Raw genomic sequence first — 60,948 nt, 5'->3', positions numbered from 1 at the left:
AAACCAGCTTGTTTCTTTGAATAAACAATTCAGATTCCCTGCCGGTCTGATTTCGTGCCTCAGTTGTTACATATAATAACACTCTACCTTACAGGCTTTGGAAAGCCTTAATTAGATAAACTGCTCTGAGATTTGAGTAAGAGGAAAATTAAATCAACATCTTATTATAAAGCCAGAGCTACTGCACACACTTTTTTCTAAGTATATTCAGCCTCTTTGTGAGTGTCTGCAAATACATTCCAACCTTCCTAACAAGGCTCATCTCAGTAGGGAAGAAGTCACCTTCAGTTGTGGAAAAGCCAGATTTAGTTTTCTGTGTAACCTCCATTGACCTCTTCACATCCACCACTGGCAGCGAATGGGGAAAAAGCCATGTGGCTGTGTAATTACAGATTGCAGTGAAGTTGCCCTGCCCAGGTACTGCTCCCCAGGTGAGGGGGATATGCAGCATGCCTTGAGTCTGGTCCCAGGGATGAAGGAGTCTGAAGGGAGATCAGGCAATTTAATCTCCAAATTAGGAAAGCCACACCCAGTGACCCTGCGGAAGGGTGGTACCTCTCTCCTTACACCTGAGCAGACCCCCTTGTGGTCAACATACAGCACAGAGGTGTTGGCCTGACCCCTGCAACCAGGGACTGCCAACAGCAGCTTCCTGCTTCACAAGAGCTGAATGTATATTTCATATTCCAAAGATTTGGCAGTCCCCTGGAACTCCCTAACTTCCACACAGCATGAAATTGCAAGAGCTACAAGGGTCCTTTGGACAGCAAACACAACCTGAATACAGCAGTCACACTCCACCCCAAAATCAGGATGCTGTTCCCATGCTATGCTGGTGCTTGCAGTGAGGGGTTTTTGGGGTTAACAACAGAGAGCACAGTTTAGGACAGCAGGGCCCAAATCTCACCAGGATTTTCTTCTTTCCTGGAAACAACCAACAGGCTGGGAGTTGCTGGCAGGTGCCAGTGAGCTTTGCCATCACTGCTTTCCAACTGCTGCCATTTCCTGCTCATCCCACTGCAGGTCAAAGACCAAGAATAACAACCTTCACTGGCATGACAACTGCCATGCCATACAATCCCTGGGCAAGAGGGAAAAGCAGAGGCACACATGACTCAGATTCCCTTGCCTTTCCCTGCCTGTATTCCAGCCAACTGTCCAGGCCTGGCTCATGCTCTTCTGACTCCTGCTGGATCCTATTTAGTTCAGATTAGCACTCCTGCCTCCAAAGGTAATTTCCTGCAATGTGTCCCACTTTTTAAGCAACACAAGCTCCCATTCAGCCAGGCAGTTACATACAGGCAGTTACTGCCTTCAGTGAGAGCTAAAAGCATGAACTCCAGAGCTTTGCTGGTTAAGCACAGAGCTAACAACTCATTTTCGTCCAGAGCACCTCACTTTGCAGGAGGGCCTTCAAAAAAAATCCTCCTAATCCTCATTTTTCTGGTAATTTCTATCTTGCCCTGAAACACAGTTAAAATCAGAACTTCTGTTGAAGCTATTATCTACACACAAGGATGGGTGCCAGGCACCCCCATCAAGGAAAAGAAATATTTACAACAGCAAAAATGGTCCTGATTGTGGCATTCTCCCTCATGGACTTATTTTCCCCAATATGGCAACAAACCAAAAACGTTGGCACTTCTCTGACTGAGATATCAGATCCTGCTGACTGATCAGAACAAAAACTGCATGACTCAGTTTCCCTTTATCTGTGTTTACAGAGATGGAAGGATGGTCCCCAAACCTCATAACTTGATCCCTGCAGCCCCATCCTCACTTCTAGGCAGTAAAACCTGTGCATCTTTCAGTAGTGCTCAGGAAAAACAGTTAAGTTCAGTTTGGGTCAGCAATTCCTGTAGGCAACCCAGTGGGGACAAGCTAGGGCTCATCCCAATGCCAATGACAGCAAGAAGCTCTTCCAGTTTTCATTATGACGCAGTGCCAAAAGCTGCTGGTGTGTGTACAGGGAGGTTCCCTCTGCTCACACCTCTCTTCTATTGAAAATAATCAGGTCTCATTAATCCTAGAGCTCTAGAACTCACTGCAGGTTAGAAATGGTGGTGCCATACCCAAAGGCAGAGCAGAATTATTTGGGAGAGAAGATAATTGTGTCTGATCTCACATGCCATTGGTCAAAAGAATTTGATGACCACTGTTGTAACAATCCAAATCACTATGGATGACTGCTGTTCTCACTTTGCTGTGCTGTCAGGAAGATCCTGTGAAAGCTCCAATTTGCAGTGGAATTTACAATTTACTTAATTTTGAAGTGACAGCATCAGAAATACCCCCCAGCCCCTTGCTCACATCACCTCCCCTGCTCCCTCCTGCCTCCCAATTCATAGCCTATCTGTGAAACCGCAACACTCTGAGAAGAATGATGTACCTGGGGAGGCAAATCCTGGCTGGATCAAAGTCCTTTCTGAAGGACTAGCTCCAAGTCCAAATCCAAGTCACAGGCTTGATGGCACCATCCCTACATGAAAGGATTATGTGAGGGGTCACAATAGGTGATGATAAAGTTCCCTTCCAGCCAAAACATTCTATGAATCTCCAAGGAAATCCACCATCTTCTGGCAAGAGCCAGGACCAGATTTTCCAAAGTGTAACAATGACTGGCTCCAAGATCGCTGGGGCAGTGCATGTGAAGAACTATGAAATCATCCCTTCTGCTTGGGAGGTTCATCAGGCCACGCTGGCATTGCCCATAAGCCAGAGACCACAAGACTTGGAATGCTGGGAAGAAAACCAGAGCAGAAACACTCAGAAAGGCTTTAGAGTTAACATCACTGTGCTAAGAAGGAAGAGGGGAGAAAAAAACCCCAAAACACTAACAGCACTTGTCTTTTCAGCATGGTAAAAGCCAATTTGGAGATTTCCTTTGAACATGCTGGAAAGCTTGAGCAACCCAGCCTGCTCCGCAGGCCCAAGGTGGGAATGGCAGGAACTGCTGCAAGTCAGGACCAAGGTACCTGAGCAGAGCTGTGTGGGAGGCAAGGCCTGGAGTGACAGGAGACCCAGAGCTTCTGAGAGAACAGGAGCTGGCAGTGATTAGTTAAGGAAGCTCAAAACAGTATCTGTCTGTAGGAGGCCTGGTTCAGTTCAAGGCCATTAACTTGTTGCTTTCTCAACACCACGAAGGGGATACAAAACAAAAGCATGTCTGCCCAGCATGGGCCCTCCTGCGTGACTGCTTAAATACTTCAGCAGAACTAAGAGCATTAAGAAAGGCAAAAAGCCACTTCAATGGCTCCAGGCTCACAGGGCTGCAAGCTTTTACTTGAAGCCCAAGTTAAAACCAGGCAACTGGGATATAGCCTTGAAAGTACAAACAAGTAAGCCTTCATTTTCTCCCATTTGGGAGTATGAATTTAAAGGGGAGTCCATCAACTTTACATAAATCATGTTTATAATTAAAAACATATTTTCCTGCACTGCTTACAAGACTTTGGATAATTAAAAAGGCATTTTTCAAATTACTGTAATTTACACTGATGATGCTGATTGTGTACCCCAATAATATTTCTTGCAGGGAGATAAACCTATCCTGGGAGGAGGTTTTCCTTCAGGAACTAAGAGGGAATGGACCCCAGGGACCTGCCTGAGGCCCCAGTAACACACAGGAGGTCTGTCACTGAGGTGGTTACATGAGTCATGTGCGGTCCAGTGCTCACAGGGCTTTTTGCCTGATTCCATGCCTGGAGAGGCTGGGAAGACTTCAGCTTGCTCACCTGCTACCAGAGGACTTGAGCTGTGGTTTACCTAGAGCTTCCTCAGCCCTGCCAGGAAACCAGATTTTGTAGGTTTAGTATGAAAACACAGCAGCGACTGCAGAACTTCTGGGGTGGGTCGGACTTGTGCTCAGCAGAAGCCAAATGTGCCTCAGAAGAGACAAGTTTTACCTCCTCCTGTTACATCTGTAGATGCTGGAAAGGTTCTTGGCCCTTTAGAAAATACACTACAAACAACAAGAATTCTCTTTCCAGTTATTTGATTCCTGCTCTCCCCCCCCCCGAAATAATTTGATTTGATTCAACATTATTTAAAAGAAAGAGATATACAAAAAAGCAGTGGCACATTTCCATTGCCCCTGCACTGCAGCCTGTGCAGACTGAATGGATTCCCTGGGTTACCTTTCCCAGGGAGGGCTGAAATGCCCTGACCCAGAAGCCTTCAGGTAGCAGACAAAGCAATACCTGCAGGATGACACAGTGACACGGAAATTAGGAATTCATCATGCCCAGTAGGAAGTACTGCCCAGTCCCTTCCAAGGCTTCCCAAATCAGGGTGTTCCTGGTCCATCTCTCCAAGGCTCCTGCAGGCTTTCCAAAACCAGCAGTGATATTTCCTCAGCTTTTTACCCCTTCTCTTGGGTTACAGTGTAGGATGCAACCAAAAGCATTTATTCTATCACCATCTTTATAAGCAGTTAAAACCAGGTGGGACAGTGTTCTTTATATCTTCCATGACATTCCTAGTAACTCCCTCTAGGGTATATCTCTCTGCTAATGAGCCATCAAGGCCTGACTGCATGACTCATAAAATTACATCATCCCATTGTGAAATGCTCCGCCCAGGGGCGGACCATTCCTGCCTGGATATAATCTGAAGTTTGGAACGCCACAGTCAGCCCTTACCTACTGGATTGCCAGAGGACAAGAGCTCCATAACCACCACGGAACCTTCAGAGGAAGACCAGACCCTTCTACAGGATCACTGCTTCAACAGAACCACATCTATCACTTCAAGAGGACTGCAGTTTAAACGAACTGCTACCACCACCCTGACCAGCAGGGTGTCAGGTTGTATCCTGACTCAGTCAGATTAAGCCAGTGTTTTCTGCCTTTAATTTTCCTGCTAAATTGTAAGTCTGACCTGGGATCTCCCATTGGTTTGCTTTCAAACTAGCACACCCTCTCTCCTCTAGTTCAAGATAGCAGTTATTTCATAACCTATGTGGCTCTAGAGGTGACAATGTCAAACTCCAGTGAGTGTCCAGCTAACAAAATACAGGGGAATTGCACTTCAGCCAGCATGACACACACAACACATCTTGATGCTTCATGAACTAAAATAATGCAAGAAATACCAGACAAGGCTTTTTCCTTCTTCAACTAAAGGGCAGGCACTAGTGAGACTTGAAACAGGAGCAGAAAACAGTAGTTCCCTAATGGTGGCCCAGGCTCACACAAGCGCATGAGGCTTTTGCAAGCCTGATTTATATGAATCAAACCCCCACTGAAAAGCATGAAACTTATTCTAATAATTGTCATACCACACCCTAAAAGTAACAGAACAAGCTGAGATAAAAGGTATTTGCTGTCAAAGACACAGAAATACCTTCTGAAACCCAGTGTTTGCTTCCTCTAAGAAATTAAATCAGAGTGCAAAAATTAAACATCCTGCAGATTTCAGATCAAAGAAAGTATTCATCTGCTTGGGTTAAGCACATCACCATGACAGGGCAGTTTGTTACCCAGGACCTGCAGCCAGTAGAAAAAGCAGGCAATTATTTATAAAGCTTGGTCCTGTTAGCTACTTCTGATCTGCTGCACTCTGAAGGTGCCCCGAAACTGGCATCAGCACCAAATGTTTGAAAACCTGAACTATGCCTGAGAGGAATTTATAGCACCTGAGCTATTGTGTGCTGGCTCCCTGGGAGGACATCCCTGTGGACAGTGAGGGCAGAGCAGCATCCTTTGCTTTCTCCACAGGTTATCTCCACACCTTGAGGCATGCAGGGAAAGCTGGTACAGAGAGACTCAGTTCCTGCCCTCAGATCAATGTATTTTAACTCATGGACTGGCACACACCTGAATGACTAGGAAATAGCTGCACAAGATAAGCTGGCCAAGGGATTCGCATGAGTGAGCAGTTGCAGAGAAGAGCAGATTTATCCTTTGTATGTTTGTTCAGACAAGAGACGAGCATACAAGACAGAGGTCAGAGCTCTCCTGTTTCATGTGGAAATCCAGAGTATGAGCAAGTTGCTACTCAACTTGCTCAGCTGCTGTAAGACACCATGACCATCTCTTATGTTAAAACCACAATTTTTTTTAAAAAAACTCAGACCAGTAGCATGACATTTGCAGGGCTCCCTTCAAGACTGTGCTCTTCAACATCCACATTAATGACCTGGATGCAGGACTTGAAGGAATACTAAGTAAGTTTGCTGTCTGCACTAAACTGGGAGGAGCTGTCAAGTCTCTCAGGGGCAGATAGGGCCTTCAGAGAGACCTTGACTAATTAGAGAAGTGGGCAATCACCAATCATGGGAAGTTCAACAAGGAAAAGTGCTGGATTCTGCATGTTGGAAAGGGCAACCCTGGATGTGTGGATGGACTGGGGAATAAGGCTGGAGAGCAGCTGCAGGAAGGGGCTCAGGAGTCCTGGTCCATGGCAAGTTGAACATGAGTCAGTAGTGCTCTGGCAGCCAGGAGGGACATCTGTGTTCTGAGGGCATTAGGTAAAGCATTCCTGGTCAGGCAGGGGATTGTCCTGCTCTGTTTTGGGACAACCTCACCTCAAGTGCTAGGGGCAGTTTTGGGCATCACAATATAAAAAAATACATTAAGCCACTAGAGAAGGGCTATGAGAATAGTGAAGAGCCTTGAGGGGAAGCCGTATGAGCAGTGGCTGAGGGCACTTGGTCTGTTCAGCTGCAGGAGACTGAGGTCAGACCTCACTGGGAACTTCAACATCCTCCTGAGGGACAGCAGAGGGGCAGGAACCAATCTCTTCACCCTCCTGACCAGGGATAGGACTTGAGGAAATGTCTGGAGCTGTGTCCAGGGATGGCTAGGCTGGAAACCAGGAAAAGGCTCTTCCCACAAAGGGTGGTTGGGCACTGAACAGGCTCTTTATGGAATGGTCACGGCCCCAAGACTTGCAGAATTCAAGGAGTGTTTAGACAATGTTTTCAGGCATGGGGTGGGATTGTGTCCTGTGCAGGGCCAGGAGTTGAACTTGATCTTCATGGGTCCTTCCCAACTCAGTATATTCTGTGATTCTATGATATCTAAAATACAGCTTGCTCTACTCTCAGGGCATTCATCCTTAGCAAAACTCACTTGAAGTGATGCCAGGCATGGTACAAGGCACTGAGGTCCTGGTTGTGCAGAACTGCATCACACAAATGTCACCAGGAGGAGATGAAGAGGCTCCAGCACGAAGTCCACATGCCTCATGGCTGAAGGGTAGTGGGTTTGCAGTACTTGCACTGGATCCACACCCGATACATCGTCATCTGTTTCCCACGGTTCACTTGCAATCGCCGATCAACCAGATTCTGGATTTTCTCCAGTCCAGCTGTGGTGAACAGATGATCTAATTCATCTGGAAGCAGAGAGAAGGAGACTGAGGAGACCATAGCTTTTCTTTAACTGATACCTGCTCACACTGAAGGCTAAGCTAAGCTGAAAGATGGGCCAGAGGAAACCCACAGTCTCACCCTAGCAGGGAAATGAACAAACAAGACTTAACTACTTTACTAGGGGAGTGTTTCAAGTTTTCCTTCTAGCAAAGGAAAGAATTATTTGGAGTTCATCTAGAACTACAGACACTTGACAAAGAAAACAGGAGCAGTTTCAAATATGGGTACTGCTTCTAGTAACCAATTAAGGGGCATCTTCTGGCAAGCTGGGACAGAGCCATTCCTTCCCCCCTGCCCAGAGGAATTTCAGAGTCTGCAAGAGCAAAGACCAGGATCAGACCTATGCTTTTAAATAGTGGCAGTAAGATCTGTGGTGCCTAGACTGGAGGAGAATGGGATTCATTAAGGTTAAATTTGGAAAAAAAAAAATCCTTAAAAACCCACACCCTGTTGGGGCCCAATTAAAGTTCTAAGAGCCCTCAAGGCTTCAGCAATTCCATTGGCAGATATTCCTGACCAAGCAAGTAAGTCTCACAGTGCCCCAGTCTTGCTGAGCAGCAGAGCTTACTCCCAGAGCATATGGTTTGTCTGTAGTTTAAGTAGGAAAAGTCTGACAGGTCTCAGCTTGTGCTCTTTTATCAGATGCCTTCCATTGTGAGGTGTTTGCCAAACACGCGTTAAACACTAATTTTGTTGTGCCAAACAAGACTCATGCAGTGGGGAACAGTTCAGTTGTGCCACTGCTCTAGAACTGACTTTGCACAGGGGTCTGCAGTGGAGGGATTGGAGACGCAGCTGGTGATAAACTGGGAGAATAACAACTGCTGCTAACACCAAGCAGCAGCAGAACTGGAGGGGCTGCCTTAGCTCCATGTTGAACCACACCCTTCTGATTTCCTTATCGGAGAGCAGGAAAATTAAGTGAAGTTCTGCTAAGTGGTATCCATCCCCCTCCATCATCTGCATCCAATATACAAGGATGGCTCCCCCAGTCCCACCCCTCCCAGGGTGGCAACCACACCAGTCTTCCTCTTAAAATATTTTCCACTAAGGAATTGACCAGGCCATGCTTGCATCAGGAGCTGACAAGCCCAGGTCACTGTTTAATTGGGAATCACTTAACATTTCACAATGCTCCAGTTAAGAGGCTGGAGAGATCTAGTGGCCAAACTGGAGGGCACAGGGACAAGAAGTGGTAAGGAGAATCAGAAGGATGTTTTTCAATGCTCAGAGGCATGTTTCTGGCCCCCTACCTTGTGTGAAGAAGTAGACTCTAGTGCCATCACCTCTCACATAGAAGTTATCAGACAGACATTGACCTAGGGGCAAGATGGATGTGAACAATTACCAGTGATCAATTAAAAATCAACAATTGCCATCCAACAACAGTACACACAGTGCTTTGGGGAATTCACGAGCTGCAGAATCTACTAGTGATGGGGCAGGAGTTCCCAGGGGAATGGAAATACCTTTCTTAAATCGAAGTTGGGCGAGATCATAACGACCGTAATCTCGTAACAAGATCATTCCCCCTGGTTTCAGAAGACGACTCAGTCTGGTCACAATGCACTGCATCCTGAAAGAAGAACAAACCAGGAGCTCTCAACACACTGCAAAATCATGCTTGGCTCCTTCCAAAAAGATGAAATAAAGTTTTGCATGTTCCAACTTCACATAAAGAGCTATCCAAAGTCCGCAGCATTCTGAGCTCTCCCAGAGTCAGCTGGGTTGATTTTATTCGGCCTCTATTTTTTGACATTCCCCAATTTTGGTTTTTTTTCTACAAGGATAACATCCTGCCAGAGCAGGGATTAACTGCTCTCTCTTACTAATTACAAAACAATCTCCACTGGTTTCTGTAAAACAAGTAATAAGTGAACTTGAGGAGAAGTGTTGTGAAGTAAGTGTTGTGAAGTAAAACTAAAAGGAACAAAAAAAGAGACTAGCGTAGGTTGTAACAACTATCACACTAAGACCACAGCACTTTCCTTACCTTTTTTATGAACCTGAACCCTTCTTTCTTGCCACCTCCCATGTGAGAAATTCATCTACCCTCCGAGCCTGAAAATCCAGCAGAATACTTTCCAAAGTGAGTGCTCAGTGTGGCTGGGGCTCAGGACAGTGACTACAGCAACGATCACCTGCAGCCACTTAAAATCATCCTGTCCTCTGCCAAAATTGGTTACAACAGCAAAAGCAAATACCTGCAAATTTAATTTCCTAAGGCTTCATGGAAAACTGGACCACAAACAGAACAAACTTTGATTTTCCTTGACTGGAGATTACTAGAGAACTCCAGTTGTAGAAGAGTTATCTTCTGCAATCAGAAGTAATTATTAAAACTTACTTCTCTGGGAGAATTGCTGAGAGGACAAAGATAAGAATAACAATGTCAAGACTCTCTTCTGGCATTGGGAAGGGACTTTGGTCATTGCACAGGTCATGGACAAATGCAAAACAGCGAGAAGCATCATATTCTGCATTGTTCTGTATTTGAGGGAAAGAAATTAAGAACATTAATAGCAGACCCTGATCTCAGTATTAGCTGGACTATATGTATTATTAATATTATAAGGCGTATTTTAACTATTGCATTATGAAGAGGTGTGTCCAGAAATCTGTTTCAGCCTCATTGGACTTCCGTGTCAGGTATATTCCTTGGTCAGGCAAGGAACATGTGTGAAATGTGAAAAAATATTTATGGGAGATTTACAAGGAGCTTTGGTCTTGTTACAATCAGACAATCAGCACTGAAAAAACCCACCAAACTGATACCGCAATCCTGAGGTCAGAATTTCCACTAACAGTGGTAAGAAGTGAGACATTTATACTAATGAATTGGAAACCTTTACATAAGTGAGAGTGTCAGGCCACCTTTCTGCAACACTGAAATCAATATTCATTTCACCTACAAGCAGGTATTCCCTATACCCCAAAAATCAAACTTGGTTGCCTAAAGTTACAGTCGTAAAAATCAGATATAGATGTATTTTAGAAGTTGCATATTCTTCTAGAAGCTGCAGCTCTACAAACAATGTTTGTGTCACATCCAGAGGAGGAAATGGATGCTGACTCTGGTGCTATGCTCCCCTCTCATCTCAGGAAGTGACTGATTGCATTTGATACTTCATATATTCTCAGTTCTGTCTTGACCTGAAATTTATTAGTGATATTTGTCCTTTGACTAAATCCCAGCCTCCTGCTCCACAAACATGATCTTTCCTCAGCTGCCTGCGCAGAAGCAATCAGACCATGTTCCCAGAACTGTGGTGACAGTAAGACACACAAACCAAAACCAGCTTCAATTCCTGTTAAAAAATAGCCTGAATGTGTCCAAGTTTCGTGTTTGTTTTCTAGTTACTCAGCTAAAAGAACACTGTATTGAGAAAAGGACTGCCAACCACAGGGGAAGAAAAGCTGGCTGACTTGTTTGCTGCCAATGTGACATCATTATGTGACATAGGGAACTTTTACTTCCCGAGTTTCTACAATCTTTGATGGCTCATTTTTCAGATTTCCCAATGCAAGGGTCAGCACCAGGGCTGCCTAAAACCAGAAAGCTGCCAGCACAGCCAGAGAGCCACTGGCAGCTGGGATATATTTGTGTTAATGGGCAATTAGACTCCGATACTTCCCACATTTTCATGAGTCATCACTGAGATTACCTGGACAAGATGCACAGCTGTTGTAGAAAAATCACAGCAATAAACAAAAAGGCCTGGGTCACTGCAATAAATGAAAGAAACTCGTAATTTATACAGAGGAATTAAGGAGTGTTTCAAATGCACAAAGCCCAGAAATTCTGGGCTTTAGTTTCTGTGCAAAATCTGGTGGATTCCATTGCTCCTTTATGCCCATTATTCTCATGCGGAACTGACTGCTTCCTTTTCTTTCTGTATCTAAAACCAAGGGCTTCCAAGCTCAAAATACAATAACCTAAAATTGCAGATGATACCATTTGCTTTTGGCTTTTCTCTGAGATTGTCTAAACTAGGAAGACAGGGAAAATTTTTCCAATTGTTTTTACAGAAGCTGGTATTTGATGCAGATAAAAGCCTACTGAGAATTACTTCAAAGAATCCCAGAATGGTTTGCGTTGGGAGGAACATTAAAGATCATCCAGTCCCACCCCTAGCATGGGCAGGGACACCTTCCACTAGACCAAGGTGCTTCAAGCCCTGTCTAATCTGACCTCGGACACTTCCAGGAATGGGGCAGACACAGCTTTTCTGGGCAACCCATGCCAGGACCTCCCCACCCTCACAAGGAACAATTCCTTCCCAATATCCCACTTATCCCTGCCCTCTGGCAGTGGGAAACAATTTCTTCTTGTCTTGTCACTACTTACTTGTTGGTTTGTAAAATTGGGAAGACTGTATTCCCAGCCCCACAGCCAACCTGCAAAAACAAAGCAGAGTTATACAGTGAAAATAATTCCTTCAGCATGTCCATGCAAATTATTTTCAATCATCTCTCTACAGCCAAGGAACAAAGAGCAACACATGAGTAAAGCTGAGCATGGCAGTGACCATTCTTAAGTGTCCCTGCAAGATCTGAGCATGTTAAGGTCTGAGGAACAGGATTACATGAGTGGGAAACCACTAAGCAAGTTCTTGTCGAAATCTTAAAACAAGCAATATGTTGTTACTCTTTAGAAAGCTGTTTTTGCTGGAAACCCAAGCATAACAATCAGTATGAGTCCCTGAAGCACTGGCAAAGACCATGGATGAGTTACATTCAAGTCCATTGAAAATCAGAGCAACAGAGAAGTTTACTTTTCTTTCTGCTTGTTCCCATTTGAAGAGATGATGGCTCACACAACTGGGTTTGGGGAATTTGCCTCGGAATGTTTAAAGGATCAGTAAAATTGAAACAGACTGAGCAGAAAACACCACAGAGGGTTTGCAGTAACAGATGTTAGTTAAAGTGCTCACGTGACATAGGAAAGGCACTTTGAGAACACCAAAGTCTGAGGAAATCTTTAAAGTGTCAGATTAAATTCAAAAATCAGGACAGTTCATACTAACCCTCCCTGGAAGGGCAGGACTTTCATATAATACTAAGTATTAAACAAATCCAGTAATATCTACAGTGAACAAGTAGAGGTGGCAGAGCAAAAGGTCACAATCAGCTGTCAGCAGTCCAATATTTATAACTTCCACAAACTTCTCTGGAACAAAGCCTGTATCAGTCTGGGATTCCCTGTTACCATAAGGGCTCTAAGGAACCAACCCTTAAGCTCTAAGGAATGTAAAGAGCATCTTTACATTCTTGGCTTCATCGCTTTGTTTCACAACTCCCAAGGCAAACAGGAGTCAGCACAAACATGCAAAAGATAAATGACAAGGGAAAGCTTTATACAGAGTAGAAGAATCAGCTTCTTCAAAAGCTGACTTTTAAATGCTTGTTTGAACATCTGATAGCAATAGTTTGGCTTTCAAATTTGTAAACTTCTTATGGTCCCTGTGCTCTGCCAATTCAGAGTCTGAACCAAAGGAATCCAAACAGATTTAGTTCAGCTCTAAACTACCCTCTGATTTTTGCATTTTACTGACTGAAGGCAATCATCTGCTCCCTTGCTGTTTGGCAGTGATACACATTTTTATGTCCCAGTCACACTGACACAAGGGAGGCTTTGATGTGTGACTTTGATTTATACCTCTTACCTCTAATATACGGTAAGATGCAGCTAATCCTGGGTAATCCCCACCACTCTGACTCAGCTCACTGTCTTTCTGTGCAGCCAACTCTTCCGTGTGGCCCCCAGGTGGGCTTTTTATCAGGTTTAACTGACTCTCTGTCCTGGTTTCCAATGAGCAATGGCCATTTTCACAGCTTCTCAGCCCTTCATTGTTGGATTCTTCTGTGTTACTAAATCCACTCCCAGAATCTACATTTTGGCTTGAGCTCCTGTTAGTTGCCAGCTCAGGAAATTCAGTGAACAGCCAGTGCCTGTCCTTGAAGAAGCCATTTTCGTGGATTTTATAGAAGTCATCCCAGTATTTCTTAGCATTCACCTCGTATTCCTCTGTGAACACAAGCAAAAATATCACCAGGCATCAAATCAGAAGGTCTCAGGGTTTAAACAGTTCAGAGAGTGAGGGATCACTGCAGATATCTGCCAGCAACCTGCTGTAACAAGTGAGATTGACTGAAAACCACCTTTATTTAAAGTCCCAATCCCACATAAACACTCAGCCTATGTCACAGTCACTTTGTTAGGACTTAAAAAGGGAAAAGAGAGAAGAAGAAATTCTGTCCCAAGGTAGGATTTAAAGGAAGCTGGCAACAGAAAAAGTGTCTTTGAAGGAGACTGGAATGAAGAAATCCAGGTTTTACTTCCATCTCTAACACTAACTTGTTCAGTTCACTGGAACAATTAATTTGGAGTCTGGTGACTCCAAATTAAGTGTCAAGCACAACTCCCAAGGAATTTTGTGAGAGCTGCCTGTAGTTGAAAGCTTCTGTCCAACACACTGCTCCTATTTTCAGGTGTAGAAACAGAAAAATTAGTCAACTCTGCAGGCCTGGCAGGAAGCTCAGTTAGAATTTATGCAACCCTCCAGGTAGCAGTACAGCATGAATTCCATGTTTTGCTGGAGTCCAGTCCAGATAACTTCGTTTTCCATAGTTCTGTGAATGTCAGAGCATCACATATTTATGAACTAAAACAAAAGAGGGGAGTCAACTGTGACCACTGCATTAAAGTACCAGTGGAGAGCTAAAGTGGAGAGGCTAAAGATGAACAGAATTAAATTGAGCAGCAGCACTTTCACATCAAATGGGTCATTCCAGGAGCAAGATGAGTATTACAGGGAGCTGGAACAGCTCTTACAAAGCCATAATCAAGTGAAATTTGAGTCACCTGCAAACTTATTTCCACACACTTTCACAGATTTCAGATCAAGTACAGTCTAAGGGACCTATTTCTTCCATGGGAAGCTGCAAATCTAAGCAACTTTCTATGACTTCATCAATGTGATAAGTTCTCTGTCCTGGGAATTAACACCTAATCATAGCATTTTATGCTTGGAATCACCTAGAGACATTCACATCCATGGCCAGAAACTCCAATTGCATTCCAATAACCAATAATGCCTCAATCATCTTTGCATGGCAACAAGTGCATTACTGAATAAAAATGACTGGAGGGCATTATTGGCTGAACTGCTGTTCATTTATCAGTCTTCCTGAAGAACATAAAACTGTTTCAAAGTGAGACAATAAAGTGAACTCAGAACACCTGGAAAAATATGTAGCCTCAGTCAAATATAGACAAAAATTGCTTTAACAAAGAAGCACCAATCAGTCATATGTCTATTTTTAGTAGGATCTATCCCTGCAGCACAAAGAGCTATATATAAAAATAATCTCTTTAAGTCAACTACAAGGATTTTCTCCTTTTAAGAAGCCTGGTTCTTAGACCCCAAGCTGAAGGAAACTTTAATGACTAGTATTAGACACAAGCAGTAAGTTTGTGCCATGATCTCACAGCCAGCAGGGCGAGGTCAGTTCACTGTTTGCATGGAAGAAGTCAATGACTGCTGATGCTGGAAGAAGTGCTGTTGATCCAAACCCTGGCATGCTCTGTCCTGAACTTTCTCACATTTACAAGCAAGGCTTCTGGGGCTGCAACGCTCTTTCACCTAACAAAAACACAAATCCTGATTCCTGCTTATCTCCACCAATCCCATGACAGCCTGACTGCAGTGGAATGCTTACCTGAGATGCTGGGACGAAATTCCAGCCCAGCCTTTTTGAATTGCCCACATTTTTGCTACAATACACTGGTGAACAAGACATTGTGCTCTTCCTTTGTTACATTAGTGTGAAATTCTGTTGAATGCTATTGAAGAGCTGTTACACTCCAAACCACATGTGGGGAAGCCTTATTTAAAGCTCATTTACCTTGGAGCCTGGTGCTTTCAAAGCCCTGAATGAAGGATCAGTAACAATACAAATACAAAAAATCAAGGGCCGGCTGACGAAGATCATACAAGAAACAGATTTAAGCAATAATATGACCATGTTCATTTTTCAGTAAGACTTCTAGCCAGAAAAGTTCACATCATACTTATTTCAGTCCCTTTTTGGGGTATTAGTGCACAGTGCCATTGGTGTGCAAGCCAGATTCCTCCAGAGACTTTCCTGATAAGGACTCCTGAGTTTCTGCTCACCTTTGTAAGCACACCCCCAAAGCCAAGCCCATACTCACCCCTTCACTCTGCAAAAGAAGAACAAACAAAAGTAACTGTTCACAAAGACCAGAAGGGAATTGTGGACCTCCTGAATTGCACAGGGGCTAATGATGGAGCCTCAAAAGGAAACCAAGAAACATGGACTTCTTTCTTTCTTTTCCCAGCCAGAAGACACATCTTCCACATACTCACAGAGCTTCCTTCCTTCTTCAGAATAAATCCTGACATCCCCAAGAAGTCCACAGAATAATACAGCCATAACGACCACAACTCTGCCTTTGTTCTTCTCCGGACATCTTAATTCTCAAACTACCAGACCCTCCAGGCACATCTGCCTGGGCTGCTTTCCTAACTTTCCAGACATCACATTGTCTCCACATGCTTCCCAGTGAATAGCAACCATCAACATTTGACTGGCCTCCATTGTTCAATCTGGGAAATACATCATGGAGCTCTGACAAACTGCTCCAACAGCCTTTTTTTTTTTTTTTTCAAATTCAAATTGTGAATTGCTTCACAATTTCCTTGTTGTATATAGGTTCTCAAAGCATGGCAGACAGCACCCTTTAATGCTAACCAGATTTTAAAATGAACTCAACACAATGGGCATCACAATGGAACACTGCTGGATACTTCTAGGAGTCCAAGAAATTAGGAGGATTACTCTTTGGTGTAGTTAAATTTGCTATTGTGAACACTCGAAGCTATATGGAAGTGTCTCAATAGTTCCAGTAGTGCTCAGTATCATCTTAGGGGTGACGCACTTGATTTAATTTGAACAAAAGGAGCAGACCCACCCTAGAGCTTGGCAGGGTATAACAAGAACATCATCAGACAAGTTCTTATCACACCAAAGAACCATTTCACCATCATTTGAGGGACTAGATTATCTCTACCAGGTGTGGAGGAAATGCATTATTAACCATCTCAGAATAGCTTCAACCATGACTTAACCACAGAGCTGAGCACCTTAAGCTTGATTCAGAGACAGGTAAGCTCTGCATTTTGGATTGATAAATATCCTTTAAATCAAATAAAAGCTCTGGAATCTCTTGGCTGTCTATCTGAGGATAAACAATCAAGATAAAGGAAGCTTTCTTTCTCTAATGAAATTGTTCTCATGCAGTTTGTTCACTCTGTAGAGACAGATATGGACACTACTTTATCAGACCCTTATAAGAGAAAATCAGCTTGGATCAGGGCTCACTCCATAGCAAGCCTGCAAAAAGAGACTGGCTACTAGCAGTTATGCTTTAAAGAGCAGAAATAAGCAGAGGTAACAACTCTACACTCAAAGAGGTTTGTTGACAACAAACACTAACAAGTATTTAACATACTCAACATGACAAAGAAGCTCAACCTAATCTGACTCCTCCCAAGCAGGAGGAGACTCCAGTGAAGGTTGAAAAGTCACAGAAAGGTAAATTAAGGACAGAAAGGTTCCTTCTCCTCAATTTCCCATATCAAGCACGTGTTAATGCCTTCTGAGTGACTGGGAAAGGGGGAAGGGGAGGAATTGATGATGTTCTGATGTGGTTCCGGCCAGACTGTTCCATTCCTGGCACAAAGCCACTACTCGAATGACGACACTCTCCGAAAGTACCTTGTTTATCTTGCGGCAATAGCTGTGAGCTGTTCTCTTGAACTTTACTCCTGGCACTGGCTTCCTGCTCTTCTGACCATTCCACATTATCCCTGTTGTGAAAAACAAGATGAAATAGAGCTAAGCGTAGTAGGACAAAGACAGAGGGAAAGAGAAAGGTCTAGAGAGCCCTCCAAATAGACAGGGGTGCAGGTGTGATCCCAAATTCCAGCCCAGCACCAGCACAACAACTGAGTCAGCACATACAGGTCCTAGTCCTAAAGGTACTCATGGAATTGCAAACAGAACGAATCCCAAATCTGTCCCATTTTGGATGCTCAGTCAAATTTAAAGATAATAGATCCTTGCTAAAACCATGAGGGACTCAGCACAAAACTACATCATCTTTTTAAGTTAAAACAAAAACTGCATTTGGGTTATTTGGAAGGTAACTGTTAAATTAAATCAAATTATAAGAAAAATACGCAGTAAGCTTTAAAGCATTAAGAATTATTAATAACTTCAATGCACATACACAGCTATGTAGTCATTAAAGCGATTCACTTCGCTTTTTTTCATTAAAACGAGTGAATGATAAGCAGACTACAAGGCCCAAGAAGCAGTTCTTGTCTCAGAAGGAATTAGTCTTTTGATTTTAACTTACAAAACAAAGGCTTAAATGTTAAGTCTGTGAAAAAAAAGACTAAGAATTTCCACAGGAAAACTAAAGATATGCTTTTGTAACGTACCTTTTGTATAGAATAGTCCCAGAAGGAATGACAGGCTGACACATATAAATATTACTTAATTACAAATTAGACACACACAAATCTTAACAATGTATAGCAGCCAGAGACCAAGTCAAAAAAAAGAGTGGATCAATTTACCTGCAAAATGCAAAATACCTTCAGTTCCCAGCAAATTAGAGAACCCGGGTGTTTAACTGACTTAAAACAACTTCTGTATCCAAATAAAGTGTTCCTGTTCCAAGCATACACCTGGCACAACATCACTGAAGGAATGACAGGTTATAGATTTCTGACAGCAGGTAATTAACCTTTATTAACCACAGCAATAAAACAATTGCTACAACCACAGGACCCTGAGGAATGCTACTGCTTCAGGAGGGGCTGAGAATGGCTGAGAATCCCTGTCGATCAGTCCTGAAGGCTCAGGACACCCTAGGGATCAATCCCAAAGGTTCAGGACCTCCCAGGAGATCAGTCCCCAAGGCTCAGAACCCCACAGAGAGCCATCCTAAGTGCTCAGGACCCTCTGGGGATCAGTCCCGAACGCTCAGGATCCCCGGGAACCAGCACTCCCAAGCACCGGCCGCATAGGGTAGTGCCCTGCCCGGGGATGTCGGTCCCCGCCCGCCTGCAGTTGCTGTCCGGCCACCAGCCCTACATCCACCGCTCCCTCAGCCCGCTCGGCGCCCTAATGGTCTCTCAAGGCCCGTCCGGAGAGGAGGGCGGACACCGCGGTCAGGGCCTCGTGAGGCGGAGTGGTTGGGGGCTGGTTGGGGCTGGCCCATTACACAGCGTTTGGCCACAGACACCGCAAACCGGAGAGGCGACGGCGAGCCCGCCCCGGCCACCCCCACCCCACTGCCGGGCGCGGGGCGGCACCACAGGGTAGCAGCACCCCGGCTGCTCACGGGGGTCTGGAGCGGGCAACGGCGGCAGCCCTCACGCACCAGGCGTTGTGCTGGAAAAGCCGGGCGGGGTCAGTGAGGAGCCGCCTCCCGAAAGGCCGCCGCTCCCGCGCCTCGCTGGGCGCCGCCATGACGGGCCGGGCCACGCCGGAAACGGAAGCGGCGCCGCGCGGTCTGACCCGAAGGAGAACTGCGGGTGGTGGCCACGTGGGAGGCGCGGTCACGTGGGGTGGTGCTGCGGGAAAATGTCCCGGAAATGCCTTTTGTGGAGTTTATCCCGCATTTCAGGGAGTTCCGGAATGGGACAGACTGGAAGGGACCACAGGGATTCGTCTGGTCCGGCCTTCCTGCTCCAGTAGGGTTATTCCAGAGTACATGGCACAGAATCCCAGAATGGTTTGGGTGGGAAGGGACCTTAAAGACCATCCTGTTATAAATGCAGTGGCAAAATAGGGTTAATAAAAAAGCGATTTATTAAAAAATAATTTCAAGCACCAGCAACGAGAGGAAAAAAAAAAACCACAATAAAATAAATCGGCACAGCGCTGGGTGGACAGGGGTCTATACCCAGAGGTACATTTACCCAAATCCACGAAGGAGGGTAGACTGTCCGAGGTTTTTATAGGGATTTTGTGTCCCGAGGCCAAAACTCCGAGCAGTTACTGTTCAACAAAGAGTTTAGATGGTTGGTTGAATGAATTTCCTGGAACCGTGGAACTGATTCAATAGACGACTGGGCAGAGTCCTTTCGCATGTGAAAGGTTCTGAGTGCTTCCTGATTGTATCTTCGGTTGGACTCTCAGGGTGGAGTGTCCAGGTGTGGAGCCGATGGGCATCTCAGCCTGCTCTTTCTTTCAGGCTGATAAACGTTGCCTAGGGTCGTTACCGGCTGAATGGGTAGTTACTGCTGGGTTTGGGGAGAAATCCTTAGGCCACACTATATTTTATATAATTTCTACATTGTTACAAATACAGTTATATACTTATTTATTCTTTCACGAATTTTTATCCAAGGTTACATTTATCACAATCCTGTCCCACCCCCTGCCATGAGCAGGGACAACTTCCACTAGCCCAGGTGGCTCCAAGTCACGTCCATCCTGGCTTTGACACTTTTCAGGAATCCAGGGGCAGCCACTGCTACTTTGGGCAACCTGTGCCAGGGCCTCCCCACCCTCAATGGGAGGAATTTCTTCCCAATATCCCATCTAACCCTACTCTTTCAAATTGAACACATTCCCCCTTGTCCTCTTACAACAAGGCATAATAGGTTCAAATTCAAAAGATTTGAACGGATTGTGCAGGACTGCCTCCACACAGTTTTGGAATATCTACAGCAATGATCTCCAACAATGAAAGCTCAATACCTCTGGACAACCTGTTCAAGTGCTTGGTCACTGCACAATGAAGAAGTTCTTCCTCATGTTCAGATCGAACTTCCTGGGCATGAATTTGTGCCTGTTGCCGCTCGTCCTATTGCTCAGCACCACTGTGCAGTCCATCTTCTCAGCATCCCTTTAGGTATTTATTTATTTCGCCTTCTAGGAAGAGGGACAGAAGATAAAGGAGGAAGGTGGGAAGTTGAGGAGGCCACTAGGATGATCAGAAGGACAGAACACCTCTTGTACAAGGAAAGGCTGAGAGAACTGGGATTATTCAGCCTGGAGATGAGATGCTCTGAGGCCCTTTCCAGTACCTGAGCAAAGTCTGCAAAACAGATGGAGAAAGACTATTTATAAGGGCCTGGAGTGACAGGACAAGGAGGAATGGCTTCACACTGATGGGGCAGGGTTAGATAGGATACTCTAAGAAATTCTTCAGTGTGAGGCTGGGGAGGCCCTGGCATGGGGTGCCCAAAGCAGCAGTGGCTACCCCTGGATCCCTGGAAGAGTCCAAGGCCAGGCTGGACAGGGCTTGGAGCAGCCTGGGATAATGAAGGTACCCCTGCCCATGACAGGGGTGGGTCGCCTACAAACCATTCTGGGATTCTGTAATTTTGTTCAGTGTGCAAAAAGGGAGGCACAGGCTGACTCACCTCTTTCCAAATTTTGTGAGGGCTTCTTTCTGCAACACTTGAGGGAGTCTCCATCCATCCATCCATCCATCCATCCATCCATCCATCCATCCATCCATCCATCCATCCATCCATCCATCATCCATCCATCCATCATCCATCATCCATCCATCCATCATCCATCATCCATCCATCCATCCATCCATCATCCATCCATCCATCCACACTGGCTGGTGTGGTCCCTGAGCTCCTGTGGGTAGCAACCAGAGGACAAAAGAGGGCAACATGGGCTTCTGAAACAGTCTAGCCACACTCAGCACCAGCTGCTGCACCCATGGCTTTGGAGGGATCTGGTACCTTTGGGGTTTAAACTGCACAGGGGTGTGACATGCCTGTGGTGGCACTTCCAGCAGTGCCTTTGCTGAGCAGACAGCAGCTGTGTAGATGCTTTTGGATGTGCAACCAGATATAAAGCTTTTCCGGAAATCTCATCTTGGGGCTCCTGTATTTTGTGTATGTTTTTATTTATATAATAAAATACCCCAGAAAAGAGGGGCACTTCCCTCTCTATCCCACAAACGCAATCTATCAATCATCATAATCTGGAACAATTCTCCCAGGGCAGAGTTGCCAAATCCACCCATTTCCCAAATGCTTAGAGGTGGAGGATTCTTCTGGTAATCCAAGCCCGAGTAATTTTTCCTGCGGGCTGAAGAGGAAGCGAGCAGTCAGAGGTTTCACAGAGCTCAAAGGGGGCAGAGATCCCAGCAGCCTTGAGAAGATCATGTTATGCCATGGGGATCCATCCCTATTTTTCACAGTGCTGGTTAGGTATCTGGCAGGGAGGACAATCCCTGCAGTTTATCATTAGCCAGAAAAGGTAAGGTTGTCTCTTTCTGTGTCCCATCTGGTAAGAGAAAAGCTTGACCTGGCTCTTACAGCTAGGAGCATCTGGAACAAACTGGAAAAAGGGAAAAAGTGAGGATCTGGAATAAATCCAGGTGCAGAAATCCCCATCATAGCAGGGTGACCCTGTGGCACCTGGAGTTACAAAAATAAGGTATTAGACCCTGCTGAGACAGGGAAGGATGATTTTATGTTATAGCATACAGGTGGACTGTAGCTGGGCAAACAAATAAAAAAGAAACCCAGTTTGGCTCTCCTAGTTTGATAAACAAGTGCCCGGGTGAGCAATGACAGGATAAATTTGAATTCAAGTAGAGCATCCCAAGCAGTATTTTTCAATCTTGAAAGCAGATGTTATCACTGGTTAGGGAGCTGCGTAGTGCTGAAACTTCAACCAATCAGTCGTCCAGGCATGGGAATTTTGAACCCCCTATAAAGGTGGGTTCTGAACAATAAACCTTTTGTTTGTCTCACATTCTATCAGACTTGGTTTGTGAATCCGTCTCCAACTTACAACTGCGTGTAACATGTGGTGCCCCGTGTGAGCACACAGCCATCCCACGAGCAGACCGGGGGAGACAGAGGACAGCACGCGCAGCCTGTCCAAGCAGCAAAAGAAAGCTGAGAAAGCGAGGTGTGGAGGTAAAGCTGCCCAGCAATGGAAAGTTGCAAAAATACATGAGCAGAGCTGTTTGTGGTGGAATAACAAACACATATTCCTTTGTATATATATTTCGTTCAAATCCAGATTCCTTTGTATATATCCCTGTAAATAGAAAACAGTGCCAAAGACACGGAAGAGTGGTTTTCGCTGGAAGAAAGCCCAAATAAGAAGCCTTTTTTTACTTTAACGGAGAATAAAGCATGAGCAACAGGCTTAAAAAGCGGCTGTGGACACTGCAGATGTTATAAAGCCGTGGAAGCTTGTTTCAGACTTGCCGGGGCCGTTAGAAGCCGAGCGGAGCAGGGACGGCACTGGAAACGCCGCGGCCACAGCACGCCGGAAAGCTCCAAGATGGCGGTCGCCAGGTGGCGCAGAAGCTGCTCCCGCTCAAGATGGCGGAGCCCGTGCGCCTCCAGTGTAGCCTGCCAAAACATCCCAAAAAGGCGAAGCTCGGGGGGCAGCCCGCAGGAGAGAAGATGCCGCATCGGGCAAGTGAGGATAGGGGCCAAAGTCGTGCCTGCATTGCGCCCGGCACTCCCTCCCGGGCGCCCACCTGATCCCAGAAGCATCGCAGCGCCAGAAGCCGGAAGAGAAGCCGACAGCCCCACCGCCGGAGCCCTCCCGGCGCCACCCGTGCCCGCTCGTGCCACGCGTAGAGCCGCTGGCGCACGGGGCCGTGGGCCGCCTCACACCACCGCCGCCGTAAGACGGGCGAGAAACCGAGGCGGGGGTCGGCCGTTATCCGTCGGAGCTCTCCCACCTCCGGCAGCGCCGGCAGCGTTTACACCACGCGCGGGTTCGCCCGTGCCGCGAGCGCCTCAACCACCGCTATCGCCGCCGGGTGCATACTCGGAGTGCCCGGGACCGCCTGCGCACCGGCTGCAAAAACCACGGCTTTGTTACACGCTCCTCATCACCATGGATGCGCCTGGCACGCCCACTTCCAGCTTCGGCGCGCAGGCAGGAGCCGGAAGTCAAGCGGAGCGCGACGCCGGAAATGCCGGTGCAAAACTGCGCGCGCCCAAACCCAGAAGCGCCGGTAGGGAGCTGCCGGTACCCAGAACCCCGGAGCCCGTATCGTGACAAAGCCAGAGCTCGAAAAACCTACAAGACGCCATAGCAGCCAGCGCCCGAAGAGCTGGGGAGCCCTGCAGGCCGCGGGCAGCCGCGAGGAGCTGCAGAGCGGAGCGGGGCCACCGCATGCCGAAAGCTTCCCTGAAACAAACGCAAAATTCCGTTACCCAGCAACCACAGCAGCAGCCGTGTCGGTCCCTTCTGCGCCGCCAATGGACAGCCGTAAGGATGCCAGGGCTGTGGAAGCAAGACCACAAGATAACCCCCCCCCCCGTCCCCCGATCCGTTTAGCCCTAGAGGGAACCTTGACAGTATCACAAAAGAACCGGCGCCGCCCCGTGCTATGCAGCCTCAGCTGGAGCCGTGTAGCGGCGAGTGGCTGGGGTCGGGGGGGCGCTTCCTAGCAGGGTGCCCCTTCTCGGCCTGCCCTCTGCGAAAGCGGAGCGGCGGCGATAGAGGCGGCGGGAGGGGCGACCCGGAAAGCCCGGTGGCGCCGGCGGGGGCGGTACCGACACAGGCAGTGCCGTGTCCCCGCTCCTTCAACAGCGAGAGTTCCCGTCTACTGTGCATCCTAGTAAACTGATATGGTGCTGAAGAAAAGACCTGTCTGGACGGGTAACCCCATCCTAGGGGAATGGTCCCAAGTAGGTCCCCCCAACCTCCGGGGAGGTCCTTCAGCAGCTGCCGCAGGTCCCGTTCCTGCTTCCTGAGACGCGAGGGACGGTGGAGCAGACACAGCCGTGTTAAAGAGATGCCGCGATCGAGACGCGGCGGGCAGGGCTGTCCCGGCCGCCGCCGCCTGCCACGGCCTACTCTGCCATGACGATGCAAGTGCTCAGCATACAAAGCAACCCCAGGAAGACTACCCACGAATTGAGACACATTAAAAAATCTCCTTTAGTAAAGTTTTCAAACACCGGACACAGCAAAATTGTCCATAAAAACAAGTACTCATCTAATATTGGACTCTATGTGCCTTCAACAGCTTTAGTCCTCATGCTATGACTGACAGTATTTTTTCTTCTCAAATGTACATTGAAGTTTCGATATAATACTGTGTAATATTTAAATAGTTTAATTTAATAGTTTTCTTCTGTATAAAACTCACAATAATTTTCCAGGCTGTCTTTTACCCTCCGCAGAAAAAGAAGCACCAAGGTATTTATTTTCCTCTTCCAAAAGTCTTACAATTTCATTTATAAGATTTCAAAATTTAAATTAAGTTTTGTTCTCAGTCATTTAAAATTGTGCAAAAGTTTTATTCAAGGATGAAAACTGTTGAGTATTTTTAGTGTATCTAACAATTAACAAATCTATAGCAAATCAGCCAGATTTACAATGCAAAGCTCTAAAGCTTAAAAGATTATTGAGACAACACCAAAAAAGCCTACTAAATATGTTTATAAAGGGAAAGCCTTACTATAAAGCATACTAAGTTTAGAATGTTTTTCCCTAACTCTTTATAATAAACTATTTCTGAAAAGAACTTATGCACTCTACTCATACAATATTCACAGTAATATTTATCTAGACTTCATCACCTTACAGTGTTGATGCTTACAAATGCAAATACAGATGATAAAACCCAATATCTAATTGAACACACTTCATAATAACTCTAGATAATAGCAACATAACACTTAGTATATTTGTGACATTTTAGAATTCAAAGACAGTTTGTTTTAAAGACCCCCCCAAAAAATATTCTAAGTTCATAAAAGCAAACATAGAAGTACTAAAAGTGTTTCATTAGCAAATTTCAGTTATGAAATTTTCTAACCAAATATTTTCCATCTGTCACTTTGTTTACAATGTCTACAAAAGTATTTTCATATCGAAAACCACTAACTACCTTTCATGTTTCATTCACACCAACTCCTGTTAAAGTCAATAGCAGGTTTCTGAATATAGCTGGTCTGTCACTGCCATCACTAAAATACTAATTTACGTGTTTTCTTATTTTTGAACCAAAATATAAACATGGCTTTTAACATTCGGTTTTTGCAGCTAAGTCTACAGATACAATAATCACAGAACTAAAGTAATTTGAGATTACAGAAAAGTTAAAAACTATACACGAGAAGGTAATAACAGAAACTTCTAAATTAACAAAAATAGTTTGTCCTACAGCTCTGAGGTCATGTCTTTATACTTTCCTGTCTCGGTTCAGAAGACAGATGTCTGCTAGGGAGGGCAGGAGCTTCGCTTGGAATGAAAATGTAGACCTCCCCTCTCCGAATTATTATAATTTTGAAATCAGGGGGTTCTCAGGCAGAGATCTGGGGATAGGAATAACAGTTCTTTACTAGTGTGTATAACGAGGCAAACAAACAACAATAACTACAGCATTAACAACAAAACAGAACCAGGGACCCCGTGACAGCTTTCTCGGCTGAGATGGGATGGAGGAGAGGCTTTGTTTCACAAACCCCTCGGGCAGTCCCGGTGCTCCTGCAGGGCTCTGAGGAACACTCGGCTGGAACAGCAGGGATGAGCTGAGATCCTGGGCCGGTGGCTGAGGTGGATCAGCAGGGATGAGCTGAGATCCTGGGCCGGTGGCTGAGGTGGAACAGCAGGGATGAGCTGAGATCCTGGGCCGGTAGATGAGGTGGAACAGCAGGGATGAGCTGAGATCCTGGGCCGGTGGCTGAGGTGGATCAGCAGCTCCGTGGTGGTGCCTGGCACTGCCACACGTCCCGGCAGGACAGGGTGTGCGAGAACAAGGAAGAAGGAGAAGCAGCAGCTCCGTCTGGGTGATGGCGAATTCCCTTCTCTCCGCAGCAACAGCTCCCAGCAAAGTGTCCTTCTCTGAAGCTGAAGAAACCAGCCAGCTACCCCCGCCCTCCCTTTTTCCTGCCCCCTTCCCCCCTGGGCCCAGCCAAACTCTTTGGGTTTCTCAAGCACCCACTAAGTAGCAGCAGTCAGGTTCCCCCCCTCCCTGCCTCCCCCCAACTAATGGGTAAAAATTCCACAGGTGAGACAGAACTAAAGAAGGATACCTAACCCCCAACATCTTCCTAAAGAAAACATACTAATTGAAGATACATAATCATCCCAAAAAACATGTTTAAATTAATTAGAATTGTTGATTAGCCCATGTATATTGTAAATTAGCACCTTCCTCTTTTTTTTCCTTAGCTAACTCTAACTGAATTTCAAAAGTCTTAACAAAAGAAAGAGGTTCATTATTTACCCTTCTACCATTAAGTGATGATGTTAAGTATGCTAGTGGTAGTTCAATAGCTGTGTAAGTAAATACCTTAAGTCCCTCCGTCTTCAATAATCAAATATCTTAAGGACATTACAAACACAAAGATGTGTCATTTTTAATTATATACCAAAATGTGACCTGTAAACTGAGACAAAGAAATGTTTTCTTTGATAGTTTTGAATTGGTTTGTTTGTGACAATAAGGTAAATACTTTCAAAGGTATTGTATATATGTGTACGTAGTTACAGCTATTTGCAAGTTATATATAATATCATTGGTTATTTAGTTAAAGATAGATAACAAAATCAGCTGTTCTATGAGTTATTACTGAAAGACTTCTTTTTCAGAATATGTTAGGGAAGCCCTCACAGTCTAGGTCTTAGTTCTGGCCAAACTATGGCTTTGACTGGCAGGGAAAGTGTGCTGTCAAACCAGGTGTTTCTGCACAAAAAAATGAAAGCAAGTCTCTTTGACTAGCTGATTGGGCTTTGCAGAAGCTGGACCCCTTTCCTTTGAAGTAGACATGGAGGCCTTGTCTGGAAGAGGCCTTCCAAGTCCTCATTGTGAAAAGGAGGCTCCTCAATGATGGCAGACCCCGGGTGATAGCAAAGCATATAAGCAGTTGTAAATTTCACCTTGTTAATTTTGTTCAAAGGTCCATGTTTTGCTGGGATTGAATTATGTTCCTAGTTATTAAAACAAAGGAAGGGGGAGTGAGGTGGGTGTATACCCCCCTCAAAAGTCTTGGCTGTTCTCATGTATTTCAACCTAGCAAGCTGACAACTTGTCGGAGGCAAAAGATTGTCAATAATGGTAGGACAATCTACCCATCACCCTACTCGAACCCCAAGATTCAAACATCTGAGACACATCTCAATGGCAGAAAGATGTGTGCTTTTAATTGAAATGGTTTTGAGTTTAATTGTTTATTGTTTGTAGTGTTAAGTTGTAGAATTGTAGCTTCTAAGTAATGAGCCTGCAGCATGCCATCTTGAAAAGTTGTATTGCTGGTATTCGGTTTAACAGCTCCTAGATGTGAATGTTACAACTCCAGTGATACATGAGATACATCACTGGCTAGGGGAGACTAGACTTGTTGAGTGGAAAGTCTCATTCAAACTAAGTTTATTATCTGTGGCATCATGTTGTCTTTGTCATCTGGTCTGCAAGGCGCCTGCAGTAGAGGACAAAGAACACTGCATTTTTTAATAAAACAAAGAGAGGGGATTGTCACAGCACAGCTGGACTATAGCTGGACAAATAAATTTGGCCATAAATAAAAAACCCAGTTTGGCTCTCCTTGTTTGATAAAGAAGTCCCTGGGTGAGCAGCGATAGGATAGATTTGAACTCAGAGCATCCCAACCAATCCCTTTCACCCTGATAGCAGATGTTATCACTGGTCAGGGAGCTGGGCAGTGCTGAGACTTCAACCAATCAGTTGTCCCGGCACGGGAATTTTGAACCCCCTATAAAAGTGGGTTCTGAAAAATAAACTAATCTGTTGGTTTCCAAAGATTTCGAGGTTTCCTCCAAGGAAAAATACCTTAGATACCTAGCCTTACTTTTCTCTGTCCTAAGGCTTCCGGCTTTCCTTGCTAGTCAGGTGAACCCTGCTAGCTATAGAGCCCAGGATAGAGTTGAGGTCCTGGGTGTCACCTTTGTGCCCTAGGGAAGTGCCCAGGCAATGTTTGAATGGAGCAGAGAGTGTTGCCAGCAGCCAGGGCAAGCTCTCCAGGGAGATTTCAGGCTTTGGGAGTGACAGCAAAAGGGTAGCCGGAGAGATTCCATCTACAGAATCCAGACTTGCCACCTCTCATGGATAGGGGCCAAGTAAGTCTCCTCTGTTACCAGGTCAAAGCCCAGATTATCCACAGTGGTTGTGCCCTCTGTAGCAAGAAAATATCAAAACTCCCCTGCATGATGGCAGTCAGCACAGAGAAATTTGCCAAAAAGAGATTATTAATAATAGTAATAGTGACTCCTTTGCCTTTCACCCACTCCTTCCATATCAGGATCTGAAGAAATGTGGCCACAATAATGCAGTGAAATTCCCTCCCTCCCAGCAGAGTTGGATGCTGAAGCCAAGTAGAATTAAATTACCTTTCCATGACCACTTATCACCCATCACCTCCTTCAGTGCTCTACCAAGCACACAAACACAGCCCCTTTTCCTGTGCCCTGCTGAGGGGTGGCACTGATGAGACACACCAAGTTCACACTGTGCCTCTCTGCCATGTAAAGCAAAGCAAAAATTCAACCCAAGATTAAGGGGAGTGCAGAAATAGAGAGAAGTTAAGCTGTGCTGAATGCATGGTGTGTCCCATGCCGGTGACCCAAAGAGAGTTGCAGAGACCCAGCAGCCTCCCTGTGCTCCTGTTGCTGGGCTGCTTAAGAAGAGGCCAGGTAGGAGCAGAGAGCAAGGAGGGGAATGCCAGTCCCCTCCTGTGGTGTGTCCTGGGCTTCGTACAGCTCCTTGCTGGCTAAGGGGATGGCTGGAATCTGTGTTGGGGATGTCAACCATGTCCCCAGGGCTATGGGGAAAGGTGGAGTTAGTCAGTGGGGAGATACCATAGAGTCATGGAATGGTAGAGGTTGGAAGGGTTCTTAAAGACCATCTCATTCCACCCCCTGCCATGGGCAGAGACACTTTCCACTGTCCCAGGCTGCTCCAAGCCCTGCCCAACCTGGCCTTGGACCCTTCCAGGGATGGGGCAGCCACAGTTTCTCTGAGCACTTTGTGCCAGGGCCTCCCCACCTTTAGAGGGAGCAATTCCTTCCCGATATCCCATCTAACCCTGCCTTCTGATAGTGGGAAGCCATTCCCCCTTGTCCTGTGACTCCAGGTCCCTGTAAAAGAGTCTCTATCTTTCCTATCAGCTCCTTTAGGTACTGCAAGGCCACAATTAGGTCACTCCAAAGCTTTGTTTCTCCAGGCTGAACAATCCCAACTCTCTCAGCAAATATGTTTGAGGAAAGGGAGTCCAAAAAACAACCTAAATTATTCTGTGATTTTGTGCTGAGGGATATGCAGCATTTTGGTGCTTTTTTTTTTTTAATTTTTTTTTTTATTTTTTTAAATTCCAGCTCTTTCTTCTCCTCCAAATCTTAAGTTTTCTACCCAGCAGATGCTCCAGATCCTGAACTATTCTGAAATGCCAATGTATTCACCGTCCACAGCCATGTCCTTCAATACATCCTGTTCTGTAAAGTGGATTTCCATTGAAAATGTTGGGACTTCAGCACTCCAACACGAACCTGCTTCCCTAGAATGAATGGGGAGATGTGTTTCATTTCAGAAAATTCCCTAGAGACCTAGAAAACCCTATTCTAGGTTGAAAATCAGACAAAATGCACCTTTTGTCATCTTCTGACTGCATTGGAAGTGCTTTGCTTTTTTTTGGGGTTTATTAACAGAAAACAGTTTACAAAAGGAGTTGATGGGGTCCAAGGAATGAGATCACTTTAGCGCTTCCAGGAATTAAAGTAGCAGTAAAAAGAATCCTAGCCTTAAGTGTTGCTGTAGGAGCTGTGTCAGTGGGATGGGTTTCTGGGTGTCCCCATTCCCTGGAAACCTCCGTGGGGCAAATGTCCTTCTCCAGTGTGGGAGATGATCACTCAGCAGCCCAGAAGGTGGAAAGCTTGGGCTGGGCACGTACAGACACTACCATCTAGTGGTGCCGGGCTCAAACAGCCTCCATGCAGCCCGGAATTGGCACGTTCCGCAAGGTTGGAGCTACTGCCGCTGCCAAATGGCTTCTCCCAGGGTGCTGAGAGCACCCATGAAGTCCACACCCTGCCCCAGGAGGGACCTCCGGCTGCTCCCTCTTTTCTACTCCGGCCGACACAGAGACATTGCCTTGATTATTTGGGGGGGGGGGGGGGGGGCGGAAAACGCCATCCAGACTCCCAACAGCTGCTCCTTGTGGTCATGGGCTTGGTCCTACAAATAGCAATGCCCACTGACATCAAGGGACAGTGAACTGGGATTAACTGGGGTCTTGCCTCATCCCACAGCTCCATGGGAAATGCAAGTCTCCTGCCTGAATGGCATATGTGGAATCGTTGGGGTTTCTTCAGTGAAAGTAGCCCCAGGTAGCCTCAGTAGGCTCATCCTGTTTCATCATGTTGCAGCCAGGCTCTGTCTTTGCCTTTGCCTTTTCCTCAGCCCACCAGCAGACAAAATGCTCCTGTGGCCAAACCCAGCTGGTCTCACCTCAATTCAAGCCCAGATCCCACCTGGGTGCTGGAATTACCAACTGAGCTCCTGCTTGGCACAGCTGGGGACACTGAACACTGCCCAAGGTACTTGAACACAGTGTGGGATGGGAGCCTGCGGTGTGTCTGGGGTGTCAGAGACCCAAGCAATCAGCACATGTCGTGCTGGGGTTCATTCCAGTCGCAAGGGAGTGAGGTGCTGCTAGTACCATAGTCTGCAGTGGGCTTTGGCCCACCCTGTGCCCCCCCAGCTTGTTACTGACCCTGAGGAGGGAACCAGTAACAGAGCAGAGACCCCTGTGAGGGGCCCACAGCCCTGCTTGCCCTGGTTCTGCCATCCCTGAACCCATCTTGTCTCAAACCAGCTCTCCTAGTTGTGCTGGGGCTGCTTTCAGCACAGAAACCTGGGCACAGGCTGGGGACGACACTGATAGTAGTCTGAGTGCCTTTTGTTTGTTTGTTTGTTTGTTTGTTTGTTTGTCTGTGTTTTTAATTTTTTAAAATTATTTTTATTTTTGTGATGTGAATCACTGGCACTCTGGTGCTTCCCATTTATCCCCAGCCCCCCTCCAGGGCTCTGCCCCAGATCCCACTCAGCACCAACTCTTGCCCCTGCTCCCACACTGCTCGGACAGGCCAGCCAGGGAGCAGGGACACAGGGACACCACCAGCTCAGCCAACACACTGCTGTGGCCGTTGGGGCCAACTTCATGCCAGGAACAAGGTTGCTGTTGCTTTTTGGGGCAATTGAAGGGAATTGAGCCATTGTGCTCTGGCAGGGCAAGAACCAGGCAGTAGTTCTGTAACAGCCCAGCATTGCCCCTGGGACAGTTCTTTGTTTTCCTCCATGGGTGACACACAGCCCCGGGCAGCAGGCCATAGCCTGAGCCCTGCCTGCCCTTCTGGAACCCTGAGCCACACAGAAGTCCAGGAGTGGTGCAGTTACACAGTCCAAAAAACACAGAAAGGGAGAGGTGGCCAGGCTCAAGGCATATCAGGTGTTATGACACCTCCTGAAGCAGCTGGTGCACATCCATGTGTGCTGGGACATGGGGACAGTGGAGGCAGACAGGAGGAACTCAGCACCATCCCAGGGGCCGAGCCAGGCTGCAGCTGGAGATGGCAGGTGGTGTAGACTGAATGCACTGGAGGGAGTGAGGGAAGACACTGTTATGTGGGGCACAGCAGCACCAGTGACATATGGCTGCAAGAAAAAAGGAGCTGCTGGGCTTTTCAAGCAGTGTCCTGAACCCCCAAAACCAGTGATGGCTCCTGCCTGCTGGCAGCTGCCCTGTCCCAAAGAGAAGGTCCCTGTGTCCAGAGGGACCGAGGCCAGTGCAGAAGGGTCTCCAAAGCAACAAAAGCGAGACCTCCACGCAGGGTGTGGAGGAGAGCACAGGTCAGCGTGTGGTTCAAGCAGCTGCTCCTGAAATGCTCTTGGCCCAATGAGCACCGAAGAGTTCACAGACTGACAGAGATCATCCCATTTCTCTGTGTTCAGTGTTTCGAGGGGCTGCTGGCTCTGCAAGTGACCCGCTGAGGTAAGGACCGAGGTTTGCCATGGGAAGCATGTCCCTGCAGTTACAGACAACAGGGGTTGGAGGCAGTCAGGGACTTGTTAAATTACATGCAGTCATTCACACAGGCAGACACAAACAAGCTCTTCTGTAAACTGGGTTCCAAGAGATCCCATGGATCCTCAGCTGATCCCTTGGCCAGTGCTGGATGTGGCATCCTTACATGTTCCCGCGGTATGTGATGTTGGTGAAGGTAGATGTGGCCTCTTTATATAAAGGATTATGGGTCTGGAGGAAGAAGGAGGATGAAAAAGAGCATCATCACTTTGTGCTTGGCATCAGCACTTGTAGTACTTAACATCTGGCATAACTGAGGCACCATCTCAACATGGAGTGGTGGATCCTGTCTCCACCCAAGGCTTTGGATGAGCAATTTAATGGCTCCCCATAAGGTTTCATGGGAGCGAATAGGGAAAAGCTGCTGTGATGGAAAGGAAAAGCAGCAGGAGTTCAGGAGGAGAGAGACCACTTGAAAGAGCCCTCTATCCCATCCCATCCCATCCCATCCCATCCCATCCCATCCCATCCCATCCCATCCCATCCCATCCCATCCCATCCCATCCCATCCCATCCCATCCCATCCCATCCCATCCCATCCCATCCCATCCCATCCCATCCCATCCCATCCCATCCCATCCCATCCCATCCCTTTGTGGGGAGTTAGGAGATGAAGCAGAGGTGGGGGAGAGATATCAATGCTGTCCCACTCTCCTCCCTTGTGCTCTGAGTTCCTCAGTGCTTTCCAGCATCCTGTGGCAGGAGGGGCCTTCTGCCTTACTCATGGGATGGAAACACTGATATGAGCAGTGAGTAAGGGGATCATGCTGCTGACAAGTGCTTTGAACATGCTGGAAGTGGGAAAATCATCTAGGACATTGTCTATCACCTGTGCACAGCCCCTGGGACCACAGTGGGCTCAGGGAAGGGGTGTCCTGGCTGGCAGTGTCACCTTGAATCCTGCCTGGGACACTGTCCCAGGCTTTAGAGAGGAATGGGACAAATTGGTCCTTAACGACCATATCATGGGACCACAGACAGCAGCTGGGCTCTCATGCTGGGAGCACTGGGATCTGGATCCCTCAAACCAGGGGCTGTGGGGTTTTGGAGCTCCTGCCCAGCACACCCAATGCTCCTCACCGTGTCCCACTTGGCCCTGGCCTTCTCCTCCTCGAAACGGGCAAATTCACGGCGGTCATGGATGGTGATGAGGAGCTTCCAGATGAGCAGGGCAGTGAGGCCAATAAGCAGGATGGCACCTGTCACTGAGAGCAGGACTACCAGGACATCTGGCCCCTTTGGACAGTCTGGAGGAGAGGAAGGCAGAACTGGGGGAGGGCTCAGCAGACCCAGGGCAACTAAAAGCAGCTCTGGGGCTACCTGGCCAGCAAGCAGGATCCTCCACCCTGAGCACAGCAGGCTTTGTGAAGGAGGATCCTGTCCATGGGGCACCTGTGCCAATATACTTGAGCACCTGTCTGTAGGGTGGGGGTCTGTACCCAAGTCTGGAGACAGATCAGGGGCATTACAGGTCACTCACAGTGAAGGATGACAACAGAGACCAAATCCTTGTACTTGTGGAAGTTTGCCCCAAACCACCAACCCACTGACACCCTGCCCCAGCCTCTGGCTGTGTGTTAACACTGAATTGGCAAATGTGGGCAGTGAGATCCAGTGTGAGCCTTCGCAGCTCCCGCTCTCCCTGCACACTACCCAGGGCCAATTGGCCACCCCAGCTCTCGCCTGCCTCTCCTCTCCCGTCTGCCTGTGGGGCTGAGTGTGGGCTGTACCCTGCCTATGGCAGACAGCTGCAGTGGTGGCTGTCTTCATGGCCCTGCTTCTGAAGGATCTGCAGCCACACAGCCCCAGGCTCAGCTGAGGTCAGTGTAGACCCTGGGGCTGCTGATGGGAGGCTCCTCTGACCTGCTTTCCAAGAAAAATCTCCCCCACAAAGTTAGACACAGGATCAGGGTGGTGGGAAGGTTGAACCCCCTTCCTTGGCCTCAATAAGGGGGTGAAATAACTTAGGAAATGTGATACCTGAGAAGCAGGAAATCACAGCCCCGGTGGCACTGAGCAGGGAACAAAGAAGTTCTTTAATCCCTCTCAGCCCCCAGCCGTGATGTCTCATGAGCCTGGCTGGAGTGGGAGGTACAAAGGGCACTCAACATCTCCCCATTGTGCACAGAAATACAGCAGAGCACATTCTGCAGCCACCAGCCTAAGCATGGCAGCTGGGTCTCACCAGGCTCCTCAATGACGTAGAGGATGGACTTGCCACTGGAGTCCTCGTAGTACTGGAACCTCATCACACAGTCATTCTCATCCTTATAGGTGCAGTTCACAGCATCCTTGCCTCTGTCACCTGCCAGAGGGAAAGCTCAGAGCCCCCATGCTGAGGGGTGCACACACAGAAGGAAAGCGTGTGGCATACACAGCCCCCTGGATTTCCACGTATTAGGGCAGGGGTTGGGTCTCCTCTTACTCAGTTCCTGCACCGTCTCGATCTCATCACGGCACATGCGGCTGCAGGACTGCTGCTCCACTAGCTTTCCCCGCTCAAACTTCTTGCACTCCACGCAATCCCTGTGAAAGAAGAGGGAGGTACCATGAGCTTCTCCATGCTCTCCTCAGGGAACTGTCACACCTTTCAGTCTCAGGCTGTGGAAATCATAGCATTCCAACGCTACAGGGGTGCAGATAGTGAAAGCTCCTGCTACCAGTGCTGCCTGCTCCACGATGGGATATGACCCTTCCCAGCTCTCTGCCAGCTCCCCAGTGGAATATGACCTATCCCAGCTCTCTGCCAGCCCACAATGTGGAATGACCTGTCCCAGCCCTCTGCTCTCTCTCACTTTTTGATGGTGCAGGCATCTGGGCAGGTGGGGCACTTCTCGCAGGTGTCTCCGTAGGACCCAGGCTGAGTGCACTCACAGCGGCCGCATATGCAGGAGCCATGGCCACTGCACACCAGCCCATTGCTGGACATGCAGGTGTCAGTGCGCGTGGTGCAGTTGCAGTAGTCGCCTGTCCAGTCTGAGTTGCACAGACAGTCCCCACAGCTGCACTGCCCATGGCCTGGGGACAACCAAAAAGCATCAGAACTCTAAGTGTCTCCACAGAGCCCGTTAGCAATTCCCCATATGATGCCTATGACCCAGACTGGCAGCTCACACTCTGTGGGCATGTCAAGGCAGACCAGCCACCTAGGACAACTCCTCTGCACTGTCCTTGGGGTGGGACACAGGGAAGCTCATGCCAAACCCAGACCTTCACCATGTCCCCAGCACTCCTCTTATTCTACCCAAGCAAGAACAAACTCCCACATTTCAGGCTGAGCTGCCCCAGCTCCAGCAGCAGCAGCTGGAGATGCTCCATCAGACCTGTCTCTGAGCAAGTCAAGTTCCGGCTGTGGCTTTGAATTTCAGATTGAGTAAGGATATCAAAGTCAAAGCCCCCAAGTCTCATTCCTTTCTCAGGCCTGGACCAGACAGGGAAAGCTGACTGCTGCAAAAAGCCCAACACACACTCACCGAGAGCTGTTTAATTAGACAGTCAGACAGTCAGGCTCAAATCCTGCCAAACCCTGGAGCTATTTGGATTGTGGTTTGATTCCAGATCAAAGATGAGACACAGTAAGTGGTGGAAACACTGTGGAGCTGCACATGCTGACCTGTCCTAAGCCCTAAGCACAGCGGGACATGTTGGGAATGCTGCTCCTGGCAGGGGATTGGCTGGGCACCATCCCAGCCATACCCTTGGAGACACCGGCATGTGAAATAATGAATAGTTTCCCACTAATGAGGAACTAGGTTTGAGTCACAGGAAAATAGTGCCATGCTGTGTGACAAGGCATGGAAACACACAAGTAGTCTAGGGAGAAGTGGCTCAATGGGATGGGATTGATGCCAATGGGGTCAGAGAGTTCAGGTTAATTAATAGTCCACCCTGGCCAGGGGCAGCTCTTCATCATTGCCCTTCACCCATCCTGGGGACCTTCAGCCTTTGTTCAAACCGGAAGAGGCTCCTTGAGGACAAGACTACTCAGAGTGGGGGAAACAGTGTTTCCACCTTCATTATCAGCAGCCTGGTAAGATAAAGGATCTATCTGAGCTGCACAGAGGCAGTGTGAGTCATGAAGTTGGCCTGAGGGGCAGATGGGGTCCCAAAAATTCAATTTGGGGACATCAGGGAGCAAGAATCAACTAAGTGTCTTCTGGCCCTCAGCTTCACCTCACCCAGGCTGGGCTCCAGCAGAGTGGAATCAGCTTTGGCCACTGATGTTTTCCTGGGGAATTCTATGATTTCAGCAGGAAAGTGGTGGCTTTTTGTAGCACTCCGTTAGCAGCTACCTATCCTGGGTTTACAGAGGGAGACTGGGGTTAAGAATAGGGCTGGCTACCCCTCTCCCATTCCCCTCTTGAATCAGTTTTGGGGTGCTCTGCTCCTGGAGAGGATGTGCTGCAGTTTCACGCCCCATTCCTAGGCACTGTCGCCTCTCTCACATTCTTTAAATATGGGAGATGGGCAGAGCACTGCGATCACTCAGACCTTCAGTGTTTACTGGAGATGTGGGCGGAAGGAGCCTTAAATGAAGGCTCCTGGTGGGTAAGAGACCCTGGCATATCAGAACATTTAGAACTGCTGTTGGGATGGGGAATCTGCAGGAGGGCTTCTTCCCTGGAGAACCAGAGAACCCAAGGACCTGGACCTCTCTTCCCAGTAATGAGAGCAGCTGGACTTGAGAGGGGGAGTCTGGGAGCACATGGAAAAGACAAATATTCAGGAGGGGAGATGCTGTAATGCCTGTGAGGAGGGAGGATTTACTTCCCCAACACTTTTGCCAATAGGAGGTCTTCCAGAACTCCTGGAAGAGGAGGAGAAAACCCACCTCTCCCCACCCCTCCCCCTCCACCCTGGGGTTTCCTCCTGCAGAGCAGTACTTCTGATGTGTTTGAGCAGTGGTTCAAGCAAGGTCCCTGCCCTGTGCACCCCAGAGCTGCTTTGCTTGGTCCCCACCAGGCCTGCTTTTTAAATTTTTAAATTTCTAGCCCATCTCCACTCCTATCTCTCAGGCACAGGAGGTGATATCAGTGGCCAAAAAGGGAGTAATTCCCCTGGCATCACTTCAGACCAGGGCAGGTCCAGGGAGATCCATGGCTGAACAAGCCAGATGTGGAGGCAACTCATGGGACAAGCCCCAAAATGACTGGTGTCTCCCTTGCCCATGATCTCAGGCAGCCTAAACAGCCCCAAGCTGCCACCCTGTCAAGCCCAGCACTCACCTGAGCACATCTGGCCCTTGAAGCGAACACAGGAAAAGTCGTCGCACTCGCAATACTTGCCCGTCACCTTCCCAAAGTCGCTGCTGTGGCACACACACTGCCCGCAGATGCACTCGCCACGCTGGCTGCACAGGGGCTGGCCTGGCTGGGGACTGCAGTTATCCTGCTGTGAGGGATTGTACTCCTCCTCTGAGCACTCGCAGTGTGAGCCCAGGCGCCCAGGGTTGCAGCGGCACACGCCGCACTCCAGCGTGCCATTGCCATGGCTGCAGGACCGGCTGTTGGCCTCGGCACGGCTCTCACAGGAGCACTCACAGTTGAAGTTCACCTCCACTGTCAGGCTGTCCTTGAAGCCCACAGGTTTGATGGTGAAGAATTTCTTCAGCTCCCGGGGGCAGCCCCGCACTTTGGCCTCAATGCTGAAGCTCACCTGGAGGGCAAAGGTATGTGTCTGGATGTCAGTATCTGCTCCAGTCCATGCCCCAGCTCAAGGAGCTCAGAAATAGGATTCACCCAGTCTCTTTGGGCTCATCAAAGCTTATCAGTGTGGGCCAGAGAATGTACTTGCCACAGTAACCAGGAAAATTTTAGATCTGATATTAGGAAAAATTTCTTCACTGAGAGGTTTGTCAGGCACTGGCACAGGCTGCCCAGGAAGAAGTAGAATCACTGTTGCTGGAAGTGTTCAGAAAACCTGTAGATATGGTGCTTAGGGACATGGCTTAGTGTTGGACCTGTCAGAGATCAGTTAGTGGTAGGACTTGATGGTCTTAGAGGGCTTTTCCAACCCAAATGATTCCAGGTTCCCATGCCCTGTGTGAAGCAGCCAAGGCTGCGCTAGAGAGATCACAGAGTTTGCATCCAGCGGATTCAAAAAAAGAATTTTCCTTCTTGCACCCACCCTGCTGGACCTCTGTCTCTCTAGTGCTGAGATTCCAGGGTCTGTGTCACCTGGGAGGTCATGGGAGAAGCAGATGGTGCTGGTGCAGAGCAACAGATGACCTGCCAGTGCTGCTACATAGAGGGGAGAAAAGCCAAACCTATGAGCAGGATCCTCACCGTGTCCCCGATCTTGAGCCCCATGCAAGACTTGAGCCCAGGGATGACCTCGTCGTTGAGGCAGGTGGCATTGAAGGCCAGAGACAGCTCTTCAGGGAGGTCACGCACCTCCAGCTCCACTTTGGAGCGGATTTTCTAGGGGAGGAGAAAGGACTGATGAAGACATAGTATGGGCTGGGCAGGGTTCAGCCCTGGGAGGGTCCTCCCTTGCCCTCAGCACCACAGTGAAGCTCCCAAACACATGGGAAAGGAGCCAAGTGCCCCAAGTCTTTCTCAAGACTCAGCTGTGCCACCATCTAAAGGGAAAGGAAGGAACAGGCAGTGAACACAGTGACCTTCCACCCCCAGGGTGCCTGCACACATGGCTGGAGGCAGATGCTCACAGCTGATCCAAGGAGGATGCTTGGGGCTGGGGGAGCTGACAAATCTGTGTGGGTTGTTGGCAGTGGGAAGAAGTGGCTGTTTTGTTAGGGAGAATGCTGTTGTGGGGCCATCACACTGCACACTCACCCCGTAGGAGTCCACTATGAGCTGCAGGACATTGCTAGAGTCTCTGGACAAGGTGCCCACAGTTGTGCCTGGGATCAGCTCACTGTAGTTCTGGAGGAATATCATAAACAGGGTCTGTTATGTGATGGGTAAATGTGCCATGGCTAGGTCAAACCCTGTCCAGGCACAGGGGAGCTTTGGTAGGACAGGAGACCACCAAGCCATGTCCAGCCACCCATGGCCCACTGGCCCCCCAGGAAGATGGCTTTGCACAGCAGCTGGTACCTGGTAGAGGCCAACAACCGTATCTGTCACAGCAAAGATCAAGTTGATGTTCTTCTGTGAGAGTTTCTCAGTCATCAGGCCTAGAGAGGGATAGTCCTGGGGAAGAGGAGAGGTATAGCCTAGGAACATGCACACCTCCCCACCTTGGTCCCCATCATGCTTTCCAACCATGGCTGAAACACCTTTCCCATCCCATGGGGACCCAACAGGAGCTCTGGGCTCCACAACCCCATGCCTGGGTCAGGCTTTACCAGAGTGGTAGTGGCAGAGTAGAAATTATCCTCGTCAATGTGGCACTGCGCATCATTGGGCTGCACAATGCCAGCCAGCCGCCCGTCCAGCGCAATGTGGGTCTTTGCGTCCGTGGTGAAGACAAGCAGGTGGGAAGCATCATTCCTCCAGCCAATTTTTTTCTGCAGTGAAAGGCAGCTCCCAGTCATGTGTCAACACATGCTGAGGGCAGTCCCATGTGCCAGCACCCCCCTGCTGCCTTTGTGCCAGGGGGTCACGGCTTGGCCTTAGAGACCAACCTCTGCACAGGGAACCAAGGCAATTGCTCTCCCAGGGAAGTGCTGTGGGAGTGTGGGGTCCAGAAGGTGGGCACGGGCTGCTTGTAGGTGAAAGATGAGTTTGAATTGGTTAGAGTGTTAATCAAGGTAGCTAATGACTCAGGGATGCAACACCTCCAGCAAAAGCCAGGTGAAGGCACAGGAGGTGTTGTCCCTTATGGATTGGTCACTGCAGGGCTGAGATGGTATTGTTCCTGAGCACCTGCTCCACTCCTCTCCTGTAGCATGATCCCATGAGAGTCCTGCTCTTCCCTTGGCTATTGGGCTAGAAATGTCTCACTTGAATTTTCACCGTCTCCTGAGATCAGTCATGCAACAATTCAATAAGGTTTATTATTATGTCCTGGAGGGATTGGTTGGTCTCTGCCAACCCAAGTGGCCCAGCCTGCTGACCCCATCCTGACCCCAGCCAGGCCTTCCTGCCCCTTACATCGCACACAGTGGCCTGGATGATGGCATCGAAGCCGCCCTCAGGTGCATCACGGTTCCGGGAGACACTCTGCTTCTGCACCTCCTCGTTGAAGCGAGTCACCTCATCCGTGAGCGTCAGGACGTGTTTGTACCCAAACATGGGCAGGCAGGTTTCCCCAATCCTGTGGGAGGAAAGCACTCAGGGCACAGGGCTCATTAGGCTCTTCCAGCTCCCATCCCTGCCCTTCAGCCATCCCATATCCCATGGACCTGCCCAGGGTGTGCTAGAGGGACCCAGCCTCCACCAGAGCCTGAGGCTGGTGAAGGACCTTTTAAATAAGATTAATGTTGTAGGGATGGTGGGTTCAGGTCAGCTCCCAGCCTCAGTCATGCTGGGATTTTTTATAAGTCATTTTCTTCCAGCCTCAACATTTCTTTTGAAAAAATGATGTAATTTTTTTCCCCTCAAGGGCATTTCAGTGATAATGATATTTCTAGTTTAGACCTGCTCCTCCTCCCTGTGCCAGCAAAACACAGATTGCACAAAGTTCTAAACCCTGTCCGGAATCAGGCACCCACTTTTCCCCAGACTCAGCTTCACTCCTGAATTCTCTGCCTACTCCCCTCCTACTAGCACAGGAAAACAGGGAATGGGGGATGAACTCAGATTCTAACGCCTCTGCCATTCCTTCCTCCTCACACTCTTTCCCTGCTCTAGCCTGTTGTCCTTCCCGTGGGAGACAACCTTTCAAGAACCTCTCAAAACCAGGTAATTTCTGGGCTGCAGTTCTTCACCAACTGATGTGGATTTCCAGCCACATGGCAGTGGTGTCCCATCGACTTCTGGCTCTTACATGACTCCCTCAACCTGGACTTACTCATAGCAAGGGTTCTTGACGGCTTCTGGAGGAGATATGTACATATAGGGGGAAATGGGTTTGTCCACAAAGGCCCCAAAGCCGATGCGTAGGTTGCTGGTGAGCTTACGCATCTCACTGGCCAGTTTTGTGCCCAGGTTCTGGATGTTCCTCAGATCGTCCTTCATTGAGTTGGACAGGTCCATCAGGTAGTAGATGTCCACTGGGTAATCTTCCACTTGACGCACTTGGACATGAAAGACCTGGGAGTCATCTGAAAAGTGACAGGGCAGTAGGGTGAGAGCTCATCTCCTGGAAAGGGGAGGAGGGCTCACCACAGGTTTAGGGGGAAAGGGGTCAGCAGGAACCCAAGGGGATGGTTAAAGCTTCTAGGAGGAGAACATCACCCTTAGACAGAGGGGAAAAGCCCTCAGTCAGGTGCTTGCACAGGAGATGCTCTGTGCACCCCTTGGAAGTGTCCAAGGCCAGGTGGGATTGAACTTGGAGTGACCTGGTCTAGTGGAAAGCGTCCCTGCCCATGGCAGGGAATGGAAGAGCATCATCTTCAAGGTCCCTTCCAAACCCAAAACCATTCTGGAATTCTATGGCAGATGGGGGTTATGGCTCCTGTTCTCCTAACCTCTCAGTGCCAGGACAAGAGCAGGGCTCATGTCCTGTCCAGGGCTGACTTCCCAAGATATCCTACAGGAACAGCTGGATGGAGTGAAGAAAATCCTCAGCATGTGGGCAGCAGGTCTTAAAGGGAGCACAAGGCAGGCAAGGTTGCTTTGGACTTCTCTGAGCTTCCAAGGACTCTGACCATTTTCTGTGCCCTCTCCCATCCCTGTTCCTTTACTCTCCTCTTGGCTCTCCCAGACCCTTCTGAGAAAATTTTGGTGAAACATTTTACATTGAAACAAAAACCTCCTTAAAAAGAACCTCCTGGGAAACATCCCAGTTTTGATGACTTTTGCACTAAAAAAAATAATAAATGCTGAAAGCACTTAGGGTTGACCTTTTCACATTTTTAAGAGGCATAGGTCCTTTCTTCTGATCTTTGAAATGGTTTATTTGAAACATAAGCCAAGACACAGCTGCAGCCCTGCTGGAACACCTCAAGTGTTGAGAAAAAAAGGCCTTAACTGAGCTTAAATTATTATTGTTTTCACATTCCCGTTTAAGTCTGCATGCCACATTCTTTCAGGATGAAGAAAGTTTCAAAATTTATGACAGCCCAAAAAGCTCCATCCTTTCTCTACCTCTGCTGAGACCCCACCATGGTGCCAGGGGTCCCATTTTTGTGCTTAGAGAGCAGCTGTTTGTCCTCATTGAGCTGAAACCATGAGGATTCTGAGCTTGTAGTACATGAGCTGTGACCTGTCCTGCTTGTATCCTTTGTGATTTGGTCTTGGTTGATGAGTCAAGGCAGATGACTTATGCCAAACCTTCTTGGTGTTGCAGAGAAGATATCAAGCTGGGGGTCTCTCCTCTTTATTCCAAAGACTCAGCACTCAGAGCACTCAGAGCAGCACACTCACCTGCCTCCTGACAACTACCTTTAGACCTAAAGAGAACAAGGGCCACTTAGTAGCTCCATATCCCCATTGTGTGGGGATTCCTCTGCCTGCTGTCCTCCCATTGGGGCAAGACTACCTCCTGGTCATGCCCAGGGATGTGCACAGAGGCCATGTGTCCAATTGTTTGAAATTCCCGGATGCTGGCAAAGGACCTTAGCAGTTAATTGGCTCTAGCCTGCTTGGCTGAGCAGAGCCTGGGAAATTACAGGGATCTAGTGGCAGCCCAACCCTGCCAGCTACTCCATGGCTTGTTAGATATGAGTAACTTCAACCCAGTCATTCTGAGCATGGCAGCAATGCCTCATGTCTTTATAAAATACCCCATGTGTTGTTGAAGTTGCATCCTATCCAGCCCCTCAAATACCTCAGGAGTGAAGCAAGAGAATGGACACAGTGATCAGACAGCTCAGCTGCCCACCAGAGATGTTCTGGAGGATTCTGTGCTGCTGCCAGCCTGGCCTTGACCCCAAAGGACATGAGACCACCTTGACCAGTGAGGTAGAGTGATGGCTCACTCAGTGCCTGAGCCCTCTGGGTTATTCCCACTGCATCCCCCACTTCCTACAGAAGTCTAGGGGTTCTTACCTGGCCGCAGGTTCAGCTGTATTCTCTGGGGGCTCATCTGAGTGGTGGTGGACCCCCCTGAGCCCTTGCTGCTGAGGGGCTGGTCCTCCACAATGATGACACTGCTGCTGGGGGACTCAATGTGATCCAAGCTGCAGCCGTTGTGCAGGAGGTTGGCACGTAGGTCACAGCGAGGGGTCGACTGCGCCCAGACCTGCGGGGGAGGGACATGGTCAGGAGCCTCTCAGGACTATGCTGGGAGAAGAAGAAAGGCCCTACCTTTTCCTTGGATAGTTCCTGCTTTATCACACCTAACTCCAGACCAGGATCAAAGGCTTCTTGGGGAACACAGTCTCTGCCTGAGGAAGGCAGCAGACAGAGGGGATTTGGGATTAGCAAGTCCTGCTGGGGTTCAGACCAGGAGCCCATCAGCCCTTGCCAAGGAATGGCCCTTGACAAACACATCCCTGCCAACCTCGTCCTGATTACTGGCAGCTGGAGCCTTAGGTTTGGGTTTTGGCAGAGCTAAAAGGAAATCCTGTCTCCCTGGGATGGCTAGAGGAGGGTGTGGCAGGATGTGAACATGGCAAGCTGAGTAGAGGTGGTGTGAGATTTTAAAAATTATTTATTACTTTGACAAAAGACAAATCACCTTTCCTCCCCATTTTTCCAATATGGGCCCTTAGAAATCCTGCCATGAGCAAGGAGTGTGTCCACTGTGGGTAAGCTCATTGCACAGAGCAGTGCTCAGTTCCTGTCTGGAAGTGGATCATACGTATCTCCAGCTCTCCAGCTTCCTAACGGATGGAGCTGACTGGGGAAAGAAGCACCAAAAAAGGAGAGAAAGAGTGCAAAGGCACTGGGGCTGCAGGAGAAGCCTTGAAGAGCCTGTCAGGGGCAGGAAACACGAAGTGTGGAGTCATGGTGAGCTCCTCCTTTCCTAGAAAGCTCCTGGCTCCTCATCCTTATCACAGAACATTCAGGAGGGTTTCTGTTCCTTTGGTTGCTTATGAAGACAAATATGGGAAGAATTTCTCTCCCAGCCCAACACTGCCATGATCTGCTGCCTCATGTTCCTGCTCAGGCAGCGCCAGCCCTCCCCTCCAAAGAGATTCTTTATCTCCCTCCCTCAGCCCAAATCTTTCTACATTGAAGTCCTCCAGCAGAGGACCACCACAGTTTCCCTGCAGCAAAGCGAGGTGGCAAAAGTCCTAGTAGGGCTGGTTCAGTGGTTCCAGCATCCCTGCTCCTGGGATGCTGGAATCCAGTGCTGAGCCTTTCAGTGCTGGAGAGGTTCCCATGCAGGATATCAACTGCCCAGGGTTCAGGCTGGTTGAACCCAGGGATGAATTTGTTTTATGCAAATGAGTAGAAAACCACAAATGGTGTCAGGAGGCTCTGGCTGGCCCATGGCCCTCTGGAAACGGTGGCCAAGCGATAGCCAAAAAATACATCAGCAGGCGTGTTCCTATCCTGCCCCTTCCTGGACAGTGTGCTGACAGAGAGGAGGATGAGTCATCCCTACAAATTAGCTCTCTCACACCCACCCACCCACAAGCTCACTCCACAGGGCTCCCTGTTGTGGGAAGGGGTGTCTGGTTCACTCCAGATTGTGTCAGTCATCATGTCCCAGTCAGGGAAATCACTGGAAAAATATGTGGGTGAAAAGCATGCTGGGCAGGTGGGTTTTAACCATGCTGCTTGGTGATACCTGGAGATCCTAGGGAGCTCCCAGGACCTCAGAGGCCTCATGGCATCCTATGGTCATAGCAGCATCATTCCTGCTGTGGAATTTCCATGGAGAAACTGTTTAACCCCAGGCTGCATCCTTCCCCTTTCTTTGGAGCCCTAAATATAGTGACTGACTCAAGACTTACAGGAGCCTCCTCAACAACAAAAACTACCACAAAAGTGGGGCATTTGGCTGCAAGACTCTGGCAGTTTTTGACTCCAGGCTCTGCCACTTTGCTGACTCAACACCTGGGGCACAGCCCTAGTTAGGAGTGACCTGGAGGCAGCCCAAGGTTGCTGGTGACAAACTCCCAGCACAGGGATTTCATCCATGAGAAATACATTCCATGTCAGCACAGCCCTAATGGCATCAGCTCCCTACAAGGAGATGTGGGGAGACGTGTGCTCCATCTCTATCCCAGCCATCCCATAGCCCTTCCCAGAGATGCTTGCCAGCTCTCCCTGCCCTCTGTCCCACTGCAGAGTGGACATCTGCTCACGCTCCCTTCAGAATGGGAAACCTGACTATTTTATCCCAATTGCTGCCTCCAGAGCTGATTAATGAAGGCAGGGTCAGGCAGGACTCTGGCAGGGCCAGTTCCATCCCTGAGCTCCCAGGGCAGGAGCCTGCAGGAACTTGCATATTCCCCAGGACATCTCTGTTTTCATCTCAGACACAACCACATGCAGCATCAACTGCCTTGCAGGAGAGCTCTTGGGAGTGCGCAGAGTACAGATACCTCCACAAATTAAGCTAAAACCTCCCAGCAGCTTCTCTAAAATCCAAATCTGGTGCAGTCTGGGCTCTAAGAGATCCAGAGTGGGTGACATTTTGGGTGGGTGAGACCCTGAGGGATCTGTCACAATAATCTCTAAAGGGATTTTAGAGATATGTCTCAGTGTTACAGCTTGGCTGGCTTTTTCCAAAAAAGCAGATGAGAACATCTATTTGTTGGTAAGAGTGGTCAAGGTTTCTGAAAAATAAATAAAACTCAACTCTGCCCTGCATCAGTGCTTGGAGGGGGTCAGTGATCACAAGAAACCACAATTAAATCATTCTCCAATCCAAAACCAGGACAGAGCAGGAATAACTCATCACCCCAGGCTCCTTGGGAAGGGAGTGTGAGTGGAAAAGGGCTGTAGTGGGAGCAGAAGGAGCACAAATATGGGCACTGTCCCTTTAAAAACGGGGGGTGGGGGGGTGGTGTTACAGTATCTGAGATCTCCCCCACCCCAGGGAAATTAAACAAACTCAGGAAAAAAACCTCATTTGCTAAATTAAGACAATGTGGTCCAGATGTTGGACTCAGAGCTGCTGAGCAGAGCGCACAGCCCGGCTTTCCAGAGGCTGGGTCTGGCAGCAGCGCAGCTCCCTTGCTCTTGTCATGTCTGCCCAGGAGCACAGCTCGGAGCAGCACTGGAAATATTTCCTTTTTTGGAAACCTTTGCTGATCTGCAGGAAAAAAAAAACCCATCACGGCTCCCACTGCACCATCAAGCCACCAGTGCAGCCCAGGATCAGCAGCTGGGAAGGAGGAGCCCAGCCCAGCCACCATTCCCCCTCGGAGGGGAGATGGAGAGGGAAGCCAGGCCCCTTATCGAGCTGCATGTTTCAGCCACTCCTTTTGGGAGATAAAATGGGAACAAACATCCTTATTCACACCACATGCCAAGAGTCAGATCTGATGAGCTCAGCAAGCCAGAGGCCTCCCCTCTGAATACGCATTGATCCCAAAGCATTAGACCATTGCTGGCATGATCCAGTGTTTGGATCACTTTTCCCAGGTCTTTTCCAAGTTCCACTGGGCACTTCGGGCACAGTTTCAGCTGATAGAAGTGAGTCTTCAAGTAGAAAGAAGGAGAAAGCAAGGAAAGCCTTGAAGAAGGTTTCATCACCTCTCCCCATCCCCATCACCTCCCTTGGCTCTGCCCTGGGGCTCCTCTCCCATTCCCTTGGGAAACTCCCTCCTGTTACCCAATAGATCAACTCCCAGGGCAGCATTTTTGGACAGGACTGTGGCAGATGTGCTTGGCTCTCACCTACCCAAACAATATGATTTGAGAGCTACAGCTCAGCACTCACATCCACTTTAGCTCAGTAACCAAAACCAGGCACCTTGTCTTCTCCTCTTATTTCTAATGAAAAAAGGCTTTAACCCCAGCCCTGAACTTCTAATGAGTATTTTCAATTCCTCCTTCCAGGCCCTCCAGGCCCCCTTCCCTTTTCAGGCCTTCCAGGAATTAGGCTCCTTCAGCCAGAGCCTTGCAACAGGTTTCCAAGAAGCAAACCAAAAGTTAACTAAGTTTTTTAATGTATAATATTTGAAAGATAAAATTAATTCCTAGTGGAAACACCACAATTTCCCAGTTAGCTCAATGTTGGTCCCACCAACACACCCAGATAAGGGGCATATTTTTGGAGCAGGGCAGAAGCAGTGCCCATTGGACAAGTGTTTTGAGCTGAGGTCTGAGCAAGGTGCCACCAAAGAATCTGTTTAGATACGGTGGGAACAGATGGAGACTGAGCTTGTGGCTTTAACCTAGACTCATCCCAAAGGTTCTTCCCTTCCTTTACATCCCCTGCCCTTCTCAGGGATGTACCTCAGCCCCCAGCTCTTACCTCAGCAGAGCACCAGGTGCAGAGGGGACTGACAGCCAAGCACTGCTTGCAGGAGTTCACCCCACGGGTGGTGCAGATGTTGCCCCCTGAAACAGCAAACCAGAGCATTTAGAGCCCACAGAACCCAAACTCATGTGTGCTCAGCCACCAGCTTCTGAGCAGCCAGAGCCCCACCAAAGCCCTTCTCTATCCCTTTTTCCACCCGCAAACCCTGGATGTTGCCTCCTTGCTCTCCCCAGCCTGGTATGAGCTGAAGATCATTCCCTACCTGCAAGCTCCTCAAAGTGTCCTCTTGCCCCTGCAGCATCACATGGGTGTTGGAGTGAAGCCCCCAGTGCTGGCAGGGGGTTCATCTATCATTGTGCAGACACTTTGGGGCAGCAGGAGTGGAAAAGGTGAATTCCCAGGCATACAGGGTGGTACCCACAGCCCTGCCAGGTACTGGCTGCGTCTTCCCACCACTTCAACCTGGGGTGGTTGGTGCTTGAGCAGACACTAAACCCAGTGGCTGATCTTGGCTTGCCTTCAAATCCAGGGAAAGGAGGGGAGTGAAAGGGCACAAGTCCAGAAATGTGCTGGTGGTGGCTGGCACCAAAGTCCCAGGCAAAGGCTGGGCTCTGTCTGTGGCCGTGGGGACTCTGGGAGACACGTTGTTATTAGTCCTGAAGGTCAGAGGCCGGTGAGCCCATAGTGGGGGAATTAAAGGGCCACAAAATGCCTGTGGAGTGGGGGCCAGGAGGAGCTCCTCTGACACAGACCAGAGTGGCTGGCCCTGTGGTTCCTGCTGTCAACAGCTGATGTGACAAGTGGCTGGGACATCACTGCCGCGGTGTCACCCTTGGCTTCCTGTGCCTCCTCCCTCCTGGACACAAGCATTTCAGCAGTTTTAGGATTCCCCAGACAGAGAAAACTGCAGCCAAGTGCCCACTTGGCTGGGATACACTGCAGCCTGGGGAGCCTGGGGGATGCCAGCAGGGAGCAGCGGGCAGGCAGTAGGGCCTCCCCTCTGCCCTGTGTGCCCCCATGGTTACCCAGGGCTGTCCCAGCAGTGTCCCACAACTGCAGGAAATGCAACACAAAGCAGAAAGAGGAAATGGTGAAACAACATCATAAAATCTTTGAGCAGAACCACAACCACAGTACCGTGCACTCCTGCCTGCTGGCATGTAGCCAGGGAGTGTACACACGTGTTCATACCTGTGTGTGTATATATGTCTATTTGAGGGTGGTGTCACAGGCTGTTGCTGTCCCAGGGGCCAGCGGCTGCTTGGGAATGTGCCCCAGGGTGTCCCCATCGCACCTCTGACACCTGCAGTTCCCACTTACCCCAGACTAAACTAAAGGCTGAGCCCAAGCGCCTTACTTAGCATCAGCTTTGGGGTGGCACCCATGTCCAGAGCTCTCATCATACCTTAAAATACCCAGCTCTGTGTGAGGATGAGGACAGATTTGAAATGTAATGTTGCCCAAAAGAGTGACAGGTTGGTCACCAGTGCTTCCTGCACCTCAGCAATGTGCCAGCAGCAGTACTGATCCTTGGGTAGACAGGGCTAGGAAGAGGGAAGGCAAAGGCCTCTCTGAAAGCAGCAACGACAACACCTCCTATATCTCTCACTGGCTCCTGCTGCATCCATGTGAAATCCCTCCTGCCCTGCAAAGTGCCAGTGTTTGCAGCCAGAGCACGTGCCATGGATTTGTGTTGTGCCATGCAGCTGAGAGTCAGCTCAGCCCTCTCAGAAGCAGGGAAGCACTGCCCAGAGAGCCCTCAAGGATGGAGACAGCCCTGGCAGCTCCAGATGCTCTGGATTAAGCTACCTGGTAGCTTAGAGCTACCAACCCCAGGGCAACTTGCTTGAACATGGAAACAACTTCCAAATCTGCAGGTCTGCGGGGAGCCCTGGTGCTTTGATGCCTGGAGCAGGATGACAGGCCTTTGCTCAGGGATGGGGAGAGGTGCCAAATACCCGCCTGCCATAATGCCAGGAGTATCCCTGCTTTCCACTCTCTGAGAGTGGCCGTGTCCAGCTGCTGGCTCACAACTGTGGTTGCTCAGCTCTGCTCAGCCAGAGTTACAGCACCAAGTGCCACCAGTAACACTTCTGGTCCAGGCTCCTGTTTAATGCCAGTGTGGGGTTTGTCCCCTCATGGTGGGTTTTATCTGGTTTAGTCACCTGGCTCTGCCCTAGCACCCACCTTGCTGGGGAAGGGCAAAGCTAACAAGGGTTCCATGAGGGTTCTGGGACATGAGACTCATCAGTCCAAATCCTGCCTCAAACAGGTTTTCCCTGTGACTTGACCCAGTCCCATAGCCACTCCCTGCCTCATTTCCCCCTGTGCAGTGTTAACCCTGGTCTCAATGAGACCAGGTTCCACTGAAACTCCATGTGGAGGATTCCAGGACCATGTCTGCTGGCAGTGCCCCAGGGTGTCTCCTCATGCCATGAAATCTAATCTTGGAGCTAAGGAACACCAGGAGCTCATCTGTTGTTCACCATTTGGTACAAATTACCTCCTGCCTGTGTGCAGCCTCTGGACCCTGGCACCTTCCTTTCCTCTCCTTCTGCTGCCACCCCAAAGCCCAGGTGTCCTTTATCTGGTGTCCCCTCTCTTTGCTGGGGATGTAAATCCAATATTCTGGTGGATTTTGTGACAAAGGCCACAGACGCAGGCAGAGCAGTGTCATAGCTGGGGAGCTACACATGGGCTCAGGTGGGGCTACAGCTGGGAAGTCCCTGTGGGAGGGATGCTGCCATTTCCAAGGCTCCCCTGAGGTCTGATGTCACATCATGTCACTGTGCCATTGCTTGTGGCTTTGTCTGGGGCATCCCTGGAGGTCTGTATCTACCCCCAGACTCACACAGCCCTGTGGTCCTTGTGGTGTCCATCATTCCATGACCAAGACACTTTCCTGGGGATGGAGGACCCTTCCTTTCCCTGGAACCAATCTCCAGCACTGTACAGGGCCATTCTTAGCTGCACTTCCATGGGGCTGGATGGAGCAGGACCTGGGCAGTTATGACCATCCAAACATGAGTCTGGCCCTGCTGTGAGCAGGCAACTGCTCATCCCCACCATGGGGGAATATTTCTTTTTTGGCATTCTCAGCACTGGTTGCATGGCTGGATGCAGGGATGCAGTGTTGGGAGGGTTTTGTTAGAGCAGGGATCTTGCGAGGATGTCAGAACAAAAGCACAGACAGGTGGAAGTGGAGGATATGGAGGATGTGAAAGATGGGGAGGATGCTGCAGCTGGACTCCCCTCAGGTTTTGGCCCTGTGAGTGCCTGGCAGTCCTTCCGAGATTCGGACACTGCCTAGCTGTGAGCAGGTCAACACCATCCCAGTACAGCCTATACTAATAAATTCTGTATTTTTTAGTGACTTTTTTTTTTATTATTATTTTTGGAGCTTTTTTTCCTAGCCATAAAAACTAATAAACCCAAGTACAAAATCTGCATTTTTAAACTATGATAGCAGCTACTTTCACCAATCAGCTGATCCTAAAGACTCCAACTTTTGGAAAAAAGCAATCCTGAAATACAGGGAAATGAAAGATAAACTGGGAAGGATGATGGGAACTACCCGCCTGGGGCTGGGCAGAGCTGTGGCCCTGAGAGAGGTGTAAGCAGGGAACCTCAGACTGGTTTGGATTGGAACTGACCTTAAAGCCCATCCAGTTCCACCCCCTGTCAGGAGCAGGAACATCTTCCACTAGACCAGGTTGCTCCGAGCTCCGTCCAGCCTGGGATTGAATTTAGGGAAGTGACGCACTTGAAACACCCCACACATCTGTGGCTCAGCATCACCCTGTCCTGACTGGAGAAAATTACTTGGTCCCAGTCTGCACTTGGAGTAACCTCTGTGTGCTGTAGGAGCAGCCACAGACTTTGTTTTCCCCCTCTGCCAATTTGAGCAAGAATGAGCACAGAGGGAACCTGATAAAGACATTTGAGGAAACTTGATAAAGGTACAAACCACATCCTGTCCAGCCCTTCTGTTTGACTAAGTGATAAGTATCTTAGCTTTCTTGGCTGATCCCCACCCTACCATTCTGGGGGTGTTTCTTCCCTGGAGCCTCTCCCTTCCTGCCAGCATCTTCCTGGGAATGGAATGCCCCAAACTGAGCATCAGAGATAACACATGCACAGCCCCAAACTGCAGCTCTATGAACTCATACTCTTGCAGGGGCTATCCCATGTCCTGTACTGACGACAGCTCCATCTGGCAGCAGATAGGAGCCTCAGGCTGTTCCTGGGAATTCACCAATCTGAAATTCTTTAGACAGAACAATGTTGCCCCAAACCCCGAGTATGGCCTTGAAAACAATGTGACTGCAATCACCATATTGCAGTTTCAAGATTTCCTTTGAGCCCTAGGAACACACCTGGGGAGGAGATAATACTTTTCCAGCTTTTCTGTACTTCTGACATTGGAAAACTTTATAAAAATACAAACTACGTTTATGCCAAGATCATCTGATGGCAGAAATCAGATTTCTTAAAGAAAAGCATCAAAATAACATGAGAAAAATAACACCGGACAGCCATGCTGACATAAATGCCCCCTCCCTGGCCCTTAAAATGTACAGACACGGGGAGGAGGGATTACCTGACGTGATTTCTCCCAGTGAATTTTCTGTTTCTAAAGAATGAAGCCCAAGTCACACCCCAGTCCTTCAGTACAAACCAGTAGCCAGAGCCAAGCACAGAGCAGATAGAGGATATAAACTCACTACATCGAGTAAGAGAAACTCACTAAAGTATGTCTTGACCCTATAACAACCTTGAGAACTTCCTGGACCCGACCCAGCCGAAGCCCAACCGGCCTAAGCGGTGCTTCGTATGTGCAGCTCAGGCTGCCAGCTCCCCCTCCGACGGCTTTTCCCATGAAATCACAGACCCTGGGAATGCAGAAAGTTCTGGCATTTGTAGAAGTAACTGGCAACATCTTCACTAAATGGCTTCAAGCAGTGACAGAAGTGACAGAGTAAACCTACCCCCGCTGCCAGTAGTGCAGAGCAGGAGGATCCCGAGCGTCACGGAGAGCTGTCCCATCTTCTGTGAGCCCCGGGCTGGGGGGACTGCTCGGATCAGCCCCACCAGGAGTGACGGGCAGCGGCTCTGTAATAGCTGGAGGTTTTTAGCGGGCGAGGAGGTGAATCATGAGGCTGGGTGAATGACACACATAGTCACTGGGGAGGCCGGAGGAAACTGCTGTCTCGTCACTTCGGAGTGTCCCCGCCCGCTCTGCCTCCAGCTCCTTATGAGGTTTTTACTCTCCTGGCTTAAACAAGGAGCTCATAAACCCTGGCAGCGAGTCCTCCCTCGGCACTGGTGACCGGCAGCCCCGGGGCTCGTACCAGGCTCTTTCCCGTAGGCTCTTCCGCATGGCTTTAATTCCTTACAAAATCTTGTTCACTCCTTCCTTTTATTAACTCTTGAAAGGCAGCTGGTTCTAAACCTCGTCTGAGCTGCTGCAGTTCGAGGATTTAAGGAGAAATAGAGCAAATATGCACTAATACAAAAGTGTGGGTTCTCAGTTCCCTCACCAGAGAGGGAATATCCCTACTGAAGCAGAGCTGGGAGCTGAAGGAGATGCAGCCAGGAACTGGACCTGGTGGAATCAGCAGTCTGGATAACAACCTGGACATCTCAAAGGGAGGGAAGCTCAGCTTGGGGTCACATAATTTGAACCTGATTTTCTTCTCACCTGTATGGGGTTTTTCCCTCTGTGTCCTCAGTAATTGATCCTGTGCTGAGAAAATCCTGGGATTGGGATCTGCATAGGGACTGTGTTCCCTGAAACATCAGAACTGCCTGTGGGTGTCTCTCGAAGGGGTTTTATAAACCTCTTGTTCCCCTGCAATACCAGGGTCCCAGTCAGAGCTGGGAAAACTGAGGCACTTGGAATACACCTTAGGAGAAAAAGGGAGAGAAGGGCTGTAGTAATTTCCCTGGGATGCTCTCTCCCGCTGGGTGACAGGGGTTGGGGACAGTAATGACATAACCCTGGGTCAAGACAACCCAGAACACAGAAATACCAAGCTGTGGAAGTTTTAGTGGGTGCCACCACAAGTTTTAGTGGGTGCCAAGAGCTGCAGCCACATCTTGGAGGTGCTGGAGGCTACAGACAATGTGGACAAAGCTGTACAAGAGCCATAGGCTCATGATAGGAGATGGGGATGACAGCACTTGTCCCAGAGCTGGCAGCTGTCCACAAGAGGTGACGGTTTTTGTGAGGATGAGGTAGAGATATAGACTCTGCTTCAGGACCTGGGAGATTTCCTTGGCTTTAAAAGAATTTTTGGCACCTCTTTGCTTCTCCACGCAGCCCCACCGACCTCGAGGATGCTGCTGTCTTCCTCAGTGGGGAACCACTATCTGCCTGGGATCCAGTTCCCTCCCCAGGGTTTGTTAATAGCAAAGGAGAAGCCCTTCAACCCTCATGCAGTAACAAAAAGGCCTGTATTGTGGATAAGACATCAATACAAACCCCAAACTTGTTTTTCGGCAGCTCCAGTCTTGCGCTGCTTCAGATCCAGGAGCCATGTCTCACTGCAGACTCCATTAGCCAGTTTTAGGGCATCCAAATTCCTTATTTTCCTGCCTGGACATGCTGCCTATGTGGCCTTTCCCATCATGTGGGGCTTTTTGCCCACACAGTTTCCATGTGCTGTGCTGTGTCATCCTGCGACTGTGTCTGAGTGTTTCATGGAAACGAAGATTAGTCTTAACTATCTACAGAGGACTATGGCATCTTGTTTGGCTCTGCACACCTCCAGACCCAACCTACTATCCATCTCCCAGGTGCTCTTCACCAGGGACTTGTCCCACCCAGCTCCTGGCTGCCCAAACTGGCAAGTGCTGCTGCTCCCAAAGGATATGCAGCTCTGTGTCCTGGAATCCCCTGTCCAGAGTGGGCTGTGATACTCTCAGCATGGTGCAAAAACACTAAAGAAAAACCGAAAAGTCACAAAATTAAATATTTGACCTGCCTTCACGTTCCTGGGCTGGTCCTGCCTGAGGACAAGGATGGAATGAACTCAATCCAACGTTTGGTGGAATTTCCCTGCAAACTGCAATAAGGTGCTGCTAGTCCTGAAAACATTGCCGGGAAGTGAATGTTCCATCCCTGGAAGTGTTCAAGGCCAGTTTGGACAGGTCTAGCAGAAGATGTCCCTGCCCATGACAGGGGGTTAGAATGACTTGAGGTCCCCTTTCCAACCAAAACCATTGCAAGATGCCACAATGTTACCTCCAGGCACTGCATAATAGGCAGTGGGATGTTTCAGATTTTGGGGTCCCTGGTGGGATGAAGACAGGAGCCAGCAGGGGAGTGTTTGTGACCCATCACCACAGGCTGTGACCCAGGAGCAATGGGTGCAGCCCAAATCCATGCTGGGATGTGCTGGGAGAGGAGATACTGGAGCTGGAGCCACCAGAGGGAGCAGAAACTCCTTCAGTCTGGGAGCATGCGGGGAGAGGATCTCCTACCCAGGCTGGGGCAGTGAGGACGCTCTGATTTCCTGTGGGATTTTTTTCTGGCCCTCGGGTTAAACACAGATGGTAGTTGGATCAGGGTTTTCCCCTCCTTCCTGCATAACTTCTGCTGCAACTGCCCTAGCAGAGTGGGCAGCAACCCAGAGAGAAATGCCAGACGCAGAACAAGGAGGAAAATGCAACAAGTAAACCCTGACCTGAACACTTCTGAGCCTCTAAAGTCACAGCAGCAGAGCATGGAGTCCCAGCTGCCCCAAAAGGAAGATCACTTGACACTCTCCCTACCAAGCTGCCTGCCACCCTCAGCCAGTCACAAGCTCCTGACTTTGGCTACAACTCATCAATATTCATTTTTGTTTTATCAAAATCCCCTCAAGGGCTGGGTAAAGGAAACAAGCCAATGTATACATGGATAAACTAGGGCAAGGTCCTCACACTGTGCTTTGGGGGTGATCTGATGCTCTGGGCCATCCAGACACATTTCCGGGCAAGTGCCAACAGGCAAAGCCAGGAAGCTGGGACATGGCAGTGCTGTGGGCACAGCCCTGGGATGAGCAGGAGCAGGAGTAAACCAAACAAGCTGGACACCCTGACTTGTGGTGTCACTTTGGGAACTTATGCAGACACAGAGAGGGGAGTGATGGTGAAACTTGCCCTGGGATTGCCTTGGTGGGACTGAGGGGCCTGTGATGCTCTGGCCTTGGGTGCTGCGATGATGCTGCTGTGGGACCCAGAGCTGGGGACAGGGCAGAGATCAGAGTGCAGCACTGCACAGAGCTCCCCTCTGGAGGAGCTGAAGTGGGAAGGGGAGGAGAGGGAGACCATGTGCCCTGAGGAAGAAGCCCCCAGACAGAGGAACAGGATGCAGAGAGGGGCTGGATCCAGCTCTTCTCTGCAGGCACAGGACAGGCATCACCAAGCAGAGCTGGGGGTGGACTGGCTGGATTGGGCCACGCTGCTCAGAGAAGGAGTGGGTGGCGCAGAGCAGCAATTGGAGATTGGTGACAGCAGCATTGACCTGAGGCTTACAGGAGCCTTCAGTGGGACCTGCCAGCAGTCTGGGATGAACACTGACCATGCAGGATGCTTTTGGGAACAGGTGGGAGGGCTGGAGGGAGGGATGAGTTAGGCACCACTCTGCAGGGCCTTAGGGGTCAGCCCCCACCTGGGGGTGGCACAGGAGTGGGTGCGGGCACCTGTGGCACGGCAGAGATGGGGAAGGGGTGGGAAGCAGGGTGAACGTGGAGGGGGAGGAAGGCGGGCCTGTGGCGAGGCTGGAAGTGGGTGGAGTTGCTGTTTTTTCTTTGAGCACGCTGGAGACTTTTAGCTTGTAACTTGCATTTGTGGAGCTCCCAGCCGGCAGATACCAGCTCTCCCTTCTGCGGGAGAAAGCCCGGGATCCGGCACCACCACTCTGCTGTTTCAGGGGCAGGTTGGGAGGGCAGGGGGCATGGGGTTATCCCCAGCTACTGTCCTCCCCCCCAAGTCCCTTTCTCCTTTTCTCTCTCTCTCCTTTTGCTTGTTTGGGGGCTCGTGCTAATGCTCTGACAGGAGGGATCTGGGATCTAGCCATCCGTCAGCTGCACGGACTGGCTTCCCACCTGCTCACAGCCTTTAGGAAGTTCCCTCTCCATCCCGGGCACTGAGAGAGGAAAGGCAGGAAGGCGGCTTGGAGCTGCCAAGCCCTGGCCTGTGAAGGGTGGACAGGGGGATAACAAGCTTCCCTTCTACCTTTCCTGAAGATTGGGGGTCACACATAGACCATGAATGGATCCTTTTTCAACCATACTCTTCTGGAGCAGGCAGCTGACCCCAACAGGACTCAGGGCTTGGGGATGCTCATGGCCTGCTGCAATGGGACCAGCACGGTGCTTGTGACTGATGGCGGCTCCTTGGTCCTGGCACCCGACGAGAGGAACCTTTTCATCACGAAAGTGGTACAGATTGCTGTCCTCTGCATCCTCTCCTTGACTGTGATGTTTGGCATCTTCTTTTTGGGCTGCAACTTGCTCATCAAGTCAGAGAGCATGATTAACTTTCTGGTGAAGGACCGACGACCTTCCAAGGATGTCGGCGCTGCAATCATGGGACTTTACTGAAGCCACCGGGCTCTTGTAGGCAAGTGAACTGTCTGGACCTGGTGTTGAGATGCACATTCCCATGTGTTTGGGGCAACTGGGGGGAGTGGGAAGGGGAGAGGGGTCTTTTAGTCTGTCTGTGTCCATGGGAAAGCAAACCTGCTCTTCCCAGTCAAGAAAATGTGGTGGCAAATGTGGAAACCACTCCAGAGCTATGTGAAGTACAATAAATGACCAGCATTTTGTTGCATGCAGAAATGGCTTAAGTTTTGCATGAAACTTGCAGAAACAGTGCTAATGTGGAGATCTAGACTCTTGACTGCTGTTACCTTGGATACCGCTACCTGGAATTTAGGGCTAAAAAAATAAAAGGCAAATAAGTCATTACAAAAAGAAAACAAAAGAACAAACTAATGGGAGAGCAAAATACAGGACACAGACCTTATCTTTGAGATGGCAGGGGAAGAGAAGTGCTGTGTGGGTCATTAAACAAAGTCTGCATGCTAAAAAATGTCAGTCTGTTGTGTTTTGGACCTTGAGCATGCATCTTCCGGTAGTTTTGTAACAGGGAAAGCATGTTCTTCCTTATTTTTCTGAGCTATCCTGTTAAATAAACTGGTACTTTCTTCTTTCACGCTATGGTGGAGGAAGGAAAGGACCCAGATAAATATAAACCCCTCCCCACCCCTAAAACAAAAGCATGTTTGTTTTTGTACACACTAGACTCTTTTTCCAAGTGCTACATTGTTACAGTCCTTGAGGTTTTGTACTTTTTGAAAACTGGTGAAAATTCAGGAAAGAAATCCAACCTGTTTCAACAGAATTTTGTGTTGTCTTTATTATTTCTGTGAGTGTGTAGTTCAGGAATTTCAATCCTAGTTCCTGGTAAAATCATATCACTTTGAAGTGAAGTGTAATTAGAGGTATTTCTTTAAAGCAGAAACCACTGTCATTTTTCACAGGTAATTTCCACTAGCAAATAAATTTGATGCTATATTTGATGAAATACTCTGTATTGCAGGCTTGTGTTGAATACCTGCACAGTGCTGAAACAGAGACTCATAAAGATGCTCTGAGTGCCTCTTGCAAAGCAAGTTTTCAGCCTTTGAGTTAAAACCCCTAGCTCCTCTGATCCTAATGAGCTGTCAAAGCTGAATTATATGAGAGGAGGAAGACTCCTGACCTTTGTTCTGTGATGGAATTACAGCTCTGGCTGTGGGTGTGAGGTAGAAATAATTTGTGTTTTGTTGCACCAACAATATTCCTGTTGGGTTCACTTCTGTAGTGGGAAAGCAATCCTGGATACTGGAGGAGCTGATGAACTGAGCTAGTTGGATGTAAATCTAGAGGAACAGATCTCTGCCATTCCCAGAGGGAAAAACATGATTAGAGAATGTTTTGTAATTAATTACTATTGGCCGAGTACCTTCCTGAGGTTCCCACATGATGCAGAGCAGGACCCGTGTAACGCTGTACCTGATTGCTCCCACTGAGCTGTTGGCTGTGTAAGCCTTAGGAGCACACTGACAACGTGGTAGCAGGGGCAGAATTTGTGATTCAAAACTCTGAAATGTCCTGTTTTTGCCAGTGGAACGGCTGAACAGGCAACTCTAGTTTTTATGAGCACTTGCAGGTCTGCAGACCTGAGCCAACTTCTCAGTGCAGAGGGTCTGCTGCCCTGCTGCCACATGTAAAGTGGCCTCACACAGCAGCCTGGAAGGGGATTTTGGTCCCTGCTGCTGCAAGGGATGTTGTGGCCATTGATCTCCTGGAACAGACTGCTCAGAGTGATGCCTTGGATGAAAACTGGCACAGGTTGTCCAGAAAAACTGCTCAGAGTGATGCCTTTGATGAAAACTGGCACAGGTTGTCCAGAAAAACTGTGGCTGCCCCATCCCTGGAAGTGTCCAAGGCCAGGCTGGATGGAGCTTGGAGCAGCCTGGGACAGTGGAAAGTGTCCCTGGCCATGGCAGGGGGTGGAACTGGATGAATTTTAAAATTCCTCCCAACCCAAATCATTCTGGGATTCCATGATCCCATGATCTCTTTGCATATGTGTGCAAACCACCCCCATTGCAGGAGCACAGCCTGGTCAGATGTGAGGGTGAGACATGAAAAACCCCAAAGCAGGCAATGACCCAGCTCTGCAAACACTTGGGCTGTACTTGTGTTTGTAAGCTAAAGGTGTATCTGCATCTCCAGGCTGCTGTGCTGTTACTGGATAACCCAGATGCACTCACTGAACTCCCATCCCATCCTGTTTTCAGCTGACATTTGGTCCCTCTTGCCAGTCCACCCACCAGCTGTGTCCCCAGTGCAGAGGACAACTCACAGATGATGGAAGAAACCTTCCAATGCTAGCAAGGAGAGAAAGGCACAGGGAAAGCTGCTAATGCAAAGAAAGGATCAAATTTACTTTTGCCCTGCAGCAATACCATGAGTGAAGCACGGTCACACAGCTGTCCGCACCTCTGCCAGGGCTGTGACATCTGGTGTGTGTGGTAAGGGTCCTGCCATGTATCCTTAGAGGCCACATCCAGGAATGGGACATGAGGGTCGTCAACCCTTTTGTGCTGTGGAGTGCTCCAGAGGTAAGGAGAAACATCATCCACAGAGGGCTCATGTACACATGAGCTGGAAGAGCAATGAAAGAAAAGAGACAAAGCGGAGCTGGGCATCTGCTGAGGCAGGTGGAGCTTGCTCAGGACTTTGCTGGGAGAGGGAACATTTTCCACATGGGTCCTTGGGGCAAAAGCCCAACTTCACTTTGGCTTGTCAACAGGACAAGATGCTCTGAGTGCCTCTTGCAAAGCAAGATTTCAGCCTTTGAGTTAAAACCCCTAGCTCCTCTGATCCTAATGAGCTGTCAAAGCTGAATTATATGAGAGAAGGAAGACTCCTGACCTTTGTTCTGTGATGGAATTACAGCTCTGGCTGTGGGTGTGAGGTAGAAATAATTTGTTTTGTTGTGCCAGCAATATTCCTGTTGGTCATGCTGTGGCTCTTTCCTGAGATCAGCGATATGTCTGCATCACCAGATTGTGTGATCCTCACAGAGGATCCTCAGAGGAAGCAGTTGATGGCACCATCCACATTTGCCATATTGCAGCACATGTCCCTGTGTGCTTCTGCCTTCCTTGTGCAGGGGTTAAGACACTTAAAACACTTGGACATATCCTTATCCCATTAGATGCCCAGTAAAAGGCTGATTACCCCACTGAGGAGGAAGTATTTGTGGAAGAGAAATCTGGCATCATGAAGGAACCCCTTGGATCAGAGATTATGGGTCTAAAGGCCATCTTGAGGTGAAGTCATGTTTGCTTAAGGGAAGGTACTGAGGGTACCATGATGTTCCCCAGATCTCAGGGGAAGAGCTGTGATCTCAGATTCTGAAAACCCAGATGTCCTGCTCCAGAGACATGAGTTCTGCAGCTGGGGGATGAGGTTGCTACTAAAG

The 60,948-nt window shown here is 48.8% G+C and overlaps 3 protein-coding genes and 1 long non-coding RNA gene across 6 annotated transcripts; 1 reads left to right on the top strand and 3 right to left on the bottom strand.

The window, feature by feature from the left end:
- Positions 1-2,642: 2,642 nt before the first annotated feature.
- Positions 2,643-18,968, bottom strand: LOC102114387 (tRNA N(3)-cytidine methyltransferase METTL2-like). Of its 3 annotated transcripts, none has more exons than XR_001332132.2 (10): positions 18,852-18,968; positions 17,177-17,268; positions 13,042-13,403; positions 11,724-11,773; positions 11,041-11,101; positions 9,723-9,862; positions 8,845-8,951; positions 8,629-8,694; positions 7,074-7,338; positions 2,643-2,739 (listed from the first exon to the last, which is right to left on the bottom strand). XR_001332132.2 is itself a non-coding variant. In XM_088067997.1 (10 exons), the coding sequence occupies exons 2-10, from the start codon at positions 17,946-17,948 to the stop codon at positions 7,187-7,189; spliced, it is 1,074 nt and encodes a 357-aa protein (XP_087924123.1). In that variant the 5' UTR covers positions 17,949-18,167; positions 18,852-18,950; the 3' UTR covers positions 6,037-7,186. The 3 variants fall into 3 exon arrangements, 2 of the variants coding, with proteins under 2 accessions (XP_087924123.1, XP_005532591.1); XM_088067997.1 differs by lacking the exon at positions 2,643-2,739 and adding an exon at positions 17,905-18,167 and having other exon boundaries at positions 6,037-7,338; positions 18,852-18,950; XM_005532534.3 differs by lacking the exon at positions 2,643-2,739 and having other exon boundaries at positions 6,037-7,338.
- A 308-nt stretch (positions 18,969-19,276) lies between these two features.
- Positions 19,277-26,297, bottom strand: LOC148182491 (uncharacterized). Its single transcript, XR_015774691.1, has 3 exons — positions 22,947-26,297; positions 20,177-22,815; positions 19,277-19,716 (listed from the first exon to the last, which is right to left on the bottom strand). It is a non-coding gene; the product is annotated as an uncharacterized LOC148182491 (long non-coding RNA).
- Positions 26,298-32,378: 6,081 nt separating this feature from the next.
- ITGB3 (integrin subunit beta 3) lies at positions 32,379-53,247 on the bottom strand. Its single transcript, XM_005532535.3, has 15 exons — positions 52,911-53,247; positions 47,917-48,002; positions 43,587-43,779; positions 41,446-41,698; positions 40,587-40,749; positions 39,839-40,000; positions 39,588-39,683; positions 39,324-39,413; positions 38,814-38,948; positions 37,755-38,184; positions 35,325-35,547; positions 34,955-35,055; positions 34,715-34,834; positions 33,610-33,776; positions 32,379-32,700 (listed from the first exon to the last, which is right to left on the bottom strand). Exons 1-15 carry the CDS (start codon positions 52,966-52,968, stop codon positions 32,632-32,634), a joined length of 2,346 nt encoding a protein of 781 aa, XP_005532592.2. The 5' UTR covers positions 52,969-53,247; the 3' UTR covers positions 32,379-32,631.
- Positions 53,248-56,785: 3,538 nt separating this feature from the next.
- RPRML (reprimo like) lies at positions 56,786-58,244 on the top strand. Its single transcript, XM_014261094.2, has one exon. The coding sequence runs from the start codon at positions 57,177-57,179 to the stop codon at positions 57,510-57,512; it is 336 nt and encodes a 111-aa protein (XP_014116569.1). The 5' UTR covers positions 56,786-57,176; the 3' UTR covers positions 57,513-58,244.
- The last annotated feature ends 2,704 nt before the right edge of the window (positions 58,245-60,948 follow it).

The sequence above is a fragment of the Pseudopodoces humilis genome, chromosome 29 (assembly GCF_049639895.1).
Source record: "Pseudopodoces humilis isolate 2021_Gansu_Grassland_sample_001 chromosome 29, ASM4963989v1, whole genome shotgun sequence".
NCBI classification, from domain to species: domain Eukaryota; kingdom Metazoa; phylum Chordata; class Aves; order Passeriformes; family Paridae; genus Pseudopodoces; species Pseudopodoces humilis.
Note: the sequence above shows the minus strand (reverse complement) of the source record. Positions and strands in the feature narration are given on the sequence as shown.

Coding starts and splice junctions, on each gene's coding strand:
- LOC102114387 (XM_005532534.3), bottom strand. CDS start 18,940: ATGGCGGCGCCCAGCGAGGCGCGGGAGCGGCGGCCTTTCGGGAGGCGG. Junction 13,404..17,176: donor ATTGCCGCAAGATAAACAAG/GTACTTTCGGAG, acceptor TTGTGTTCACAG/AGGAATACGAGGTGAATGCT. Junction 7,339..8,628: donor AGTCTACTTCTTCACACAAG/GTAGGGGGCCAG, acceptor CTCTGCTTCCAG/ATGAATTAGATCATCTGTTC.
- RPRML (XM_014261094.2), top strand. CDS start 57,177: ATGAATGGATCCTTTTTCAACCATACTCTTCTGGAGCAGGCAGCTGAC.
- ITGB3 (XM_005532535.3), bottom strand. CDS start 52,968: ATGGGACAGCTCTCCGTGACGCTCGGGATCCTCCTGCTCTGCACTACT. Junction 43,780..47,916: donor GCACCTGGTGCTCTGCTGAG/GTAAGAGCTGGG, acceptor CCTCCCCCGCAG/GTCTGGGCGCAGTCGACCCC. Junction 35,056..35,324: donor GATGCCTGCACCATCAAAAA/GTGAGAGAGAGC, acceptor CTTCTTTCACAG/GGATTGCGTGGAGTGCAAGA.